Source organism: Coregonus lavaretus (assembly GCF_964263955.1).
Source record: "Coregonus lavaretus genome assembly, contig: HAP1_SCAFFOLD_79, whole genome shotgun sequence".
NCBI classification, from domain to species: Eukaryota; Metazoa; Chordata; class Actinopteri; order Salmoniformes; family Salmonidae; genus Coregonus; species Coregonus lavaretus.
Window position 1 is genome coordinate 408,844 of NW_028157882.1, and position 68,049 is coordinate 476,892.

At 42.4% G+C, this 68,049-nt stretch overlaps 2 protein-coding genes across 3 annotated transcripts; both read left to right on the top strand.

Annotated features, from left to right (window-relative positions):
• The first annotated feature begins 504 nt into the window (after window positions 1–504).
• On the top strand, window positions 505–3,562 carry LOC311124702 (uncharacterized protein). The gene is made up of 3 exons (XM_084198806.1): window positions 505–582; window positions 1,028–1,609; window positions 1,847–3,562. The coding sequence occupies exons 2-3, from the start codon at window positions 1,051–1,053 to the stop codon at window positions 2,965–2,967; spliced, it is 1,680 nt and encodes a 559-aa protein (XP_084054932.1). The 5' UTR covers window positions 505–582; window positions 1,028–1,050; the 3' UTR covers window positions 2,968–3,562.
• A 29,753-nt stretch (window positions 3,563–33,315) lies between these two features.
• On the top strand, window positions 33,316–46,423 carry LOC311124703 (uncharacterized protein). 2 transcript variants are annotated; one of them, XM_084198807.1, is made up of 3 exons: window positions 33,316–33,417; window positions 39,368–40,078; window positions 45,216–46,423. In XM_084198807.1, exons 2-3 carry the CDS (start codon window positions 39,784–39,786, stop codon window positions 45,980–45,982), a joined length of 1,062 nt encoding a protein of 353 aa, XP_084054933.1. In that variant the 5' UTR covers window positions 33,316–33,417; window positions 39,368–39,783; the 3' UTR covers window positions 45,983–46,423. The 2 variants fall into 2 exon arrangements, with proteins under 2 accessions (XP_084054933.1, XP_084054934.1); XM_084198808.1 differs by having other exon boundaries at window positions 33,339–33,417; window positions 39,761–40,078.
• Window positions 46,424–68,049: the final 21,626 nt, after the last annotated feature.

Here is a 68,049-nt window from a genome sequence, read left to right on the forward strand (position 1 = left end):
AAGGGAGGAGCAAAATGGTGTCGTGGTCAGATTTGCCAAAAGGAGGGCGGGGGAGGGCCTTGTATGCATAGCGGAAATGAGTCTAACAATGGTCCAGCATTTTGTGCTACAGTCAATATGCTGATAGAATTTAGGTAGCCTTTTTCTCAAATTTGCTTTGAAACTTCCCAGAGAGCCCGGAGTGCCCTGTAAGGGTGAAGGAGGTTGCAGTAGCACGGATCAGGACCATCCAGTAGGTCTCCTATGCGGAGTCAGTCCAAGTTGTTGAAGGAGATAGTGGAAATTAGGAGGAATTGGCAGTGGATCCCCCCCCACCCCCCATTGATTTTTGTTTATTATCATTTTCGGTAGATTATGAGTTTTATTTTTCACCCTTTTCCTAATTCCCATTTCTATGTTAAAATTCTTAGTTTTCTCCCCACCCAGCAGGTGGCGGTAATACACCATTGTTTGATGTATTCCACCATAAAGAAGAAGTAGAACGCACCGGAAGTTTACGTCCTTGGTTTTTAACCTTGCGTATCCTCCTACTTACTCAGTCAAACAACTGACGATAAAGATTCTTAGCCGCAACGTTTAAAGGTGAGTTTATGATATGTTTAACTAATTATGAGCGTGCCCAAAACATCATTTACATTGACAATCGTCAGTGATAGAGCAAATGGTGTAACTTAGCGATCTACTGTTAGCTATCTACTGTCAGTGTTAGCTAGCTTGTTTTCTTACTACAGTACCACCGTCTTTGTTAGTAGCTAGTTAGCTAAATCAAGTTGAGGCTACCTAGTAGAACCCATGAATTCACCTCAGAACAAATACCAGATATACGGAACGGAAACAATTGGCTAGATGTCTCTTTGGTTAGTTAGCAAGCCAACTCGACCTGTGATGAGAAGTGGTAATTTCGGTAACTAGTTACCTAGCAAGCTAGCTATGACCTTAGAAAATCAGTGTTTGGAATGTAGCTTGACTTAGCAGCATGAAAATCACCCTCCACTGTATCTGCCTCTTTTGACTAAACCACCTGCAGATCCACCTACCTACTAGCCTACCATGTCTGAATCCAAGTCCACAGAGTCCCCAGGGTCTGGCTGTGGTGTTCCAGCCCAGAGAAGTTCACAGTGGGGTCCAGAGATGGTCTCAGTGAAGTTGGAGGACTGCAGTCAAACACTGGAAGTCAATGTGATTGTTAAAGAGGAAGAGAGAGAACTTAAAGTAGAAGAAGGGGAGAATGTAGAAGTTAAAAAAGAGGAAGAAAAGGTAGTGGAGGAGAAGAGAGAAGTCAAAGAGGAGGGGGTTGAGGTTAAAGAGGGCCATGAGGAGGTAGAAATCAAAGAGGAGGAGGTTGAGGTTAAAGGGGACCATGAGGACATAGCAATCAAACAGGAGGTGGAGGAGAAGAGAGAAATCAAAGAGGAAGAGATGGAGATTGAAAAGGAACATAAGGAGACAGAAGTCAAAGAAGAGCTGGAGGAGAGAGCAGTCACAAAGGAGATGGAGGAGAGAGGACTAGAAGAAGAGGTGGAGGAGAGAGAAGTCAACGAAGAGGAGGAGAACAGGGATGTGTCTGCTCCAGATCTAGAGGAAGAAGTAGATAGTATCAGTGACCCAGGTAAGTTCAGGTGTGGAGTACGGAGAGAGGTTGGTGACTTGGATCTAGAGGAAGAAGTAGATAGTATCAGTGACCCAGGTAAGTTCAGGTGTGGAGTACGGACAGAGGTTGGTGCCTTGGTAGCCATAGGAGATTCAAAAACTCTTATTGTGCTTTTGCTTGCATCAACAAGTGTATTAAAGGCCCTCCAATGCTCTGTTCCTGATTCTAACCCTTTAACTGTCCGTATTCCCACAGGAGAGTGCTCCAACCCAGATTCAGACAGTGAGCCCAGTTCCACAGCATCAGGAAACCATAAACAACACAGACAGAGGAACTCAAGACAGAAACATCACCACTGCATGGACTGCTCCACTAGTTTCTATGAGCCAGAGGAGTTGAGAAGGCACACTTGTAGGCCCCACCCCTGCTCAGATTGCAGAGGCAGTTTCATTTGTCCTACTCACCTCATACCACACAAAAATACTATCAAAAGAAAGAAGGCTTACCCCTGTGGTCAATGTGGGAAGAGTTTTCAGGCACCAAGCAAACTAAAGAAACACCAGATAACTCACACAGGAGAGAAGCCTTTCCACTGCTCTGTTTGTGGGAAGAGTTTCCCTCTTTCACAGACCTTAAATAGACACCAGCTGATCCACACAGGAGAGAAGCCCATCCACTGCTCCCAATGTGGGAAGGGCTTTAGGCGGCCAGATTCCCTGAAAAATCATCTTAGAATACACACTGGAGAAAAGCCTTTCCACTGTTCTCAATGTGGGAAAAGTTTCAGTCATTCAAACTACTTAAAGACACACCAGCGAACTCACACAGGAGAGAAGCCTTACCACTGCTCCCAATGTGGGAAGAGTTTCAATCAGTCTTCAGATCTAAAGATACACCAGCGAACTCACACTGGAGAGAAGCCTCATGAATGCTTTCAGTGTGGAAAGAGTTTTAGTCATTCAAGCTACTTAAAGACACACCAGCGAACTCACACAGGAGAGAAGCCTTACCACTGCTCCCAATGTGGGAAGAGTTTCAATCAGTCTTCAGATTTAAAGACTCACCAGCGAACTCACACAGGAGAGAAGCCTTACCACTGCTCCCAATGTGGGAAGCGTTTCAGTCAGTTTTCTAGTCTGAAGACACACCAGCTAACTCACACAGAAGAGAAGTCGTACCACTGCTCCCAGTGTGGAAAGGTTTTCAGTCTGTTGCACCACCTAAATAGACACCAGCTAACTCACACAGCAGAAAAGGCTCACCAATGCTCTCAATGTGGGAAAAGTTTCAGTCAATCATCAAATCTGAAGACACACCAGTTAAAGTATCACAGCCCTGACACCGGACAGAGTTCTGTCGCTTTAGAAGAAAGTTAACTTCAAACCACAGAAGTAAAACACATTTAAACACATCTTATGATGTTAAAGGGGCAGTTTTAATGAGGTCGAAATAACACTTTGAAATTGTGGAAGTTATGCCCTTTTAGTGTAAGAGCTTTTTCTTTAAATTATTATTATTTTGCCTGGAATTTCAGCCTGTTCAGGTGGGATGGAGTTTTTAACCCAGAGCATGACATCACAATCTGATCTGACCAATCATCTTTTATTTGCATATGTATCCCCCTTATGTTGAAGAGCTAAGTGGGGTAGGCTATAGTGCAGGGTTCCCCAACTGGCTGCCCGCGGGTGGTTGTGATTGGCCCCCCAAGTTTTCTGAGCAAAAAAATAAAATAAGGTATAATGTTTTATTGTAGGACATAAGACTGTAAAAACACCAGCCAATCAGCTCCAAGTGATTTTAATTTAGGAAATCTGTTTTTAAGCATTCCCACGCATAAGATATATATATATATATATATATATATATATATATATATATATATATATATATATATTGATCATACACAAATGTAAGCAAGGTTTGAAATGATTATGTGTTAGTCAAATATTAAATTGGTTTGAGCTTCTTGTGGTCAATTTGCAGTCTACAAATGATTTGTAATTATGTTCTGGCCCCATCACCATCTGCAGAAAAAGGAGTCTAGACGATCCTATCCACCAATCAGGGCTGTGTATGTAAATACAGTACCAGTCAAAAGTTTGGACACACCTACTCATTCAAAGGTTTTTCTTTATTTTTACTATTTTCTACATTGTAGAATAATAGTGAAGACATCAAAACTATGAAATAACACATATGGAATCATGTAGTAACCAAAAAAAGTGTTAAACAAATCAAATTATGTTATATTTGAGATTCTTCAAATAGCCACCCTTTGCCTTCATGACAGCTTTGCACATTCTAAATAAGTCGCTTTTATCCAAAGTATCATGGAATAAACCCTGGATGTCTGGTAATAAATTATGTTTATCATAGATATGGTGGAGGTGAAAGTGGACAGAAAGGGAACGTAAGAAGTTCATTTCAATACAGTGTCGTATCGGGTGAATGGTGGCCATTATTGCTGTCAACAAAGAGTCCGTTCAAGCTGCATCGTGTTAGAGGCTTTTATTAAAATCACGAGGTTACAGCATAAGTACAGACCCGCGGTGTCCGGAGAACGGCTCCTCAGATTGCCATGGCCGTTCTGCCCTTTCTGTAGTCTAACCCCTTTTTATAGACAATGAAGCTCCCTCTTCTGGCCAATCACCAGTCTCCCCTGTCTACAACACACTTCCTGTCTGTTGTACATGACGTTACACTAAAACATATACTAACGTAAACAACATTCCATTTCTTCATGAAAAACATTTAACAAAGACATAATCTTCAGATACGATATTCCCCCCTTCGAGACGAACAGTCTCGAAAACAAACAGAATAGGATTATGACTAGTAACAATTTATCTTATTGAGTATCTTTAACATTAAACCAAAAACATTCTCCTCTAGAGTGTAAATACCTTTCTATGAAATATGAATAACTGTTTATGAAGTGTGACTACATTACTATCTTTATGAAGTGTGAATACATTACTATGAAATATGAACAAATCTCTATGGAGTAAGAGCGAAAAACTGTCCGGCAACCTTCCATCCATCAATCAAGACAGTAAAATTCTCTCACGGTCCCTCTGCCCCAGGCAACCACCTTCGGTACTCCAGATAAACTCATTAACCATGTAAATGCATTTGAAACTATGATGCAATTAAATACACATGTAAGCCCCTGCAAACAAAATCCTATCCAATAAATATCCACTTGTAAGGCTGGTCAACCCATTGGACCGTACAGTGGAACTCTCCCTGCCTAAATTCCCTGTCCCTAATCATTCACGAAATAAACAAAAACATCTAAGATCCTCACATGTATTCAATAACATCAAATATCATTCTACAAAAATTAATCCCTAAGAATATGACACAAATTATGTATTACACATGTCTATATTTCATTGCAGACACTGGAATGTAGTCCACTACACTTCATCTCCCCATAGTCTCCTCTTCCAATGGACTGTTGATGATGGAATCGGCCACACCCTCCTTGTTTCCTCTCCTCCAGTCATTGTCGTTTCATATTGTCCCTTCATATTGTCCTTGTTTGAGTCACATGTTCCCCCAAATGCTTCTGGAAGAAAAAGAAACGACCAAACAGTATCTTTTGCAAAACAAACACTTTCAAATTAAACATAAACATCAACTAAGAATATAAAAATGATATATAAATGATGCATGAATCACATAAACCTCTTCCCCCCTTGATTCATAAATCATACCAACATCACCCCAATATTGATTATTTTTTTATTTTTTTGAAAAATCAAATAATCAAAAATGATATTTATCCATTCAGTTCCACTTGTCCATCTTTATCCAGATCAGGAACCGTCAACACCGGCATCTGAGTGTTGTCTCCAGGCATCACTCTCCAACCTATCTCAATATCATAGCTTTCTCAAAGGTCAGTAACAAATTACAAACATCACAGTGTTATCAAAGCTGCCATTAAATGTAACCCATCACTGCCCCTACTGGGCCTAACTGATCTTGCAACCAAGTCTTCTCAGACCTCCCAAATGCATCCCTTATATTCTTCAATGCATATATAACTATCTGAACTATCTGGACTCAAAGTATACCTAATATTATCAATATGATCTTCCCAAATGTTACACCATACCATGGAAAAAGTCCCCCCTTCTCCCTTAGATTTATACTTCAATGATAGGCTTGAAGACTATGACATGTAGCAATGTTTCTTTTCATCCCTAGATTTAGCTGTGTCCGGTGCTATCCCTCTTATAATGGTAAAAACCTCATATGGAAGCTTCAACGTTGACATGTAACAACATCCTGTCCATCCATAATGTAAGAATATATATACTTTATCACCACAAACCCTCCAAATATCTCTAAAATTCCCCATAGTCACATTGTCAGGCAAAAGCTAATCTTTTAACCATCAAAGTCCTGCTGTTCCTACTAACTGGTACATAAAAAGTAACATATTTCTCATTACTACCCTTAAGGTCATCCATACCCAAAGTTATCATATAACATCACAATCTGATATTCCCATAAACATACCCCTTACCTCATATGTTTTATTAGAACAAACAACTTTTAGCCCTCACTGGTTTCACCTCCAATACTTCAGGGCTTGCTGTTACCTGATTTTACTTTCCATCTAACAAATGCACACAAGTTAATTCACTTAACCCAATACCACCTAAACCTAGGCTTAAACAAATGTTTTGACAACGACATTATTTTATCTGTTACTAATTGTTGTTGCTACCACAGTCATGACAACGCATAATACTGACACACCCTTGATAGAGGTCGAACGACCGTCTCTAACATGTTTGTTGCTGGAATTCTCACCAGACATGGACCCTCAGGATTCCTCACTGATCTTACAGAATGAGCTGCTGGAACCAAAGATTCCTACCTCTAATTTTCACAACAGAAGAATCAAACTACATGCATATAGTTTCTCTCTTTTCTAACGAGCGGTACTGATCAGATACCTCTCCTTGTCTGTCATTAAAATCAAAGACCTCATCCTGTCCTCCATGATGAATCTATATTCTCTCTACTACTCTCTCTTCTCCTATTTTAACCCTATTCGTCTTGCTACCCCCTTTAATTTCAGAAAAGTTGTTGTCGGTGTCATACTTCCTATATTTGCTATTGCCATCATTAATCCCTTCCAAAGTTACAATTAAAGTAGTTGACTTAATTGCTGTATCAACCCTAATTACTTCTAGTGCAAAAGTTCCCATTATCCTCTGTGTATTATCTACTGTTGTAGTGACTACTGTAACATATTCTTCGTGAACTCCCTTGGTGACTGTGGAACTTCAACAGATTTCAAATCTTCCATCATAAGCGTTACTTTATGAATTACATAGCCTTTTAACCAATAATTCTTAACCAGACTAAATTCTAATGCTTGCACTAGATAAGTACACATATATTCTCCCTGACCTTTCTCTGTAACATTACGCAACATAAGTGAACAGTCACTCCTAACCCTCTTCCAAACTATACCTCCTTCTACTCCTGGTCCTGATAACAATACTTATCCTCCATAATTATCTCTCCATATGGGAGGAACGTCCCCATCCTAACCCTAATAAGTATTATTTCCCCTAAAATTGGTAAGCTATTGGTTCCCTTATAATCAAATGCGATATATTTATGGCTTTAATAACTATCAATGTTGAAAGAGTTAAATTGCTTCTCACTGTTGTTATAATAGACTGAAGTGTTAATGTCCTTATTGTTGCTTCATCCATTTTCCCCAAAGAAAAATTGTCTCTGTTTGTACTTCCATCTATCACCACTAGTGTCACTTTTTCCCCAAATCTCAGTCCTATCCCTAATTCCTGACTTTCAAACTTTTGATTATAAAAATACCCCTATAATTACCTTGATCTCCCTGCTGGAACTGTAAATATAGATACTCAATCACCCTCAATCTTCTCTTATCATTCAGCAACACATACTTTCTCAATGCATCTGCTCCTAACAGATCTAAACTCCTACCATATCTTCCCACTAAACTTTAAAATGTCCTTCACTACTGTTCTCTCTCTCTCTCTTACTACTAACTTTGAAACTTAGCTTACTGTCTTAGAGTTCCTTCAACCTAGTCCTCCTAATTTATTTTAATCTAATCTTTTCCTCCTAATCTTTAAAAACCTTTCCCCTGATTTATTCACAAAATCCCTTTACCACCAAATGTTAGAATATGTGATTGGGAAAGTTCCCCACCTGCCTTTGACTTCTTTACACACAGACTTGGCAAAACGACTAAACACCCTTTTAGCCTCGCCTGAAATCTCTTGGTGTAAGAATTTAACCCAGAATAAACAATGCATCTCTTTACAATACTGCAATAACAGTATCTTCTAATATTAGTATCTTAAGAGTAATTAACTGTTTTACTACCTCAAATCCCTATCCTAATTAGTTAATTTTACATAGTGATATGTTTAACCTCTTTAGGCTGAACACAGATAAGTTTTTACACTATTCCCCATTATTTCTCATAGTCCTCTGGTTTTACTTCAATTGTTAGCTATTTTCTCTTCTTCTCTAATCGATGCTCTCAACTGGCACCCCCCTTCCGGATCTTCTAGACACTAACAGGTGATCTTCACTTGCTCCTTTATCTTCCTCTGTTGTTTTCTCCCGACTTGTTGCATTAACAGGTAAAGTACCCAATCTGTCCACAATTATAACAGTCTTCTGAAAGTTGCTGGAAGTGTAGCTGAAATCTTCCTCCTCCTATTTCTTCTCGTCCTCTTCCTCTCCAATTCTGTGTCTGTCCAGAAACTGGCTGTGGATATGGAACATCTGATACCCCCCTTGGCTGGTACAATTGCATTTGATATTGTTCAGTTGAAGCTGTAACAGTGATTGTTGATTTGGTTCATTCTGATTCCTCATAACCAAAGCTTCTCTTCTCCACCCGTTGTATGATTGAGTTTTCAGAGAGTTTCTTGGTCCTGTTCCTTCTCGTCGTTGACATATCAGTATTCTTCAACCTTAGTTCTAAGTTCTGTCCTCAAAATATCATCTTCCATCATCTTCTTACTTTTCTTCTGTAATCGTCGTTTCTGCTTGTCCTCTATCTATTATTCGTCTTCATCTCTGATGCAACAATCACCCCCCTGGATGATCACTGAAAGCTGAGGATAAACATCCCTAAGCTCTACTTTTGGCTGAATCCGTATGTGGGAAAGGTGTACTAACTTCTGCCATTAGTTTTTCTAACACTACTTTAGTTAAAGGATTACTATTTTTTCCCTATATCAATCGGTGTAATCACCTTTATTATGAATTATCTTATTTTAGACTGTATAGCCTATGGCTTCCCCCTGTAATTATTTTTTAAATAAATCAATTAAAAATCATGAATAATTAAAACCAATTTGTATTCCTATATCACCAATTTATCAATTAGTGTTGGCTATCTTACCACAACCCATCAAATGCAAGTAAATGTAAGTTAGTCAACTTCAAAGCAATCCCAAAAACAAAGCCTGTAACCCCTTGCTCTATAACCCCTAATTATCTTAAATTTACAGAATAATGTCAGTCCTTGATTCCCAAAACATCTGTAATTAACCCAAGTGATGCACATAGCCTCCAAAATGCAATTTTTAATGAATCAGTTTGCCAAGCCTATGTGAAATTGTCATACCATCACATATTTTGTGAACTAGCCTGATATCTGATCCGATCGTCTGCCTCTGCCACGTCACACCTTGTCACGTGACGCACGTCAGTCACACGTTAGCCCCTCCTCTCTCCTGTCGTATCGTATTGCTCCTCTCATGACAGAAAAACAGACACACAGAATCACATTTTTAGTAGTTAATGCAATCACTGAGTATTTCCAACCATTCAATATTCGTTCGTTCTACATTATTCACTCTAAGACTAAACTCAGAACTAAATAGATCGCTCAAAAACATTATTTTATTTTAATCCGTCATTTAATTATTTAATTCAATTTATTATAATCCGTTACCATATATCTAATTTATAAATTCACTACATCTCAACAAATAGTTTAATGTTCAAACCCCAGCCGCTTTAAACTACAAGATTCGTGTTAAAATCTCTCCTCTTTGTTCCCACGTCTGTGTCTCCCTGTCTCCCCCTGCAGTGTAACAGATGTGTTGTTTAGTAAAATCCCACGCATGCGCGATACATTCTATGATACGATTCCCCGTGGAAGGTAGATTCTCTACTCCCTCCCCAAACAGACAGAATAACAGTCCCGCTTTACCTCCGTTTTCCCCTCCTAGTCAAACAACATTTAACAGCGCTCACAAAACATATAACTTGACTTAAACACACAGAGACAAATTTAAGAGACTTTAATCCATCACAATAGCGTCTCTAAGGATATCCGTTAGCATGTAGCACGCAACACCATTAGCATTAGCATTAGCCTTAGGTACACTGTGACACAAAACACATTTAGCATTAGCCTTAGGTACACTGTGACACAAAACACATTTAGCATTTAGCATTAGCCTTAGCCACGATGTACCACGTGACCTGAAACAATCAAGAATGAGCTTTAGCCTCTAGCTAACTGCGGCCTACTACACAAGGACATACCCTGCACTGCCCTATTTATTTTGAACCTATTTCTCCTACCGTTTTTGTTGCCGTGGATTAATGACCATTACACCGAGAAATTAGACCCAATCAAACATCCCGTCGAACGCAAGTCAAACCATAATCACAATCAGATAAATCTCATCAACCCGAGTTCTCTTCAAAAACTCACCGAATGTACATTCTATCGTACACGCGGATTTGCCAGCCCATTATCTAAAATGGCCCCCCCCCGGGGTCTTAAAGCGGTACAGTGCCCTAAAGATGAATGCATAATTTCCAATTGCCAACCGTTACCAATGGAATATACACTTTCAATACTTAAATCCTACCGTTTAATGCTCTAAATTTCCCATTGCCAACCGTTACCAATGGAATAACATTTTAGCAGACTCTAGTCAACAGCAACAACGCCACCCGAGGCAAGGTTGTATGGTACATCTCTCCAGTGTACACAAATCGTATCCAATCTAACAAACTCCGAAGCAGTAAGAAAAACTCACCCTTGTTTGGCCATGCTTCAAAGCGAGCTAGCTTGGCGGCTACGAAACAAAGAAGAGACGCAAACCAGCCCCACGTTGGGCGCCATTATGTCGTATCGGGTGAATGGTGGCCATTATTGCTGTCAACAAAGAGTCCGTTCAAGCTGCATCGTGTTAGAGGCTTTTATTAAAATCACGAGGTTACAGCATAAGTACAGACCCGCGGTGTCCGGAGAACGGCTCCTCAGATTGCCATGGCCGTTCTGCCCTTTCTGTAGTCTAACCCCTTTTTATAGACAATGAAGCTCCCTCTTCTGGCCAATCACCAGTCTCCCCTGTCTACAACACACTTCCTGTCTGTTGTACATGACGTTACACTAAAACATATACTAACGTAAACAACATTCCATTTCTTCATGAAAAACATTTAACAAAGACATAATCTTCAGATACGATAACAGCACATGGATTCATCATGGATTGGGCACAGAACGTCTCTGATCGCGCTGTTGAATGGTAGCCAGTGGTGAAAGTAGATTTCTTCCCCGTACCTGACCTCCTGTGTGTGCACGCGCGTGCACCCAAAAAACGATGGACCTGTATGTTCTGCCGCCCTAGGCAAGACAAAACATTTCAACCCCCCTCCCATCCCCGCTAAACTAAAATAGTGTACAAAAGGGGTCCGCAATAGGTTTGGCCTTGTGCCAATTTGTTTTCTTTATATACATCAGAGTCATGTTTTTTTGTGGGCATTTTAAAGCTTGTTTCTAGCATAAAGGCATCACGGAGTTAAGCATTGTTATAGAACGCTTTAAATGATCTAGATACGGTTTATTTATTTCAAAATATAAATCTAACAATAGGTATCCTTTTTCTTTGGTTTTAACCAAACACACTAAGCCCTTCCCAGACACGGAGGTATTTAGTAAGGAGATTGGAGGATTTGGCTATATGGGCTCCAACAAAGCCCCCTTGTTGTTAATGAAGTCAAATTAAAATGAAGACAATTGTTGAAATGAATTACTTTCAGCACCATTTGCTGTCCACCTCGTATTATGCCGCAGCCGTTCCAAAGCCGATGTCTGCCTGCGTGCCTGTTCAGTTGACTTTCTCCTGCACTCTCTCTCCTTGTTCATTATTTAAAAGTGTCTGTCTCATGACATTGTAATAGGGTGAGTGGGTCACTTTCTGAAAATTCATTTTCCGGAACACCTTACAGAAATCATCCCATTGTCTTAACCCCCAACATGATACCATTCTAAATAACTTAAGAACTGTACTACATTATACAACAAACATTTTTTATTAAAAACACAGGATGGATGACTCTTCTTCAAACACAAATTGTCCTGAGACCAAATTTTTTAAGTCGATACTGGCAAATTGGGACACATTGATTGCCAAAGTGGGACACTTAATTATTTATTGTAAATAAGGACAAATTAGAGAGTATGAGTAATTTCAATATTTTAATGATAAAACTTCCATTATTCATACAAATGAAATGTATTAAAACATGTATGTATTTTTGTGGAAGATTAAGAATGATCAGTTATGATTATAATTATCATCATACTTCATCATAATGATATGACGTAGCCTATATGTAATTGTATAGCCTATAAATCAAATAAAAGGAACTTCATCTAGACCTATCAGCGCAACATCCTCAACACTACACTCTAACGGACATTTTGTAGAATGAAACCAGAAAGACCTTACCCCTGACAACAATTTGTCATCATATACCTGTATGGTTATGAATATAGCTAGCTAAGATTTTTTTTATATTGGTGAGGTAATATCTTTCTATGTAAAATGCAGCTACGATAGCTTTCTATAGCAAGCTAGCTGATAGCAGATTTGAGGAAAATTCAATTGAACTTTTTATCCTATTTAGAAAGTGGATTTCTGTTAAGAAAACATGTATTTCATAAACCCCCGAAATATTTGCTCTGCATTAAAGTGGCCTAGAGGAGGAGTGGCCTGGAGGAGGAGTGGCCCAGTTGGATAGTAGGCGATTGGCATTCTGGAACACCTGTTAAAATGTCAAGATTCTAAAAAGGGGAGATTAGTGAGAAACCCATTTACAGTCAGTTTGATTTACAATTATATCTCATTACAAAATATGCTGTAATGAGACACCGAATATATTTTCTTCGTTTCTTATAACCTTGACATTATTTACCTCAGAACCCTATGTCATCTTACTTACCATTATGACTCTAGAGATGTGTCAATAGACGGGAGGCCACGCCCACAATGATGACATCATACCCATTGAACCCATTTTGTATCATCACATGCTTCCTCACTAACACACAGGTATTGATTGTTGGTTATGTTATTGTAAACATTTAAAGATATCCATTACAAAGCTTAAGTGTCCAACTTTGCCAGTTGTCCCACTTAACCAATACTCACCCTACATTTGGTCCCAGTCTATAGGCTACAGAAAAAACACATAGGCTACTACTTTTTCAACCGTAGGCTACATAATATGTTAAATTAATTTGATGGAGCGTTGGTGGAGCGCTGAAGTGGTGCGTCTCTCCAACAGCACCCTGGAGAGGCATGCTGGGCATGGACAAGCTAAATATTTTGCGCCCCTGCCTTTGGCAAAGTGGGCACTGCTTATCATGGGGCGGCATCAGAGCTCACCTAAACAGCCCTCATGCCACTGGGTGAGAGAAGTTATCATCGTTTTTTGGGCAGAATAATGTGAGGTGTCAAACTGCCGCTCTAGGTGGCTGCCTAATTCCTGTCGAACCACATGGCATTTTGGAGCATAGGCTATACACCCGTTTCAAGTCCATTCACTAATTTCTCATGCCTCTGATATGCGGTAATGATAAATAATGGTCTAATAGCCTACAGTTTTCTTGACATTTTTGTTTTCTTTGTTGTGATAGGCTCATATTTTACCGTAAGGTGTACCCCCACTATTTATTTTGCCAGGATGCTGTACAAGACCTTACAGCCTTACTTTCACCCCTGACTTTCACCCCTGATGGTAGCTGACATTGTTAGCTAGAGATGTCAGCTAGAGCGTCCTGCAGGAAAAATGAATGGTGGAAAGACGATTGGAACCATTTCCGTGTTTGACCACTAGGTTTTATGGGTATTATGACGTGTCCGCTCTGGGGGACTATTCCCTTTTCTGCTAATGGACATTTCTTTTTTTCTCTAGTTTACGACCATACAGTAGGTGGCGGCATGCACATTCAACTGGTGTCAACGCCTTTATACCGTAGAAGAAGAAAAATAGCACACAGAAGTTTATGTTCCTTATGGTTTCCTCGCGTGTCCTGTCAACAACTGACGATAATGAATATTAGCTACAACTTTAAAGGTGAGTTTATGATCTGTTGAGCTATTTATGAGCGTGAATAAAGCCCGACTCCCATTGACAATCGTCAGTGAAAGTCAGTGGTGGAATGACGTCTACCAAGGGCAGATAACTAGCTACTGTTAGCTAGCTAGCTTGTTGTGTTACTAGCAGAGAGGAAAAGGCGAAGCATATACCACCACCTTTGTTAGTAGATAGCTAACCTAAAATGTACTCTTAAGGAGCCTACCCTTACGCTTAAGATTCAAGGACCTTATGGTATTTTCAGAGGTAGACTGGCTCTGGCGGCCAAAACAGGCAACATACTCCATCTAAACGTGAATCGATTCTCTATTGCGATACGGTTCTAGAAACAAAGCCATTTACTTTAATTTCACATATATAAATAATGTAATAACTGCAAAAAAATAGAATTATTCTACACAGTTTTAACCGGCTTTATCACAGTAGCAGCCGACAGTATTTTTTCATTGACAACACATTTATGGCGGCCTTCTTCGGTTACAGAACACGTGTTAGGAGCATGCTAATTAGCATAGGTGGTCCCTGTCTTCCATCTGCAAACACGTGCAGTAACATGGAGATATGGCTGTGTGGGAACCCCAACCCTATAAAGGTGTGTATCAATTTAACATATATATTTTTTTACATTATTTCTCGCTGATAGGAAAGATAAGGTGTAGCTCAGTTGGTAGAGCATGGCGTTTGCAACGCCTGGGTTGTGGGTTCGTTTCCCACGGGGGACCAGTATGAAGAAAAAAAATATGTATGCACTCACTAACTGTAAGTCGCTCTGGATAAGAGCGTCTGCTAAATGACTAAAATGTAAAATAAGGTTCTTATTCTTCCAAAACCATACCGCAAGCGATGAGTGTTAATGTTCAGACCGAGCGTTGGGGCTCTTAACAAAACCCTTTACAGAAGACGCCTTCCTCCAACACTCTTATGTGTAATGTAATGGAACTGACAGTCATGATCAAGGGCTGCCCTGAGGCTACCTAGTAAACCCATGCAGTCTGATTTCACCTCAGAGTAAATACTAGATATACGGAATGGAAACAATAGTGTAAATGTCTCATTAAAGTTAACTCGACCTGTGATAAGAAAAGTTTTAACAACTTGTTATAGGCAGCTAGTTAGCTACGACTTTAGAAAATATGTATTTAGAATGTAGCTTGAGCTAACTATGTGCAACTCACCCTCCACTGTATCTGCCTCTTTTTACTAAACCACCTACAGATCCACCTACTAGCCTTCCATGTCTGAACCCAAGTCCACTGAGTCCCCAGGTTCTGGCTGTGGTGTTCCAGCCCAGAGAAGCTCACAGCGGGGTCCAGAGATGGTCTCAGTGAAGCTGGAGGACTGCTGTCAAACACTGGAACTCAATGTGATTGTTAAAGAGGAAGAGAGAGAACTTAAAGTAGAAGTAGAGGAGAAGGTAGAAGAGGAAGAAAGGGTGGTGGAGGACAAAGAGGAGGTGGAGGAGAGAGGAGTCAAAGAGGAGGTGGAGGAGCAAGGAGTCAAAGAGGAGGTGGAGGAGAGAGGAGTCACAGAAGAGGAGAACAGGGATGTGTCTGCTCCAGATCTAGAGGAAGAAGTAGATAGTATCAGTGACCCAGGTAAGTTCAGGTGTGGAGTACGGAGAGAGGTTGGTGCCTTGGATCTAGAGGAAGAAGTAAATAGTATCAGTGACCCAGGTAAGTTCAGGTGTGGAGTACGGAGAGAGGTTGGTGCCTTGGATCTAGAGGAAGAAGTAGATAGTATCAGTGACCCAGGTAAGTTCAGGTGTGGAGTACGGAGAGAGGTTGGTGACTTGGATCTAGAGGAAGAAGTAGATAGTATCAGTGACCCAGGTAAGTTCAGGTGTGGAGTACGGAGAGAGGTTGGTGCCTTGGATCTAGAGGAAGAAGTAGATAGTATCAGTGACCCAGGTAAGTTCAGGTGTGGAGTACGGAGAGAGGTTGGTGCCTTGGATCTAGAGGAAGAAGTAGATAGTATCAGTGACCCAGGTAAGTTCAGGTGTGGAGTACGGAGAGAGGTTGGTGCCTTGGATCTAGAGGAAGAAGTAGATAGTATCAGTGACCCAGGTATGTTCAGGTGTTGAGTACGGAGAGAGGTTGGTGTCTTGGCGGCCACAGGGGCTTCCAAAACTATTATTGCGCTTCTGCTTGAATCAACAAGTATTTTAAAGCCCCCTTCAATGCGCTTACTGTTCCTGAAAGTGTTGTCACGACACCAGAATTTTGACTTCAATACCAGGTTTAGTATCACGATACTCGATACCAAAACGATATCACAGCAATTTTGTTGTTGTTGCCAAAGTCACAGAATGGCAATTAATCCAGACAGAATGCTTTGTTCAATCGTTGGGCATCTTTCGAGCGTCAACATCATTACATTCTAAATGTTTCACGTCAGAATCTTTCAGAGACAGCCATGTATGCATAAATTAATCAATCATACAATTAGTTAGACTTTGTTTATACCAACCTAATTACATAACAACATGGTCATCATTTATTTGAATGGGAAATCTTTATTGATAAAACTGCTTAAATCAAGATGTACCATAGGACTTTTCACAGTACAGGTGACGGCATATTCAATAGGAGTGTGTTGTGAATTGAGTTATTGAGCTTGTTTTGGCTGATCTCATGGGGCTACAGATGACAATCTGTTTCCCTTCCATGTGGCACTTATTTTATTGTACTGATTAGGGCTCATACCCGAAACGTTTGTGTGGCAATTTAAGTTTATTTACCGGAGTGCCGTCCTATTTCTGTTCTTTGGATTATATATACGAGGATCCAGCACCTGATTGAAGTTGATATAGTCGAGCAAGTTGTTTATCTTTTCATTGTACTGATCAACAACATTTGCATAGAAGTAGCTTATTTTATAAAAGTGTGCGATATCTCTTTAACCAGTAATGACATCATTCACGAGCCAAGAGGGGTGCGGCTGTCGGAGCCCTCAGTTCGCTGAGGCAACACATCTTTGGCAGAGATGTGAGAGAGACTGATTAAGTGAATTAATAACGTTTTTAATGGCAATCAGCTTTTAAATCAGCATATTTTGCGTTATGGTTTGCATATGATCACAAACAAAGTACCAGGGTAGTGAATTGATGTTAGTTTCAACTGTAAGCGAGCAGGAAAGTTAGCCTACGAAGCTGGGGGCTACTGGTTTGGTATCTTCTTGCATTGTAAAGTTATTCTAGCCTCTATGGACTTCAGATTGGTCTGACTCATGTTTAGTTGGTGGGGATAGAGGGAAATCAGATTGGTCTGACTCATGTTTAGTTGGTGGGGATAGAGGGAAACCAGATTGGTCTGACTCATGTTTAGTTGGTGGGGATAGAGGGAAACCAGATTGGTCTGACTCGTGTTTAGTTGGTGGGGATAGAGGGAAACCAGATTGGTCTGACTCATGTTTAGTTGGTGGGGATAGAGGGAAACCAGATTGGTCTGACTCATGTTTAGTTGGTGGGGATAGAGGGAAACCAGATTGGTCTGACTCATGTTTAGTTGGTGGGGATAGAGGGAAACCAGATTGGTCTGACTCGTGTTTAGTTGGTGGGGATAGAGGGAAACCAGATTGGTCTGACTCATGTTTAGTTGGTGGGGATAGAGGGAAATCAGATTGGTCTGACTCATGTTTAGTTGGTGGGGATAGAGGGAAACCAGATTGGTCTGACTCATGTTTAGTTGTTTTACCAACATTTCTACATGCCGTATTGCATTATTCGAGTGTGTTTAACTTCTGTGCAGCATGAGTGGGGAGCTAAACATGATGCAGCCCAGACTCCCAGTGGGGCGCTAAACATGATGCAGCCCAGACTCCCAGTGGGGCGCTAAACATGATGCAGCCCAGACTCCCAGTGGGGCGCTAAACATGATGCAGCCCAGACTCCCAGTGGGGCGCTAAACATGATGCAGCCCAGACTCCCAGTGGGGCGCTAAACATGATGCAGCCCAGACTCCCAGTGGGGCGCTAAACATGATGCAGCCCAGACTCCCAGTGGGGCGCTAAACATGATGCAGCCCAGACTCCCAGTGGGGCGCTAAACATGATGCAGCCCAGACTCCCAGTGGGGCGCTAAACATGATGCAGCCCAGACTCCCAGTGCAGGCGCTAAACATGATGCAGCCCAGACTCCCAGTGCAGGCGCTAAACATGATGCAGCCCAGACTCCCAGTGCAGGCGCTAAACATGATGCAGCCCAGACTCCCAGTGGGGCGCTAAACATGATGCAGCCCAGACTCCCAGTGCAGGCGCTAAACATGATGCAGCCCAGACTCCCAGTGGGGCGCTAAACATGATGCAGCCCAGACTCCCAGTGCAGGCGCTAAACATGATGCAGCCCAGACTCCCAGTGGGGCGCTAAACATGATGCAGCCCAGACTCCCAGTGGGGCGCTAAACATGATGCAGCCCAGACTCCCAGTGCAGGCAGGCAATGAGTATGTGGAACAGGCACAATAAGGGGTCAAATACTTATTTCCCTCATTAACATGCAAATCAATTTATAACATTTTTGACATGCGTTTTTCTGGATTTTTTTGTTGTTATTCTGTCTCTCACTGTTCAAATAAACCTACCATTAAAATTATAGACTGATCATTTCTTTGTCAGTGGGCAAACGTACAAAATCAGCAGGGGATCAAATACCTTTTTCCCTCACTGTATGTTTCAAGTTGTCGTCACGTGCACTAGAACAGTGAAATGCCTTTCTGGCTTGCTCTTTCCCAACAATACAGTAATAATCAATGTCAGTAGTACTATAAAAGATAAAGTCAAGTAGAACAAAAACACACCAGAAATAGAAATAAGAAGAACACGAGAGCGTAAGATCAGATCCAGGGTCAGTAGCTATATACAGGATCAGTTCCAGGGTCAGTAGCTATATACAGGGTCAGTAGCTATATACAGGATCAGTTCCAGGGTCAGTAGCTATATCCAGGGTCAGTTCCAGGGTCAGTAGCTATATACAGGGTCAGTTCCAGGGTTAGTAGCTATATACAGGGTCAGTTCCAGGGTCAGTAGCTATATACAGGGTCAGTTCCAGGGTCAGTAGCTATATACAGGGTCAGTTCCAGGGTCAGTAGCTATATACAGGGTCAGTTCCAGGGTCAGTAGCTATATACAGGGTCAGTTCCAGGATCAGTAGCTATATACAGGGTCAGTTCCAGGGTCAGTAGCTATATACAGGGTCAGTAGCTATATACAGGGTCAGTAGCTATATACAGGGTCAGTAGCTATATACAGGGTCAGTTCCAGGATCAGTAGCTATATACAGGGACAGTTCCAGGGTCAGTAGCTATATACAGGGTCAGTTCCAGGGTCAGTAGCTATATACAGGGTCAGTAGCTATATACAGGGTCAGTAGCTATATACAGGGTCAGTAGCTATATACAGGGTCAGTTCCAGGATCAGTAGCTATATACAGGGTCAGTTCCAGGGTCAGTAGCTATATACAGGGTCAGTTCCAGGGTCAGTAGCTATATACAGGGTCAGTTCCAGGGTCAGTAGCTATATACAGGGTCAGTTCCAGGGTCAGTAGCTATATACAGGGTCAGTTCCAGGGTCAGTAGCTATATACAGGGTCAGTTCCAGGGTCAGTTCCAGGGTCAGTAGCTATATACAGGGTCAGTTCCAGGGTTAGTAGCTATATACAGGGTCAGTTCCAGGGTCAGTAGCTATATACAGGGACAGTTCCAGGGTCAGTTCCAGGGTCAGTAGCTATATCCAGGGACAGTTCCAGGGTCAGTAGCTATATACAGGGTCAGTAGCTATATACAGGGTCAGTTCCAGGATCAGTAGCTATATACAGGGTCAGTTCCAGGGTCAGTTCCAGGGTCAGTAGCTATATACAGGGTCAGTTCCAGGGTCAGTAGCTATATACAGGGTCAGTTCCAGGGTCAGTAGCTATATACAGGGTCAGTAGCTATATACAGGGTCAGTAGCTATATACAGGGTCAGTTCCAGGATCAGTAGCTATATACAGGGTCAGTTCCAGGGTCAGTTCCAGGGTCAGTAGCTATATACAGGGACAGTTCCAGGGTCAGTAGCTATATACAGGGTCAGTTCCAGGGTCAGTAGCTATATACAGGGTCAGTTCCAGGATCAGTAGCTATATACAGGGTCAGTTCCAGGGTCAGTTCCAGGGTCAGTAGCTATATACAGGGTCAGTTCCAGGGTCAGTAGCTATATACAGGGTCAGTTCCAGGATCAGTAGCTATATACAGGGTCAGTTCCAGGGTCAGTAGCTATATACAGGGACAGTTCCAGGGTCAGTAGCTATATACAGGGTCAGTTCCAGGATCAGTAGCTATATACAGGGTCAGTTCCAGGGTCAGTAGCTATATACAGGGTCAGTTCCAGGGTCAGTAGCTATATACAGGGTCAGTTCCAGGATCAGTAGCTATATACAGGGTCAGTTCCAGGGTCAGTTCCAGGGTCAGTAGCTATATACAGGGTCAGTTCCAGGGTCAGTAGCTATATACAGGGTCAGTTCCAGGGTTAGTAGCTATATACAGGGACAGTTCCAGGGTCAGTAGCTATATATAGGGTCAGTTCCAGGGTCAGTTCCAGGGTCAGTAGCTATATACAGGGTCAGTTCCAGGGTCAGTAGCTATATACAGGGTCAGTTCCAGGATCAGTAGCTATATACAGGGTCAGTTCCAGGGTCAGTTCCAGGGTCAGTAGCTATATACAGGGTCAGTTCCAGGGTCAGTAGCTATATACAGGGTCAGTTCCAGGGTCAGTAGCTATATACAGGGTCAGTTCCAGGGTCAGTAGCTATATACAGGGTCAGTTCCAGGGTCAGTAGCTATATACAGGGTCAGTTCCAGGGTCAGTAGCTATATACAGGGTCAGTTCCAGGGTCAGTAGCTATATACAGGGTCAGTTCCAGGGTCAGTAGCTATATACAGGGTCAGTTCCAGGGTCAGTAGCTATATACAGGGTCAGTTCCAGGGTCAGTAGCTATATACAGGGACAGTTCCAGGGTCAGTAGCTATATACAGGGTCAGTTCCAGGGTCAGTAGCTATATACAGGGTCAGTAGCTATATACAGGGTCAGTTCCAGGGTCAGTAGCTATATACAGGGTCAGTTCCAGGGTCAGTAGCTATATACAGGGTCAGTAGCTATATACAGGGTCAGTTCCAGGGTCAGTAGCTATATACAGGGACAGTTCCAGGATCAGTAGCTATATACAGGGTCAGTTCCAGGGTCAGTAGCTATATACAGGGTCAGTTCCAGGGTCAGTAGCTATATCCAGGGTCAGTTCCAGGATCAGTAGCTATATACAGGGTCAGTTCCAGGGTCAGTAGCTATATACAGGGTCAGTTCCAGGGTCAGTAGCTATATACAGGATCAGTTCCAGGGTCAGTAGCTATATACAGGGTCAGTAGCTATATACATGGTCAGTTCCAGGATCAGTAGCTATATACAGGGACAGTTCCAGGGTCAGTAGCTATATACAGGGTCAGTTCCAGGGTCAGTAGCTATATACAGGGTGGCCGCCCCCCCTTCCTGTAGTCCCCGATCAGCTCCTTGGTCTTACTGATGTCGAGGGAGAGGTTGTTGTCCTGGCAACACACTGCCAGGTCACTGACCTCTTCCCTGTAGGCTTTCTCGTCGTCCCCGGTGATCAGGCCAACCATCGTCCCCGGTGATCAGGCCAACCATCGTCCCCGGTGATCAGGCCAACCATCGTCCCCGGTGATCAGGCCAACCACCGTTATGTCGTCAGAAAACTTGATGGTGTTGGAGTCGTGCGTGGCCACACAGTCGTGGGTGAACGGGGAGCATAGGAGTTGTTCTAAAATATTTTGTTGCTCTAAAATGATTTTAATAAAAGCACAACGACAGAGTGGTCTGTACTGTATAGAGTGAGTGGACTATTCATTTCACTACCCAAGATTTAAGTAGCCTACATTATTCTTTCTAACTTATAACTGTAATGAATTCCATTTTGTTTCTAGATTAAATGTGTTGTTTTTCCCCATCTCTCTTTTCAGGCAGGTCGTATGGTCTCGTACATGAGGCTGAACGCCTGCGCTCCTATCCTGAGACTATGGTGAGGCAGAGCCGTGCCTCTGGCCTGAGTTTCGCCTCACGGGGCTGTTGTGGCTCGTGAGACTGCTTCACCAGGAGAAGGATCATGGTTAGGGACAGCTCATGAGACTGCTTCACCAGGAGAAGGATCATGGTTGGGGACAGCTCATGAGACTGCTTCACCAGGAGAAGGATCATGGTTGGGAACAGCTCATGAGACTGCTTCACCAGGAGAAGGATCATGGTTGGGGACAGCTCATGAGACTGCTTCACTAGGAGAAGGATCATGGTTGGGGCCAGCTCATGAGACTGCTTCACTAGGAGAAGGATCATGGTTGGGGCCAGCTCATGAGACTGCTTCACCAGGAGAAGGATCATGGTTGGGGACAGCTCATGAGACTGCTTCACCAGGAGAAGGATCATGGTTGGGGCCAGCACCTCGAGGTCCTGATCTTTGTTTACTTGTAGCCCCACTGCCTTTCCTAGAGGCTGGTAACCAGCACCTTTTAGTGTCCCAGAACCCCAGGATGTGTGCAGGATTGTTCACAAGAAGGCCATCGACTCCAGAAGACGTAGAGGTCACCGCGCCAGATTCGGGAGGTTGGCGAGAAATCCAGTGTTAAACCAGGCAGTCAGGGTCATCGATAGTTACCACATATGGATCAAGCCACCAACACTGGACAAGCAGGACTACTTCAATTACAAGCAGTTCTACGCCATCCAGATGCAGGTGACATACCACAAAATTATTTTACAATATTGGACCTATTTGGTCAGAATTCACAGATTAAACGTATATACAGTCTCTAGTGAAAGTCTACACACCCCTTGCACAGTGTTCACATTAAGCTGCCTTTAAATGTAAAACATTAGGAATACCTGGTCTTTCCATGAGATAGCCTGACCAGGTGAATCCAAGTGAAAGCTATGATCCCTTATTGATGTCACTTGTTAAATCCACTTCAATCATGGATTGTGTATGTGTGCCTTTTCAGAGGGTGAATGGGCAAGACAAAATATTTAAGTGCCTTTGAACGGGGTATGGTAGTAGGGGCCAGGCGGGGTATGGTAGTAGGTGCCAGGCGCACCGGTTTGAGTCAAGAACTGCAACGCTGCTGTGTTTTCCCGCTCAACAGTTTTCCATGTGTATCAAAAATGGTCCACCACCCAAAGGACATCCAGCTAACTTGACATAACTGGGCTTGTATTTGTATTTATTATGGATCCCAATTAGTTCCTGCCAAGGCAGCAGCTAGTCTTCCTGGGGTCCAGCAAAATAAGGCAGTTATATAAAATAAACATTGCATTTCACAACACATTAAGCGTGTGCCCTCAACCACTACTCTACTACTACATACAATACATGTGTACATGTGTGTATAGTGTGTATATCATGTATGTGTGTGTGAAGCATTGGAGTCAACATGAGCCAGCATCCCTGTGGAACGCTTTCGACACCTTGTAGAGTCCATGACCCGACGAATTGAGGCTGTTCTGAGGGCAAAAGAGGGGGTGTAACTCAATATCAGGAAGGTGTTCCTAATGTTTTGTACACTCAGTGTATTGCTGTGGTATTTCTGACACACCCGTTTCTGAACATGGCCATATTGGACTTGTAAATGATCTGTTGCTTTGGCACGCTTCTTGTAACTTTGCCTGGACTGTATGGGAACAAATTTTAATTTCAAGAACAGCTCAGCAGATATCATGAAGCAATGCCAGGGGGTCATAAAGCATTCCCAAATAACTTTAGGGTGCATGTATTTCTGACACCCAGTTTTGGATCATGGCCATGTATGGAAAAGGTCACTGGCAGGGGGGTTATACATTTAGACTTGTTTTGTCCAAACACAACATCTCCCCATTTGATCCAAGTGTTTATCCTTGTAAATGTATTAGATTAATATTACATTTAGCCCTCCATTAACTTCACACTGCATGCTGAAAGGTGAAGACCTCATACCTATACTGTGGACATTTACATATACATTTACATTTTAGTCATTTAGCAGACGCTCTTAACCAGAGCGACTTACAGGAGCAATTAGGGTTAAGTGCCTTGCTCAAGGGCACATTAACGTCATTTAGCAGACGCTCTTAGCCAGAGCGACTCACAAATTGGTGCGTTCACCCTATAGCCAGTGGGATAACCACTTTACAATTTGGGGGGGGGGGGGGGTTAGAAGGAATACTTTAGCCTATCCCAGGTATTCCTTAAAGAGGTGGGGTTTCAAATGTCTCCGGAAGGTGGTGAGTGACTCCGCTGTCCTGGCGTCGTGAGGGAGCTTGTTCCACCATTGGGGTGCCAGAGCAGCGAACAGTTTTGACTGGGCTGAGCGGGAGCTGTGCTTCCGCAGAGGAAGGGGAGCCAGCAGGCCAGAGGTGGATGAACGCAATGTCCTCGTTTGGGTGTAGGGACTGATCAGAGCCTGAAGGTACAGGGGTGCCGTTCCCCTCACTGCTCCAAAGGCAAGCACCATGGTCTTGTAGCGGATGCGAGCTTCAATTGGAAGCCAGTGGAGTGTGCGGAGGAGGGGGGTGACGTGAGAGAACTTGGGAAGGTTGAACACCAGACGGGCTGCGGCATTCTGGATGAGTTGTAGGGGTTTAATGGCACAGGCAGGGAGCCCAGCCAACAGCGAGTTGCAGTAGTCCAGACGGGAGATGACAAGTGCCTGGACCAGGACCTGCGCCGCTTCCTGTGTAAGGCAGGGTCGCACTCTCCGAATGTTGTAGAGCATGAACCTGCAGGAGCGGGTCACCGCCTTGATGTTGGCGGAGAACGACAGGGTGTTGTCCAGGGTCACGCCTAGGCTCTTCGCACTCTGGGAGGAGGACACAGCGGAGTTGTCTACCGTGATGGCGAGATCATGGAACGGGCAGTCCTTCCCCGGGAGGAAGAGCAGCTCCGTCTTGCCAGGGTTCAGCTTGAGGTGGTGATCCGTCATCCATACTGATATGTCTGCCAGACATGCAGAGATGCGATTCGCCACCTGGTTATCAGAAGGGGGAAAGGAGAAGATTAGTTGTGTATCGTCAGCGTAGCAATGATAGGAAAGGCCATGTGAGGATATGACAGAGCCAAGTGACTTGGTGTATAGGGAGAAAAGGAGAGGGCCCAAAACCGATCCCTGGGGGACACCAGTGGTGAGAGCACGTGGTGCGGAGACAGCTTCCCGCCACGCCACTTGGTAGGAGCGACCGGTCAGGTAGGACGCAATCCAGGAGTGAGCCGCGCCGGAGATGCCCATTTCGGAGAGGGTGGAGAGGAGGATCTGATGGTTCACAGTATCAAAGGCAGCAGACAGGTCTAGAAGGACAAGAGCAGAGGAGAGAGAGTTAGCTTTAGCAGTGCGGAGAGTCTCTGTGACACAGAGAAGAGCAGTCTCAGTTGAATGACCAGTCCTGAAACCTGATTGGTTTGGATCAAGAAGGTCATTCTGAGAGAGATAGCAAGAGAGTTGGCTAAAGACGGCACGCTCAATAGTTTTGGAAAGAAAAGAAAGAAGGGATACTGGTCTGTAGTTGTTGACATCAGTGGGGTCGAGTGTTGGTTTTTTGAGAAGGGGAGTAACTCTCGCTCTCTTGAAGACGGAAGGGACATGGCCAGCGGTCAAGGATGAGTTGATCAGCGAGGTGAGGTAGGGGAGAAGGTCACCGGAGATGGTCTGGAGAAGGGAGGAGGGGATGGGGTCAAGCGGGCAGGTTGTTGGGCGGCCTGCAGTCACAAGTCGCAGGATCTTATCTGGAGAGAGAGGGGAGAAAGAAGTCAAAGCATAGGGTAGGGCAGTGTGAGCAGGACCAGCAGTGTCATTAGACTTAACAAACAAGGATCGGATGTCGTCAACCTTCTTTTCAAAGTGGTTGACGAAGTCATCCACAGAGAGAGAGGAGGGGGGGGGGGGGGAGGGAGGATTCAGGAGGGAGGAAAATGTGGCAAAGAGCTTCCTAGGGTTAGAGGCAGATGCTTGGAATTTAGAGTGGTAGAAGGTGGCCTTAGCAGCAGAAACAGATGAAGAAAATGTAGAGAGGAGGGAGTGAAAAGATGCCAGGTCGGCAGGGAATTTAGTTTTCTTCCATTTCCGCTCCGCTGCCCGGAGCTCTGTTCTGTGAGCTCGCAATGAGTCATCAAGCCACGGAGCTGGAGGGGAGGACCGAGCCGGCCGGGAGGATAGGGGACACAGAGAGTCAAAGGATGCAGAAAGGGAGGAGAGGAGGGTTGAGGAGGCAGAATCAGGAGATTGGAGGGAGAAGGATTGAGCAGAGGGAAGAGATGATAGGATGGAAGAGGAGAGAGTAGTGGGAGAGAGAGAGCGAAGGTTGCGGCGGCGCATTACCATCTGTGTAGGGGCAGAGTGAGTAGTGTGGGAAGAGAGTGAGAGAGAAAAGGAAACAAAGTAGTGGTCGGAGACTTGGAGGGGAGTTGCAGTGAGATTAGTAGAGGAGCAGCATCTAGTGAAGATGAGGTCAAGCGTATTGCCTGCCTTGTGAGTAGGGGGGGACGGTGAGAGGGTGAGGTCAAAAGAGGAGAGGAGTGGAAAGAAGGAGGCAGAGAGAAATGAGTCAAATGTGGACATAGGGAGGTTGAAATCCCCCAAAACTGTGAGGGGTGAGCCATCCTCAGGGAAGGAACTTATCAAGGCGTCAAGCTCATTGATGAACTCTCCAAGGGAACCTGGAGGGCGATAGATGACAAGGATATTAAGCTTAAATGGGCTAGTGACTGTGACAGCATGGAATTCAAATGAGGAGATAGACAGATGGGTTAGGGGAAAAATTGAGAATGTCCACTTGGGAGAGATGAGGATTCCTGTACCACCACCCCTCTGACCAGATGCTCTCGGGGTATGCGAGAACACATGGTCAGACGAGGAGAGAGCAGTAGGAGTAGCGGTGTTTTCAGTGGTGATCCATGTTTCCGTCAGCGCCAGGAAGTCGAGGGACTGGAGGTTGGCATAGGCTGGGATGAAGTCAGCTTTGTTGGCAGCAGAACGGCAGTTCCAGAGGCTGCCTGCGACCTGGAACTCCACGTGGGTGGTGCGTGCAGGGACCACCAGATTGGAGAGGCAGCAGCCACGCGGTGTGGTGCGTTTGTGTAGCCTGTGCAGAGAGGAGAGAACAGGGATAGGCAGAGGCATAGTTGACAGGCTGTAGCAAATGGCTACAAAAATGCAGAGGAGATCGGAATGAAATGGGCTAAGCATCTGGGAGTGGAGAGAGCAGGGCCTCCCTCACCAAAACTTCTACCTCGGAAACTAAAATTGTTTCACTGAACCACCCGAAGAAAAAACTCTCCCAACTTCCGCCTTTGGAGATACGATACGATACAGGCCAGCACATTATTCTGACCTTATTAGTCGACCATGAGGTCCTCACATTGCTGACACCGTAATAGATTTACAGCAAGATATGTGACCTGGAAAATAAGATCTGAATTATCTGAGCCAAGATTGGTTGTTTTAGTGGATCCATGGCACAGCATGTGACATTTCATTTCCAGATTTAGATTTTTACTGGCTGTGACATTTTAATGGATTGAAAAAATGCTGACGTGAGCCAAGGCGCTGGGGTGTTCAGCCAAACTCCTGTCTGTGGTGATAAAACTACATTGCGAGCACAGAATGATCTTTAAAGCACCCTTGAAATGTATTGGATCAAGAGTTACTATCCGATCCTCCCAAGGCCCTGCTAAAATACGTCAAATATTTACAATAACAGTTTTATAATGACAGTTTACTCAACTGCTTAATAACATTGGACAGTTAATAACAGTATATCAGGGGCCTTCAACTCCTGTTCTGGACAGCCCATCTACATGGTTTGCAGGCTCTTGTTCCACCCCAGCACTAACACAGTGGGTTCAGGCGAAATCCACTTGTTGTGAAGGGTCATTCCACTGAGGGGATTCACGCCTTGCTCAAATTGAACAGCAATCTGTGCCAGTCAGTCATATTGTCAACAATGCAGCATGATGCATCTTTCAGAAACATATAACATATATTTTCCATAAAATATGTTTGAATTTTCTAACTATATAATAGATTCAGCAGAGGGATGATTTTTGTCAGAGCGGATGATCAGGGGGCAGGAACATAATTATAATATTTTGTACGCTAACACAGGGGGTTCAGCTAAATGAACTTGTTGTGAAGGGTCATTCCATTGAGGGGATTCGATTAAACTGGCCTGGGTTACATTGAGCTATGGCCCGTCACGTGACCGAGTGAAGCCCTGCTCATATCGAAAAGTCATCTGCGCTTCTTGGTCATATTATCAACAATGCAGCATGATGCATCGTTCAGAAACATACATATTTTTTCCATAAAGTACATGTTCGATATTTTCTAACTAGTTTGTATTGTGAAGGCAGATAAAGCGTTTTTATCAAAAATAATCACATTTGCATGTGTCAACACAATCCTACTCATTACTCCACACTTAATAACCTACGTGACCTTTGATTTGAGCCGACTTCACCGTCGACCAGAGTGGGATCTTGCAAGGCAGCTTGGTTCCAAAATGAATGCAATCGCTTTTCAAAAACCGGCCCGCAAGTGATTTTTTTTTGTTTCATTTTTTTTTCCAAAGTTGTTAGTAAAACTATATTATTATTTTGGAAGGGATTACATTTTTGGTAAAAAAATAAAAAAAGACTAAAATCACCAGAAATTCAGCTAAAAACGTGTTTAATTTAGGAATTCCCAAGTATTCCACAAAAAAAAATAAGATGTGATCGTGTCCCAATGTAATCAAGGTATGAAATGATTGTAATAACAAATCTATTTTTGGGCTTAGTTGTGGTCAGTCTGCAGCTGAATCTATTAGCCCATGTAGACCCTGCCCTCCACACCAGGGGTATGCATTAGTCGTATTCTTTTGCAAAACATTTAGTCAACTGGGAGGGGACCTATCTTAAAGGAATAATTAGGTATTTTGGCACCTTTATTTACTTCCTCAGAGTCAGGTGATCTCGTGGATACCATTTTTGTATGTCTCTGCGTGCAGTTTGAAAGAAGTTGCTAACTAACATTAGCGCAATGACTTGAAGTCTATGGGTATCTGCGCTAACGCTAGTTAGCATTGGCTTACTAAACTACCTCTAACTTCCTTCATACTGGACACAGAGACATAAAAATGTAATCCACGAGTTCATCTGACTCTGGGGAAGTAGATAAAGAGCCTCATTGCCAATATCCCGAAGTATCCCTTTAATTTGTCCAATAGAAACATGTTATTGTTGCAAATCGTTTTCCGTTTGGAGTAAACGGTTTCAGTTGCAAAACGTTTTGCAAAAGACCAAACGTATTGCAACTGAATTCCCCTAATCACCTCCACACTGCCTTTTTCACAACTTTAGTCTCCCATAAGCAGCATACTCCTACCTGAGGAATAGTTCATGCTTGGTGGGGCCATGGGACGGCCCGATTCCTTCCTTCCTTTGTGCGCGACATGAGAAAGGAAGTTACATTTGACATTTTTGACATTTAGCATACGCTCTTATCCAGAGTGACTCACAGGAGCAATTAGGGTTAAGTGCCTTGCTCAAGGGCACATCAGATTTTTTCACCTAGTCTGCTTGGGGATGCTCTTAACCGCTAGGCTACCTGCCACCCCTAAGCTCCTTTACATTAATATACAGTGCATTCGGAAAGTATTCAGACCTCTTCCCTTCTAACACATTTTGTTATGTTACAGCCTTATTCTAAAATTGATTTTTTATATTTTTATGTCCTCAATCTACACACAATACCCCATAATGACAAAGCGAAAACAGGTTTTTAGAAATGATTGAAAATCTATTAAAATTCAAAAACAGAAATACCTCATTTACATACTTTAAATATTCAGACTCTTTGCTATGAGACTTGAAATTGAGCTCAGGTGCATCCTGTTTCCATTGATCATCCTTGAGATGTTTCTTCAACTTGATTGGAGTTCACCTATGGTAAATTCAATCGATTTGGACATGATTTGGAAAGGCACACAACTGTCTATATAAGATCCCACAGTTGACAGTGCATGTCAGAGCACAAACTGAGCCATGAGGTCGACGGAATTGTCCATAGAGCTCCAAGACAGGATTGTGTCGAGGCACAGATCTGGGGAAGGGTACCAAAAAATGTCTGCAGCATTGAAGGTCCCCAAGAACACAGTGGCCTCCATCATTCTTAAATTGAAGAAGTTTGGAACCACCAAGACTCTTCCTATAGCTGGCCACCCGGCCAAACTGAGCAATCGGGGGAGAAGGGCCTTGGTCATGGAGGTAACCAAGAACCTGATGGTCACTCTGACAGAGCTCCAGAGTTCCTCTGTGGAGATGGGAGAACCTTCAAGAAGGACAACCATCTCTGCAGCACTCCACCAATCAGGCCTTTATAGTAGAGTGGCCAGACGGAGGCCAGTCCTCAGTACAAGGCACATAACAGCCCACTTGGAGTTTGCCAAAAGGCACCTATAAGACTCACAGGCCATGAGAAACAAGATTCTCTGGTCTGATGAAACCATGATTGAACTCTTTGGCCTGAATGCCAAGTGTCACGTCTGGAGGAAACCTGGCACCATCCCTACGGTGAAGCATGGTGGTGGCAGCATCATGCTGTGGGGATGTTTTTCAGTGGCAGGGACTGGGAGATAAGTCAGGATCGAGGGAAAGATTAATGGAGCAAAGTACAGAGAGATCCTTGATGAAAACCTTCTCCAGGGCGCTCAGGACCTCAAACTGGGGCGAAGGTTCACCTTCCAACAGAACAATGACCCTAAGCACACAGCCAAGACAATGCAGGAATGGCTTCGGGACAAGTCTCTGAATGTCCTTGAGTGGCCCAGCCAGAGCCCGGACTTGAACCCGATCGAACATCTCTGGAGAGACCTGAAAAATAGCTGTGCAGCGAAACCTGGTTTTGTTTTGTCATTATGGGGTATTGTGTGTAGATTGATGAGGAAGAAACACTATTTAATCAATTATAGAATAAGGCTGTAACGTAATAAAATGTGGAAAAAGTCAAGGGGTCTGAATACATTCCGAATGGACTGTATAGTCTGGACAAAATATAAGATACATAACCATCAGTCTATGGTCTAGCTAACAGTATACTCACCACCACTGGGGACCAACCAACTCCAACCACCTATTCCTCATGTTAGGGTCCTTCGGCAGGGCATGCAAACCATAGGCTGTGGATCCTGCTGGAAGCATCCATTACATGGTCAATCCGTACAGGGCTTTTCAGTCTGAAATGGCCGTGATCCTTTGAACGCGGTGAAACAACAGAGCCATATTCACTGAAGGGAAGTGAAGTGGGCAGAGGGACGATTTGCACATGCAAAAGGGAGCATGATTTGTTGACATAATTGTTATCCAAACCCAACCTTCATTTACTCGTTGTGACGCACTGAAGTTCCAAAATCCATTTTAAACGAGACTGACTTTATGACCATAATTATCCTATTTACACTTTGTAGTTAATTTTGACACTAGAATAAATGTTTCTGATTAATATTCGATGCCACATACCCTGTTTTCAAAGGAATTCATTGTTTTTTAGGGGCAGTTGCCCTTTAAAGCCCCTTCCAATGCTCTGTTCCTGATTCTAACCCCATGTCTGTTAATATTCCCACAGGAGAGAGCTCCAACCCAGGTTCAGACAGTGAGCCCAGTTCCACAGCATCAGAAACCCATGAACAACACAGACAGATGAACTCAAGACAGAAACATCACCACTGCATGGACTGCTTCACTAGTTTCTATGAGCCAGAGGAGTTGAGAAGACACACTTGTAGGCCCCGCCCCTGCTCAGATTGCAGAGGCAGTTTTATTTGTCCACTTCACCTTAAATCACACCAACAGACTCTCAAAAGAAAGAAAATGTACCTCTGTGGTCAATATGGGAATAGCAAACTAAAGATGCACCAGATAACTCACAAAGGGAATAGTCCGTACCACTATCTCTTCCACTGCTCTGTGGGAAGAATTTCAGTCAGTTACACCATCTAAAGACACACCAGCTCACTCACAAAGGAGAGAAGCATTTCCACTGCTCTCAGTGTGGGGAGAGTTTCAGCAGTTTTTATTTCCTAAAAAAAACGCCAGCTAACTCACAGAAGAGTAGCCTTTCCGCTGCTCTAAGTGTGTGAACAGTTTCCGTTTGTTACACAACTTACACACCAGCCAACTCACACGTTGAAGAAGCCTTTCCACTGCTCCCAGTGTGCGAAGGGTTTCAGTTGGTCATAAAATATGAAGACACACCAGTTAAAGTATCATGGCACTGACACTGGACAGAATTCTCTTGCTATAGAAAACTTCAAACCACACAGGTAAAACACATGTAAACACATCTTATTGTTTTTACACTGCTGCTACTCGCTGTTTATTATCAATGCATAGTCACTTTACCCCTACCTACACGTACAAATTACCTCGACTAACCTGTACCCCCTGTATATAGCCTCGTTATTGTTATTTTGTGTTACTTTTTATGTTATTTTATTACTTTTAGTTTATTTAGTAAATATGTTCTTAAATCTATTTCTTGAACTGCATTGTTGGTTAAGGGCTTGTAAGTAAGCATTTCACGGTGAGGTCTACAGCTGTTGTATTCGGCGCATGTGACATAACCATCCTTTTTACGCTGCTGCTACTCTGTTAATTATTTATGCATAGTCACTTTAACTCTACCCACATGTACATATTACCTCAACTAGCCGGTGCCCCCCCGCACATTGACTCTGCAACGGTACCCCCCTGTATATATAGCCTCCCTACTGTCACTTTATTTTACTTCTGCTCTTTTTCTTCTCAACACTTTTTTGTTGTTGTTTTATTTTTACTTTTTTTGTTTAAAATAAATGCACTGTTGGTTAAGGGCTGTAAGTAAGCATTTCACTGTAATGTCTGCACCTGTAGTATTCGGCGCATGTGACCAATAAAATTTGATTTGATTTGATTAACACTAATTGTCATTAATAATACTATATAGTAATACTATATAATTTTCAGCTGCCTTTATATATTTTTATTTAAGTTGCTGGCTACATACCTACAGTATCTAACTGACCTCAGCACAAATATCTTCTTCGATTAGGTTTAACAGCGGTTGGCATCCAATAAATGTTGCATTACCGCCACCCACTAGACTGGAGTATAACTCCCTTATATTTTTGCTTAAACAAAATAAAATACAACAAATACCCTACCATCTAACGCTACACTCACAAAAAACAAATAGCAGCACAAATATATAGCCACTTCCGGTTTTAGAACGCGGGCGGAAGTTTACAGTGCGGCTGGTTCTCGGCCAGTTGTGTTACTCAGCCAAACAACTGACGACGAGGACTATTTTTAAAAGGTGAGTTTATGATCTGTTGAACTGTTTATGAGCGTTAATAAAGTCTGGCTTCCATTATAAATCGTCAGTGAAAGCCACATTGGTGGAATAACGGGTACTGAGGGCCAGAAACCTATATACTGTTAGCTAGCTAGCTAGCTAGCTAGCTTTGTTTATTAGCAGAGAGGAAGAGGAGCAGCCCTTAACTATTTTCCATCACCTTAGTAGCCAGCTAGCTAACTTGGGTGGGTCTACCTTGGGGCTATTGAAGTGATGAGAAACATTGTAATGACGGCAGCTAGCTAATCTCGGTTACCCAGAAGTAAATTCTCGCTAAATTTGGTCAGTTTTTCTGTCCAGTACAGTAGACATTAACAACTAGCTAGGTAATTACAGTAGCTACGACTTTTTAAAAAATAACTATTTTTGAAGAAAAGGACTAGGTGGACTGTATATGCTAGTTCAGGGGTGTTGCTGAATCGGTCAGAACACAATTAGGAGATGGAGGTTAATAATCCACGTTTTAGGGTATTTATTATAAACACAGTTGCACACGAACACAGAGGCACACGGGGGAAGGTTAGGAGTTGGGGCTTGTAAGGCCAGTAGGAAGGTTAGGAGTTGGGGCTTGTAAGGCCAGTAGGAAGGTTAGGAGTTGGGGCTTGTAAGGCCAGTAGGAAGGTTAGGAGTTGGGGCTTGTAAGGCCAGTAGGAAGGTTAGGAGTTGGGGCTTGTAAGGCCAGTAGGAAGGTTAGGAGTTGGGGCTTGTAAGGCCAGTAGGAAGGTTAGGAGTTGGGGCTTGTAAGGCCAGTAGGAAGGTTAGGAGTTGGGGGCTTGTAAGGCCAGTAGGAAGGTTAGGAGTTGGGGCTTGTAAGGCCAGTAGGAAGGTTAGGAGTTGGGGCTTGTAAGGCCAGTAGGAAGGTTAGGAGTTGGGGCTTGTAAGGCCAGTAGGAAGGTTAGGAGTTGGGGCTTGTAAGGCCAGTAGGAAGGTTAGGAGTTGGGGCTTGTAAGGCCAGTAGGAAGGTTAGGAGTTGGGGCTTGTAAGGCCAGTAGGAAGGTGCGGTTGTGGGAGGAAGTGGCGGTCTAGAAGAGAGACGAGGGACACGCATTAGGAACACATCAACAAAGGTGCATGAGATAATACCAGATGACTATGGGTTTAACATATAGTTACAAATGTATGAGACTGCCAGGACTAAACAATGCAAAGGAGCAAATAGCATCAGCATATCAAGCCGAGGCCATGGTTTTACAAAAGGGACATATCATAAGCTATAAAGTATTCATACCCATACGAATTTCAAGTGATGAGGGCTAAATTGAGGATTATGATTATTTGATTTAGCTGAACCCACTGCGTTAGTACTGGGATGGAACAAGAGCCTGCACACCATGCAGATGGGCTGTCCAGAACAGGAGTTGAAGGCCCCTGTTACAGTGCCTTGGGAAAGTATTCATACCCCCTGGACCTTTTCCACATTCTGTTGTGTTACAGGCTGAATTCAAAATGGATTAAATATATTTTTCTCTCACCCACAATACCCCATAATAAAAAAGTGAAAACAGGTTTTTATAAATGTTTGCAAATGTATTGAAATACATAAATATCTCATTCACATAAGTATTCACACCCCTGAATCAATACATGTTAGAATTACCTTTGGCAGCAATTACAGCTTTGATTCTTTCTGGGTAAGTCTCTAATAGCTTTACACACCTGGATTGTACAATATTTGCACATTATTCTTTAAAGAATTATTCAACCTCTGTCAAGTTGGTTGATCATTGCTAGACAGCCATTTTCAAGTCTTGCCATAGATTTTCAGGCCGAATTAAGTCAACTTTAACTAGGCTACTTAGGAACATTCAATGTCATCTTGGTAAGCAACTCCAGTGTATATTTGGCCTTGTGTTTTAGGTTATTGTCCTGCTGAAAGGTTAATTTGTCTCCCAGTGTCTGCTGACCCCATTTAGTGGACTGGTCCATTGTTTGGTCGATAGGCTGTTGGTCGACCGAGATTTCTTTAGTCGAACAGTAGGAAAAACATTTAAATAATGGTCTACAGGACACCTGTCTGATTGGCTCCTGTCTGAGTGGACTGATCCATTGTGGAGGCCGTGGGGATGGCACAGTCCATCAGTCTAAGACATGTGCTACTGAAATTGTATATGGTTATATTATGTCAGAACAATGATGCAACACAAATAAAAAATAATTAGATTTTATAACATGCGCTTTCTCCCACGTTGGATAGTGGTCGCTGTCCGCGGTTCTGAAACACATCAGTGCGCTGTTGAATTGGTGCCTTTTCCTAGACCACGTTGCTATGTGTATAAAAGAAAAGTTAACCTGCATATTGGTGTTGAGAACAATGCGGCGGAGGCAGCAGCAGAGTTAGGAGACAATAAAACAGCCCTTGCCATAATTGTCTAAGAAAAGTGAGGAGAGAGGAAACCCCAACTTAATTAGGTCTATAATCAACAGCCTAACTGTTAAACGTGCCTGGCTTTATAAATCATCCATATATATAACGTATAACATCTATATATCTACATAAATAAGACAGATCCTGCTTATGTTGCCTGTTTGAGTGTTTTGTTAATAGCCTACTGATTTCGTGAACTCTAAGACTCACGCAACCACGTCGGATAAACAATTTCACAAATGTGGCTGTTTTTAATCTTTGCTTTGCTGTAATAAAGGCTTTACACTTTTTTTTCTCTCGTTAGACCAGCCTCTGGTATTATTTATAATTGATTTTGTGTTTACACTGTTCCAAATTGTCAGAAAAATAATATTTATAATAATAATAACTCTCCTTTTTCCTTTATCTCTTTCATATTGTTATTATTATAATTATGATCATCATATTAATAATAAGTGATGTCATTATCATTAGTAGGCTTAGTATAGTAGCCTTGTATAACCACCATCGAGCTGGAGGCCTAAGAGCGCATCCTGTTTAGTCTTAATACCGTAACTTACTTAGGCCTATATTTCAATACTTATATAGGCTACTGTATCAATCATTAATCCGGTCAGGTCATCACACAGCATACGAGTCATTCATGATTTGAAATGCAATCAAGCATTTTAGTTTTAAAATAAAATAACAAAGCGATCATTGAATAATTAGCGTAAACAATAAACAGGCCTAAACCATTCCATTTTAGGAAATTGTATTCACTAATGAATGCAACTGTTTTTAGTCTTTGCTGTAATAAAGGCTTTACAAAAACGTTACAACAGATTCTCTGGTACGCTTATCATTTATTTGGTGTTGTATACATTGTTCCAAACAGTCAGAAAAATTATTGTAATCTAACAGCACCTGTTCGGCATATATAATATGCATGCAGCTCTCCTTACCTTATTTTTCTTGATCTCCAGTATTTTCCACAACTAGTCAATTTATTCAACACATTTGACTTCACCTTTACATACTGAGCAACCAGTAAACATTCCCCCAGTTTTAAGGTAATTTGTCACAGTGTTCAGAGTTTGTTATAACCAATTTATTGATGTGATTATGATATGCTATAGGTCAGGCCATATTGGTTACATGCATGAGATGCATACAGTGGGGAAAAAAAGTATTTAGTCAGCCACCAATTGTGCAAGTTCTCCCACTTAAAAAGATGAGAGAGGCCTGTAATTTTCATCATAGGTACACATCAACTATGACAGACAAATTGAGGGAAGAAAATCCAGAAAATCACATTGTAGGATTTTTTATGAATTTATTTGCAAATTATGGTGGAAAATAAGTATGCTAGTCACACAGTCACTCGCTGTCTTTGTTTTTTTAACACAGAGCAGCAAGTCTGAGCACTATCAAATAAATTGCGGTCGGACTCCCTCTAGTCATTTGTGTGTCTTAATTATTTAATCAAACAGTTCACTTAAAGCATCAGACAAGCTCAGTGCATATAGTTGAGTTGATTAAAACCCATGGATGTGTCTATATATGGAAAAATACACGTTCTAACATTTTGACCAATCGATTGGGCGAAAGAACAGATGACTCTTGGTGGACCAAGATGTTTTTTAGTTGGGGACAGCCCTACTATGTCTACCACTTTGTGTAGCCTTTAGCGATGATGCTAATGATAACCTTCTGGTAGAGATGGAAAGGATTTCGCAAAAACCTTCTCAATTAAATGTTAACTACAAAGTAGCCTATGCCTACCTGGCAGAATGATATCATGATTATTTGCATCAATCCAGTGGCCATTTGTTTTGCAAACTCGTCAATCATGTGAGCGCTACAGAAACATTGGTAACCAAACAATGGTCTGCTGCTGGTGCACACTTGCATTAAAGTAAAACTACACCCAAAAATCTACATTTATTCTATTTTTCCCAGACCTCAAAAGAGGCTTAAGCATTGTTGTGGACTTACAACATCCAATTTAGTTTTTCTAGTAGAACTTTACACTCAGAATAGCAGATTTGGGCGCTGATAAGCACCTAAATTGGAACACGGTGGGCTGCACATTTAACATGCCATAAATGACGTCAGAGCTCAGGCTTTGCACTTCACAGCGCTGTGTGGGTTTTGACTGACAGCCGTTCTGAACTTGAGCATCGGGCGCGACAAGTCGCCCCAATCCCTCCCGCTAATTGGGTAACTTTTTGTAAATGTTTTGCTGTCTTGAGAGGGAAATGCTGTAAATTAAGAGGACTCTACGTATTTTGAAAGATGAGACTTTGAGGGACTATAATAAATACTGGTCATGTTGGCAATAGAACAAGCTTGACCCAGATTGGCATTTATAATGGCCGTGTTTGGATTGCGTAAACAACAACAGTAATTGTGTGATGGTGGGGATGCAGGATTGTGTTCAAAACAACTACAAGTGTGCTTGCTCTAGTTCCTCAACGTCATAGCTAGGAGAGCAACTATACGTTTTTTTTTTTTTTTGAAAACTTCTTTGAGTCATAAAAGTCCATTGAAATGAACTAGGAACTGTGCACACTTTGGAGAGGTGTGTGGCCACTTGGAGACACCAGTTAGTCCTCTCACTCAAACCCTTGTATTGTTTTTGTCTTATGTTGCACCTACCCCAACATATTCCAGGAATATTCTTATCATGTTACTGAATGTTTCCAGAGTATTTTCAGATTTCGTTATCAACAAATGCGTCAAAGTACAATAAATGTAAAATGCACATAAAATCAACAATGCAATGTTTGGATATAGTCTTGTCAGATCAACTGTTGTGTCCTCAACTTTAGTCTAATAATTTTCCCATAATCTCCAAACTGTTCCCTTTCAAGTGCTACCGTGCATATGCATATGCATTTCATATGCTGTTTATATTTTTTATGTAAGAAATATTTCAATTTAGTCCTATCAATATAGGCCAATTCCCACAAGTGTAAAGGGTTAAAAACTGTGATTTTGAGAGCGAAAGCCTGAAAAAACCTGAAAAAACGGAAACCGGGAACCAAATTAAAACCAATTTTATAGAGCCCTACAACTGGCAGTCCTGTAGGAGTGCCATGACTGTTTACAACACTTTTGAATGAATACTGAACAAAAATATAAACGAAACATGTAAAGTGTTGGTCCCATTTTTCATGAGCTGAAATAAAAGATCCCAGAAGTTTTTCATACGCACAAAAAGCGTATTTAGCTCAAATGTTTTGCACAAAATTGTTTACATCCCTGTTAGTGAGCATTTCTCATTTACCAAGATAATCCATCCACCTGACAGATGTGGCAGGGTGTGGCATATCAAGAAGCTGATTAAACAGCATGGTCATTACACAGGTGCACCTTGTGCTGGGGACAATAAAAGGCCACTCTAAAACGTGCAGTTTTGTCACACAACACAATGCTACAGATGTCTCAAGTTTTGAGGGAGTGTGCAATTGGCATGCTGACTGCAGAAATGTCCAACAGAGCTGTTGCCAGAGAATGTAATGTTCATTTCCTTACCATAAGCCACCTCCAATGTCATTTTAGAGAATTTGGCAGTACATCCAACCGGCAGACCCCGTGTAACCACACCAGCCCAGGACCTCCACATCCGGCTTCTTCACCTGCGGGATCATCTAAAGAGGGGGATGGGGGGTGCTGAGGAGTATTTCTGTCTGTAATAAAGCCCTTTTGTGGGGGAAAACTCATTCTGATTGGCTGGGCCTGACTCCCAAGTGGGTGCCCAGTCATGTGAAATCCATTGATTAGGGCCTAATGAATTTATTTCAATAGACTGATTTCCTTCTATGAACTGTAACTCAGTAAATTCTTTGAAATTGTTGCATGTTGAGTTTTATATTTTTGTTCAGTATAGTTTTAGCTATCTATGTGCAACTCACCCTCCACTGTATCTGCCTCTTTTTACTAAACCACCTACAGATCAACCTACCTACTAGCCTACCATGTCTGAACCCAAGTCCATGGAGTCCCTGGGTTCTGGCTGTGGTGTTCCAGCCCAGAGAAGTTCACTGCAGGGTCCAGAGATGGTCTCAGTGAAGCTGGAGGACTGCAGTCAAACACTGGAACTCAATGTGATTATCAAAGAAGAAGAAGAGGAGACAGAAGTCCAGGAGGAAGTGGAGGAGAGTGGAGTAAAAGAAGAGCAGGAGAGAGCAGTGAAAGAAGAGGAGAACAGGGATGTGTCTGCTCCAGATCTAGAGGAAGAGGAGGAAGAAGTAGATAGTATCAGTGACCCAGGTAAGTTCAGGTGTGGAGTACGGAGAGAGGTTGGTGACTTGGATCTAGAGGAAGAAGTAGATAGTATCAGTGACCCAGGTAAGTTCAGGTGTGGAGTACGGAGAGAGGTTGGTGCCTTGGATCTAGAGGAAGAAGTAGATAGTATCAGTGACCCAGGTAAGTTCAGGTGTGGAGTACGGAGAGAGGTTGGTGCCTTGGATCTAGAGGAAGAAGTAGATAGTATCAGTGACCCAGGTAAGTTCAGGTGTGGAGTACGGAGAGAGGTTGGTGCCTTGGATCTAGAGGAAGAAGTAGATAGTATCAGTGACCCAGGTAAGTTCAGGTGTGGAGTACGGAGAGAGGTTGGTGCCTTGGGTCTAGAGGAAGAAGTAGATAGTATCAGTGACCCAGGTAAGTTCAGGTGTGGAGTACGGAGAGAGGTTGGTGCCTTGGATCTAGAGGAAGAAGTAGATAGTATCAGTGACCCAGGTAAGTTCAGGTGTGGAGTACGGAGAGAGGTTGGTGCCTTGGGTCTAGAGGAAGAAGTAGATAGTATCAGTGACCCAGGTAAGTTCAGGTGTGGAGTACGGAGAGAGGTTGGTGTCTTGGCGACCACAAGGGATTCTAAAACTGTATTATTGTGCTTCTACTTGCATCAACAAGTATTTTAAAGCCCCCTTCAATGCTCTGTTCCTGATTCTAAAGGCCTTTTCACACCAACTGCCATACATTTGTTTTGGGTCTGAATTCCGGAACAATATGGATTCCGATTTTGACACACAACCATCATAGTTGGGGTCAATTCAGGAATCCCACTGAAATTCCAATTCTCTTCAATGCTTTTCCATGAGGTTTACTTTCTGAATTGAAACGGAATTGACCCCAACCCTGAAAACCATTCACACCAAGTCTGATGCGTTTTCCCCACACTTTAATGAAATATTCGTTCAACGTCACAAGCTGCTGCAGAGAGGGAGGATGGTGTAATGAGAGATAAATCATATTGTAGTGGGGCAATTCCACCGTAACGGAATTGCGCTGAGAGAAAATGGATGCCAAACAAAAAGCATTGATTTCAACGGTTAACAAACCATACAACTCTATGCACAAGGACTACTTTTAACAATTTCCGCTGAACATTTTACAAAAACACATTTACTGGAAGAACTGAGCAGATGCAAAGTCTGGAAACAGTTTTTTATGTGTCCACGCATTCCCAAAACACTTCAATATCTGCTCTGAATTTAGATTCAACGATATCTGTAGAAATTAAGGGGTGTCAGCTATGACATGACACATTGACTTTGAAAAAAAAATATTTTAGTTATTGAAGTGGATTCACACCCGGTAACTGAATTACTGTAGCGGAATTTCATTATTGGTCGCTGACCTGTACTATACAGAAATGCTGAATGATGGATATGAAAGTGATGGTGATATATCCTGAACAGGAACACAAAGGTAGAAATATACAATATCATCCTTTACATATACGGGTGTTATTCTACGCACTGGCTATTATTTTAATGAGCTCTGCCTCCAAACGACCAAATTTGGTTGGACCGGACCAAATCTGAACCAATCATAAACGTCTACTGTACTGAACTCTACTGTACTGAACTCTTCTGTACAGTACTGAACTCTACTGTACTGAACTCTACTGTACTGAACTCTACTGTACTGAACGCTACTGTACTGAACGCTACTGTACTATACTGTACTTTTCTTTACTGTACTATACTGTGCTGTGGTTTGTGACTACTATGATTTTCCATTGTAGCCAATTCAATTGCAGAAATTCCGTTACCGATTTTATCAGAAATTATTTTACTGATTTGGTAATTTCGAGTTTTAATCACTTAATAATTCAAAGAAAATTGATATCAGTAAAAACACTAATTAATTGGTAGGTCTACCTTTACTTGTTACTTCTGTGAACTTTCATTATCCTCCCTCCTCATGAGGGAGAGACGTGAAAATATCTTAAAGATATGTGGGTTTTTGGTAACGGAATTTCAAGGCACAAGGCAAGGTTTCTTAAACTTACGGAAGGCAGAAAAGTTTATCCAAAACTAAATCTAAGTGTTGATATTAGTTGGCACGGGTCTTTACTTCAACATTATTGTGTTTTGATGTATTTCTAATACCTTTTTAAGACTTTTTCTAGTAAATGTTTTCTAAGACCCCTTTTCTATCTGTTTGACCTGAAATCAAAGTCTTTGCTTATTCCAAAATTTTAAGGATGGAAAATGTTTTAAATATATATATATATATGCCTTAATTTCTCAAAAAGATAGACTCTGCTTTCATTTGGCACCCAATTTGACATGCTCCTATGAACTTCACATGTTGGCGCTTATAAGTCCTTTTTACATGGAAATGACCAATTACTCCAATAAGGCTACAGTCTAAGCTAAACAACTGAAGATATTATAGCATGAATAAATCACGACAGGAGGTAGGCTGCGTCTGCTTCAGTTGCATCCCATTTAATAAGAGCGGAAACTCTATAAACTGACACCCGTCGTCATTCCTCGTACATGTTTGATCATCGCGTGACACTTGCCGACATGCTGTAATGTGTCGTGCTTGTATTAGTTGTTCCTTCTGTCCGATGTAAAGGGGTGGAGTCCAGTCAGAGCGGACCAACTCACACACCCAGCTAAAAGGACCCATCAATCCAAGCCACCAGCGCATCTCAGACACAAACGCAAACCACATTTTCTTTATTTTTTTTAAACGCAGTAAAAAAACGTACGCCTATAGGCTACCTTCAAATCCTGGCTGTAGGCTGTCAAAAGCTAGGCTACTACTAAAGTTTGAGAGAGAGAGAGAGCCTCTATGCCTCTTCTCTCTGTTCCTCATTTCTATTCCTCTTCCCTATTCTCTCTATTCCTCTTCCGTCCTCTCTCTATTCCCTTCCCTCTTCTCTTTATTCCTCTCCTCTCTATTCCTCTCTATTCCTCTTCCCTCTCCTCTCTATTCCTCTCTATTCCTCTTACCTCTCCTCTCTATTCCTCTCTATTCCTCTCTATTCCTCTTCCGTCCTCTCTCTATTCCCTTCCCTCTTCTCTTTATTCCTCTCCTCTCTATTCCTCTCTATTCCTCTTCCCTCTCCTCTCTATTCCTCTCTATACCTCTCTATTCCTCTTCTCTCTGTTCCTCTTCCCTCTTCTCTTTATTCATCTTCTCTCTGTTCCTCTTCCCTCTCCTCTCTATTCCTCTCCTCTCTATTCCTCTTCCCCCCTCTCTCTATTCCTCTTCCCTCTTCTCGCTATTCCTCTTTCCTCCTCTCTTTATTCCTCTTCCCTCTTCTCTCTATTCCTCTTCCCTCTTCTCTCTATTCCTCTTCCCTCTCCTCTCTATTCCTCTCCTTCCTATTCATCTTCCCTCTTCTCTCTGTTCATTTTACATTTACATTTGAGTCATTTAGCAGACGCTCTTATCCAGAGCGACTTACAGTTAGTGAGTGTATACATAATTTTTTTATTTTTCATACTGGCCCCCCGTGGGAATCGAACCCACAACCCTGGCGTTGCAAACGCCATGCTCTATCAAATGAGCTACATCCCTGCCAGCCATTCTCTCCCCTACCCTGGATGACGCTGGGCCAATTGTGCGCCGCTATTCTCTCTATTCCTCTTCTCTCTGTTCCTCTTCTCTCTATTCCCCTTCTCTATATTCCTCTCCTCTCTATTCCTCTTCTCTCTGTTCCTCTTCCATCCTCTCTCTATTCCCTTTCCCTCTTCTCTCTATTCCTCTTCTCTCTTTATTCCTCTTCCCTCTCCTCTCTATTCCTCTTCCCTCTTCTCTCTATCCCTCGTCCCTCTCCTCTCTATTCCTATTCTCTCTATTCCTCTTCTCTCTGTTCCTCTTCTCTCTGTTCCTTTTCTCTCTATTCCCTTTCTCTCTATTCCTCTCCTCTCTATTCCTCTTCTCTCTGTTCCTCTTCCCTCTCTCTATTCCCCTTCCTTCTTCTATCTATTCCTCTTCCCTCTTCTCCCTATTCCTCTTCTCTGTTCCTCTTCCCTCTGTTCCTCTTCCCTCTTCTCTCTTCCTTTTCTCTCTATTCCCCTTCCCTCTTCTCCCTATTCCTCTTCCCTCTTCTCTCTATTCCTCTTCTCTCTGTTCCTCTTCCCTCTTCTCTCTATTCCTCTCCGCTCTATTCCGCTTCCCTCTGATCCTCTTCCCTCTTCTCTCTGTTCCTCTTCCCTCTCCTCTCTATTCCTCCTCTCTATTCCTCTTCCCTCTATTCCTCTTTCCTCTTCTCTCTGTTCCTCTTCCCTCTTCTCTCTATTCCTCTTCCCTCTCCTCTCTCTTCCTCCTCTCTCTATTTCTCATAGCTCTTCAATGATTAGCCTGGTGACAGATTGATAAATTGCTGCACTGATGCATTGCAAACATACAAAACAGGCAGAGAAAATTTCATAAATTCATACAAACAACTAACTTTTCGTGGCCTTTTCAGTGGCAGAACACATATCCCAGAGAACGCTTTCTTTTGGTCAACAGTCTATTTTTGCATGCAAAAAAACCCAGCAAATATCGAATGTGTTCCGAATATATTATTGACGGATTGCGGCGGTTTTTCTTTTTGGTCCGAATTATTTGGACAAAAAAATGGACTTGGTGAGAAAAGGGCCTTAACCACAGTATCTAAAAACTGGATTTAATAGTTTCTTGTTCACTGCTCAGCGATGAAAACGGCGACTTCCCAATCAGAACCGATTTATGGATATAGCTTCCAACACGGAACACATGCTGCTAGCAGGTAGTCGTTGGATCGAACGCATTCCCTTTTGGATACGATTAGACCTCGTCTAATTATTAGACCTCGTCTTATTAATTAATGAAACCATTAATAAAGAGTTGTAAGTTTGGGCTAGTGCCATCGCCTGCTGTTGTGCCCTTGAGTAAGACTCTTAACCCCCCACAACAACTGCTCCACGACCACCATAGTATGACAGCCCTCTGCTCCAACATGTATGTTTATGTTGGTTTTTAGGAGGGGTTGGGTTAAAGAGGAAGTCACATTTCCATTGGGCCTTGTGTTCAATTGGACAAATGAAGTGATCTTAATCAATCTTAAACTAGTTTTAAAGCCCCTTTCAATGCTCTGTTCCTGATTCTAACCCCATATCTATCCATATTCCCACAGGAGAGAGCTCCAACCCAGGTTCAGACAGTGAGCCCAGTTCCACAGCATCAGGAAACCATAAACAACACAGACAGAGGAACTCAAGACAGAAACATCACCACTGCATGGACTGCTTCACTAGTTTCTATGAGCCAGAGGAGTTGAGAAGACACACTTGTAGGCCCCGCCCCTGCTCAGATTGCAGAGGCAGTTTTATTTGTCCAACTCACCTCAAATCAATACCCACTAAAAAAAGAAAGAAGACATACCCATGTGGTCAATGTGGAAAGAGTTTTCAGACTCCAAGCAAACTAAAAACACACCAGCGAACTCACACGGGGGAGAAACCTTTCCATTGCTCTGTTTGTGGGAAGAGTTTTTCTCTTTCACAGAACTTAAATAGACACCAGCTAACTCACACAGGAAAGAAGCCTTTCCTCTGCTCTCAGTGTGGGAAGAGTTTCAGTCATTCATCAACTTTGAAGACACACCAGCTAATTCACACAGGAGAGAAGCATCACCATTGCTCTCAGTGTGGAAAGGCTTTCAGTCGGGCAGGAGACCTAACAAGACACCAGTTAACTCACACAGGAAATAAGCTTTTCCACTGCTCTCAGTGTGGGAAGGGTTTCAGTCGGGTAGCAACCCTGAAGGTACACCAGCGAACTCACACAGGAGAGAAGCCTTACCACTGCTCTGTTTGTTGGATGAGTTTTTCCCTTTTACAGACCCTAAATAGACACCAGCTTACTCACACAAAAGAGAAGCCTAACCACTGCTCTGAGTGAAAGGTTTCGGTCACTCATCAAATCTGACGACATACCCATTAAAGTGAGTTCTGCTGCTTTGGAAGAAAGTTAACTACAAACCACTTGAGTAAAACATATAAAACACACCTTTTATTAGAATAGGACCCGCCCCCAAATAGGACTGGGGTTCTTGCATTAAAGTCCACTCAACTTGTCTCTGGTCATCTCGATCACTGCTCAGCGTTTACCTAACCTATTGTTTTACCACTTCAACCCTGAGTAACCCTGGTAACATGTTATAAACACTGGATGTCTGTTAATAAATGATGGGAATCCTGGGTATCATAGGTAAATATGGTGGAGGTGAAGGAAGAATGGGTGACAACCTTTTCAACTTGGGTGTGATGTTATTAACACTATATTAATAACGATATATTATGAAATAAAAATGTTGGTGGTGAAAGTAGAGGATTCAAAGTCATGTTTTGGAGTTGTTTGAGTATTGTATATTGAAATAATGCTGGCGGGTCATTCTTGAATTACAGTGCATTTGGAAAGTATTCAGACCCCTTGACTTTTTCCACATTTTGTTATGTTACAGCCTTATTCTAAAATTGATTAAATTGTTTTTTCCCCCTCATTAATCTACACACAATACCCCATAATGACAAAGCAAAAACAGGTTTTTAGGAATGTTTGCAAAAACTGAAGTATCACATTTACATAAGTATTCATACCCTTTACTCAGTACTTTGTTGAAACACCGTTGGCAGCGATTACAGCCTCGAGTCTTCTTCGGTATCACTCTACAAGCTTGGCACACCTGTATTTGGGGAGTTTCTCCCATTCTTCTCTGCAGATCCTGTCAAGCTCTGTCAGGTTGGATGGGGAGCGTCGCTGCACAGCTATTTTCAGGTGACTCCAGAGATGTTCGATAGGGTTCAAGTCCGGGCTCTGGCTGGGCCACTCAAGGATATTCAGAGACTTGCCCCAAAGCCACTCCTGCGTTGTCTTGCCTGTGTGCTTAGGGTCGTTGTCCTGTTGGAAGGTGATGCTTTGCCCCCAGTCTGAGGTCCTGAGCACTCTGGAGCAGGATTTCATCAAGGATCTCTCTATAATTTGCTCCGTTCATCTTTCCCTCGATCCTGACTAGTCTCCCAGTCCCTGCCGCTGAAAAACATCCCCACAGCATGATGCTGCCACCACCGTGCTTCACCGTAGAGATAGTGCCAGGTGTCCTCCAGAAGTGTCCCGTGTAGCTCAGTTGGTAGAGCATGGCGTTTGCAACGCCAGGGTTGTGGGTTCGATTCCCACGGGGGCCAGTATGAAAAAATTAATAAAAATAAAATGTATGCACTCACTAACTGTAAGTCGCTCTGGATAAGAGCGTCTGCTAAATGACTAAAATGTAAAATGTAAGTGACGCTTGGCATTCAGGCCAAAGAGTTCAATCTTTTAGGTGCCTTTTGGCAAACTCCAATCGGGCTGTCATGTGCCTTTTACTGAGGAGTGGCTTCCGTCTGGCCACTCTACCATAAAGGCCTGATTTGGTGGAGTGCTGCGGAGATGGTTGTCTTTCTGGCAGGTTCTCCCATCTCCACAGAGCAACTCTTGGTCACCTCCTTGAACAAGGCCCTTCTCCCCCGATTGCTCAGTTCTTCCATTTAAGAATGATCAAGGCCACTGTGTTCTTGGGGACCTTCAATGCGGCAGACATATTTTGGTACCCTTCCCAAGATCTTTGCCTCTACACAATCCTGTCTCAGAGCTCTACGGACAATTCCTTCGGCCTCTTGGCTTGGTTTTTTCTCTGACATGCGCTGTCAACTGTGGGACCTTTTTATATAGACTGGTGTGTGCCTTTCCAAATCATGTCCAATCAATTGAATTTACCATAGGTGGACTCCAATCAAGTTGTAGAAACATCTCAAGGATGATCAATGGAAGCAGGATGCACCTGAGCTCAATTTCGAGTCTCATAGCAAAGGGTCTGAATACTTATGTAAATAAGTTATTTTTTTTATAAATTTGCTAACATTTCCTAAAAACCTGTTTTTGCTTTGACATTATAGGGTATTGTTTGTAGATTGATGAGGATTTTTTGTTTTTAAATTCATTTTAGAATAAGGCTGTAACGTAACAAAATGTGGAAAAGTCAATGGGTTTGAATACTTTCCTAATGCGCTAGATAGCCAGTCAGTGGCGCTGACCGATTTAAACTGATATCAATAAAATGTGTTTTACTCTATCCCACAAAACATGACATTGCTAACTAGGCATCAATTAGCAAACACAATTTTAAACTTTATTAGGAAGTTAGACATTCACCGGACAACTTCAGTAGGTAGCTAGATAGAATTGTATTCTCCCCTGACTGGTTGTCAACGGTTACTGTTCTTGGAACTCATGTGTTCACCACAAGTGGCAATAAATATTGTTGCCACAGGTTCAAATAGAATCTGGAGAGAATTGTTTGCCAGAAAAAAAACCTCTGGTGAACTGTTTGCCACTAGTCGCAATAAATATTATTGATGCCAAAAGTTTGCTGCAGATTCACCACTAGCAGCAAACATTTGCAAACTTCTGGCAACATTTTGTGGCACACTATTTAGTTTGTAGCGAATTCGACACAAACTTGCAGGAAGATTGTCGCAACAAATTCATTTTTGTAAGGGTGACTGGCTAGATACCTAACAAACATACAGTGCAGATAAATTATTCAAACTCATTATTTCACACAATATCTTATCACACAGCACTGGCAAACAATGGTTGACCATGATCCCGTCATAAGAAGGCTCATGTCCATTCTAGTATCCTAATTCTATAGTTTAGGTTTGTTCTTGCCCTCTGAAAGGGTAGGTGGAATTTCATCATTTTGGACCAATCAGATCTACAGAGGTGCCTGTGTAGGCATTTTGAGGTGTATTAGTCAATACTCAATCAATAATCGCTGCTGTCCTGTTGAGTAGGAGAACTCGAGGCCTGTGATGGAGAACTTGACATCTGCTTTGATCAGGATGTACTGGAGGATCTGCATTCGTTAGTTGGATTGCATTGCAAAACGTTTGGTCTGTTGCAGAATGTTTATCAACGGAAACCGTTTACTCCAAACGGAGAACGTTTTGCAACGAAAATAAGATTTTCTATTGGACAAATGTATCTATCGAAGTGTTAATTTAACTCTGAAAAGTGTGGACTTGTATAGACTCTGTAAAAGTTCAATTGAACACTCAGAGTTGATTCAACACTGGAGGTTTTGCTGTGTAGGGTACAGTCCTGAGCTGTGTTCAGTAGGCAGCAAACAGAAGAAAACGACTGAAACAGGGAGGGACTACTTCGACCAATAAGAAATACACATTGTTGTTTTCCATTGCTAAATGTTTGAAGATGTTTTTCTTTGCATGCCCTAATGAACATGACCCACCCTAATGAACATGGGCCTTGCTATTTTGTAGCATATCTCCAACCAACATGTAGGGCTTGTAAGTAAGCAATTCACTGTAAGGTCTACACCTGTTGTATTCGGCGCATGTGACAAATAACATTTGATTTGATTTAGTAAAGATAACAATTAGTCTCTGTGGATGGTTTGTCCTCTGACAATTCAATTGTAAGTCTCAGTGTTCCTCAAGGTTCCGTTTTAGGACCACTATTGTTTTCACTATATATTCTACCTCTTGGTGATGTCAGTCGGAAACACAATGTCAACTTTCACAGCTATGCGGACGAAACACAGCTCTACATTTCGATGAAACATGGTGAAGCCTCAAAATTGCCTACCCTGGAAGCCTGTTTCAGACATAAGGAAGTGGATGGCGGCAAAAGTTTTACTTTTAAAATCGGACAAAACAGAGATGCTAGTTCTAGGTCCCAAGAAACAAAGAGATCTGCTGTTTGATCTGGCAATTAATCCTGATGGTTGTACAGTCGTCTCAAATAAAACTGTGAAGGACCTCGGCGTTACTCTGGACCCTAATCTCTCTTTTGACGAACAAATCAAGAATATTTCAAGGGCAGCTTTTTCCCTTCTTTGTAAAATTGCAGAAATCAGAACCTTTTTGTCCAAAGATGATGCAGAAAAGCTAATCCATGTTTTTGTCACTTATACATTAGACTACTGCAATGCTCTACTCTCTAGCTACCTGGATAAGCACTAAATAAACTTCAGTTAGTGCTAACCACGTCTGCTAGAATCTTGACTAGAATCAAAACATTTGATCATATTACTCCAGTGCTAGCCTGGCTTCCTGTTAAGGCTAGGGCTGATTTCAAGATTTTACTGCTAACCTACAAAGCATTACATGGACTTGCTCCTACCTATCTCTCTGATTTGGTCCTGCCGTACATACCTACATGCAAGACGCAGGCCTCCTTATTGTCCCTAGAATTTCTAAGCAAACAGCTGGAGGCAGGGCTTTCTCCTATAGAGCTCCATTTTTATGGAATGGTCTGCCGATCCATGTGAGAGACGTAGACTCGGTCTCAACCTTTTAAGTCTTTACTGAAAACACATCTCTTCAGTAGGTCCCATAATTGAGTGTAGTCTGGCCCAGGGGTGCGAAGGTGAACGGAAAGGCACTGGAATGACGAACCACCCTTGCTGTCTCTGCCTGGCCGGCTACCCGCTATCCACTGGGATTCTCTGCCTCTGACCCTATTACGGGGGCTGAGTCACTGGCTTACTAGTGCTCTTCCATCCCTAGGAGGGGTGCGTCACGTCGTGCCAGGCTCCCCCCCCCCCGTCTAAGTCTCCAGTATCTATGCTGCAATAGTCTATGTGCCGGGGGTCTGTTATATCTGGTATAATTATCCTGTCTCATCTGGTGTCCTGTGTGAAGTTAAGTATGCTCCCTCTTAATTCTATCTCTCTCCCTCCCCTCCCGGAGGACCTGAGCCCTAGACCATGCCTCCTGGCTGTCCCCAGTCCACCTGGTCGTGCTGCTGCTCCAGTTTCAACTGTTCTGCCTGCGGCTATGGAACCCTGACCTGTTCACTGGACGTGCTGCCTTGTCCCAGACCTGCTGTCTTCCTCTCTCTACCGCACCTCTGAATGCCCGGCTATGAAAAGCCAACTGACATTTACTCCTGAGGTGCTGACCTGTTGCACCCTCCTCTACAACCACTGTGATTATTATTGGACCCTGCTGGTCATCTATGAACGTTTGAACATCTTGAAGAACAATCTGGCCTTAATGTACTCTTATAATCTCCACCCTTCCTTTCTGAGGAGTTTTTCCTAGCTTTTACATCTGCATTGCTTGATGTTTGGGGTTTTAGGCTGGGTTTCTGTATCAGCACTTTGTGACATCTGCTGATGTAAAAAGGGCTTTATAAATACATTTGATTGATTTGATTGATGTAGTATAACTATTCTTCAATAGAGGGCACTAAACGCCAAGGTTAGAAGAGACAGCGCAAGGGGCCTTTTTTTGCCTGCCACTTCAAAGGTTATTGGAGGTGCCTGAAAGAGATCCTGGAGGGGAATCGGAGGAGCATGAAGCATACGGAAATCGGAGGAGCCTAAAGCATTGCCAAAACAAACTGTTAAATAACCACAGTTAACCTCTCCACCCTGACTGTCTGTATTTGAGTTGGCATGTAGGGCTTCCCCTGACAGTTGGTTGGCCTATTTATAGACAACATGTGCTTTAGGAAATGGGATCATAGGCAGTACTCAAGAAGGGCTTCCCCTGGGCTGGCTGGCAGGAAGTATTTATGGATCACCGTGGTTTGTGTGTGCGCTCTTTAGGAAACAGGCAGGGGATCACCAAAGTAGATACGTGTGTGTTGAAGGAAACAAACGGACAAATCTTAAAATATCTTTATATGAAATTTCAATTAAATGTAATTTTAAAGCTTTTTTTTTCTTTTTTTACATCAGCAGGTGTCACAAAGTGCTTTACTTTACCAGCCTAAAACCCCAAACAGCCAAGCAATGCAGATGGAGAAGCACAGTGGCTAGGAAAAACTCCAATTAATAACATAAATTGTTGCATGCGCTGAATAAAACAGGTGTAGACTTTACCATGAAATGCTACTTACAAGCCCTTAACCAACAATGCAGAGTTAAAAAGTAAGACAAGATTAGCAAATACGAATGTAAAAAAGTGAATAGTAACACAATAATATAACAATGTTATATACAAGGAGTACCGGTACCGAGTCAATGTGCAGGGGTACCAGGTAGTTGAGGTAATTGAAGGACTATGTAGGTAGGGGTAAAAGTGACTAGACAATCACGATAGATAATAAACAGAGTAGCAGTAGCGTGTGTGTTTGTGTGTTGGTACAGTCCAGTGAGTGTGCATAGAACCAGTGCAAGAATGTCATTGGAAAAAAACAACACAAAACAAACAAAAAGGGGGTCAATGCAAATAGTCCATTTGATTAACTCTTCAGCAGTCTTATGGCTTCGGGGTAGAAGCTGTTCAGGAGCCTTTTGGTCCCCGACTTGGGGCTAGAGTCTTTGACAATTTTTAGGGCCTTCCTCTGACACCGCCTGGTATAGAGGACCTGGATGGCAGGGAGCTTGGCCACAGTGATGCACTGGGCCGTACGCACTACCCTCTGTAGCGCCTTGTGGTCGGCTGCCAAGCAGTTGCCATAACAAGCGGTGATGCAGCCAGTCAAGACGCTCTCAATGGGTACAGCGCTGTGTGCAAGTGTTTATACAGTGGGGAAAAAAAGTATTTAGTCAGCCACCAATTGTGCAAGTTCTCCCACTTAAAAAGATGAGAGAGGCCTGTAATTTTCATCATAGGTACACGTCAACTATGACATACAAATTGAGAAAAAAAATCCAGAAAATCACATTGTAGGATTTTTAATGAATTTATTTGCAAATTATGGTGGAAAATAAGTATTTGGTCACCTACAAACAAGCAAGATTTCTGGCTCTCACAGACCTGTAACTTCTTCTTTAAGAGGCTCCTCTGTCCTCCACTCGTTACCTGTATTAATGGCACCTGTTTGAACTTGTTATCAGTATAAAAGACACCTGTCCACAACCTCAAACAGTCACACTCCAAACACCACTATGGCCAAGACCAAAGAGCTGTCAAAGGACACCAGAAACAAAATTGTAGACCTGCACCAGGCTGGGAAGACTGAATCTGCAATAGGTAAGCAGCTTGGTTTGAAGAAATCAACTGTGGGAGCAATTATTAGGAAATGGAAGACATACAAGACCACTGATAATCTCCCTCGATCTGTGGCTCCACGCAAGATCTCACCCCGTGGGGTCAAAATGATCACAAGAACGGTGAGCAAAAATCCCAGAACCACACAGGGGGACCTAGTGAATGACCTGCAGAGAGCTGGGACCAAAGTAACAAAGCCTACCATCAGTAACACACTACGCTGCCAGGGACTAAAATCCTGCAGTGCCAGACGTGTCCCCCTGCTTAAGCCAGTACATGTCCAGGCCCGTCTGAAGTTTGCTAGAGTGCAATTTGGATGATCCAGAAGAGGATTGGGAGAATGTCATATGGTCAGATGCAACCAAAATAGAACTTTTGGGTAAAAACGTGTTTGGAGGACAAAGAATGCTGAGTTGCACCCAAAGAACACCATACCTACTGTGAAGCATGGGGGTGGAAACATCATGCTTTGGGGCTGTTTTTCTGCAAAGGGACCAGGACGACTGTTCCGTGTAAAGGAAAGAATGAATGGGGCCATGTATCGTGAGATTTTGAGTGAAAACCTCCTTCCATCAGCAAGGGCATTGAAGATGAAATGTGGCTGGGTCTTTCAGCATGACAATGATCCCAAACACACCGCCCGGGCAACGAAGGAGTGGCTTCGTAAGAAGCATTTCAAGGTCCTGGAGTGGCCTAGCCAGTCTCCAGATCTCAACCCCATAGAAAATCTTTGGAGGGAGTTGAAAGTCAGTGTTGCCCAGCGACAGCCCCAAAACATCACTGCTCTAGAGGAGATCTGCATGGAGGAATGGGCCAAAATACCAGCAACAGTGTGTGAAAACCTTGTGAAGACTTACAGAAAACGTTTGACCTGTGTCATTGCCAACAAAGGGTATATAACAAAGTATTGAGAAACTTTTGTTATTGACCAAATACTTATTTTCCACCATAATTTGCAAATACATTCATTAAAAATCCTACAATGTGATTTTCTGGATTTTTTTTTCTAATTTTGTCTGTCATAGTTGACGTGTACCTATGATGAAAATTACAGGCCTCTCTCATCTTTTTAAGTGGGAGAACTTGCACAATTGGTGGCTGACTAAATACTTTTTTCCCCCACTGTACCTGCCTAGCCTACACCATGTTAAACCAAGACGCTCTCAATGGGTACAGCGCTGTGTGCAAGTGTTTATACCTGCCTAGCCTACACCATGTTAAACTATTCATCATCTATCATTTAGACCACAGTTTAGTTGAATGAGGTGTACTGAACAAGCTTTTGAATGTTCATCTCCTTGATATCCCTCACTTGGGGATGCTAAAATGTTTTCTATTCTACTGAGCCATTTACTTTATGTTCGTATTATCTTTTATTATTTATTATTGTTGTTGCATTGTCGAGAAGGAACCAGCAAGTAAGCATTTCGTTGGACCATGTGTATCATGTACAGTCGTGCTCAAAAGTTTTGAGAATGACACAAATACTAATTTTCACAAAGTCTGCTGCCTCAGTTTTGATGATGGCAATTTGCATATACTCCAGAATGTCATGAAGAGTGATCAGATGAATTGCAATTAATTGCAAAGTCCGTCTTTGCCATGAAAAAACATTTACACTGCATTTTAGCCCTGCCACAAAAGGACCAGCTGCCATCATGTCAGTGATTCTCTCGTTAACACAGGTGAGAGTGTTGACGAGGACAAGGCTGGAGATCACGCTGTCATGCTGATTGAGTTAGAATAACAGACTGGAAGCTTTAAAAGGAGGGTGGTACTTGAAATCATTGTTCTTCCTCTGTTAACCATGGTTACCTGCTAGGAAACACGTGCCGTCATCATTGCTTTGCAAAAAAAGGGCTTCACAGGCAAGGATATTGCTGCTAGTAAGATTGCACCTAAATCAACCATTTATCGGATCATCAAGAACTTCAAGGAGAGAGGTTCAATTGTTGTGAAGAAGGCGTCAGGGCGCCCAAGAAAGTCCAGCAAGTGCCAGGACCGTCTCCTAAAGTTGATTCAGCTGCGGGATCGGGGCACCACCAGTGCAGAGCTTGCTCAGGAATGGCAGCAGGCAGGTGTGAGTGCATCTGCACGCACAGTGAGGCGAAGACTTTTGGAGGATGGCCTGGTGTCAAGAATGGCAGCAAAGAAGCCACTTCTCTCCAGGAAAAACATCAGGGACAGACTGATATTCTGCAAAAGGTACAGGGATTGGACTGCTGAGGACTGGGGTAAAGTCATTTTCTCTGATGAATCCCCTTTCTGATTGTTTGGGGCATCCGGAAAACACCTTGTCCGGACAAGACAAGGTGAGCGCTACCATCAGTCCTGTGTCATGCCAACAGTAAAGCATCCTGAGACCATTCATGTGTGGGGTTGCTTCTCAGCCAAGGGAGTGGGCTCACTCACAATTTTGCTTAAGAACACAGCCATGAATAAAGAATGGTACCAACACATCCTCCGAGAGAAACTTCTCCCAACCATCCAAGAACAGTTTGGTGACAACCAATGCATTTTCCAGCATGATGGAGCACCTTGCCATAAGGCAAAAGTGATAACAAAGTGGCTCGGGGAACAAAACATCAACATTTTGGGTCCATGGCCAGGAAACTCCCCAGACCTTAATCCCATTGAGAACTTGTGGTCGATCCTCAAGAGGCGGGTGGACAAACAAAAACCCACACATTCTGGCAAACTCCAAACATTGATTATGCAAGAATGGGCTGCCATCAGTCAGGATGTGGCCCAGAAGTTAATTGACAGCATGCCAGAGCGGATTGCAGAGGTCTTGAAAAAGAAGGGTCAACACTGCAAATATTGATTCTTTGCATAAACGTAATGTAATTGTCAATAACAGCCTTTGACACTTATGGAATGCTTGTAATTATACTTCAGTATACCATAGTAACATCTGACAAAAATATCTCATTACACTGAAGCAGTGAACTTTGTGAAGACCAATACTTGTGTCATTCTCAAAACTTTTGACCACGACTGTACATACGACTAATAAAACTTGAAACTTTTCTGGTATGTAGGATTGGGTATCTGTGGGCTGCAGTTCATCTGTCTAATCCCATGCAAGGAGAGAAAAAGGCATTCATAATATTACAATGGTATATTCATTTAATTTAATATATACAGTGCATTCAAAAAAAAAAAAAAAAAAAACTTCTTTACATAACTAGTCAGACCCTTTGCTATGAGACTAGAAATTGAGCTCAGGTGCATCCTGTTTCCATTGATCATCCTTGAGATGTTTCTACAACTTGATTGGAGTCCACCTGTGGTAAATTCAATTGATTGGACATGATTTGTAAAGGCACACACCTGTCTATATAAGGTCTCACAGTTGACAGTACATGTCAGAGCAAAAGCCATGAGGTCGAAGGAATTGTCCGCAGAGCTCAGAGACAGGATTGTGTCGAGGCACAGATCTAGGGAAGGGTACCAAAAAATGTATTCAACATTGAAGGTCCCCAAGAACACAGTGGCCTCCATCATTCTTAAATGGAAGAAGTTTGGAACCACCTAGACTCTTCCTAGAGCTGGCCGCCCGGCCAAACTGAGCAATTGGGAGAGAAGGGCCTTGGTCAGGGAGGTGACCAAGAACCCAATGGTCACTCTGACAGAGCTCCAGAGTTCCTCTGTGGAGATAGGAGAACCTTCCAGAAGGACAACCATCTCTGCAGCACTCCACCAAACCAGGCCTTTATGGTCGATTGAGACACTCCTCAGTAAAAGGCAAATAACAACCCGCTTGGAGTTTGCCAAAAGGCACCTAAAGGACTCTCAGACCATGAGAAACAAGATTCTCTGGTGTGATGAAACCAAGATTGAACTCTTTGGCCTGAATGCCAAGCGTCACATCTGGAGGAAACCAGGCACCGCTCATCACCTGGCCAATACAATCCCTACGGTGAAGCATGGTGGTGGCAGCATCATGCTGTGGGGATGTTTTTCAGTGGCAGGGACTGGGAGACTAGTCAGGTTTGAGGGAAAGATGAACGGAGCAAATTATAGAGAGATCCTTGATGAAAACCTGCTCCAGAGCGCTCAGGTCCTCAGACTGGGGAGAAGGTTCACCTTCCAACAGGACAACGACCCTAAGCACACAGCCAAGACAATGCAGGAGTGGCTTCGGGACGAGTATCTGAATGTCCTTGAGTGGCCCAGCCAGAGTCTGGACTTGAACCTGATCGAACATCTCTGGAGAGACCTGAAAATAGATGTGCAGCGACGCTCCCCATCCAACCTGACAGAGCTTGAGAGGATCTGCAGAGAAGAATGGGAGAAACTCCCCAAATACAGCTGTACCAAGCTTGTAGCATCATACCCAAGAAGACTCGAGGCTGTAATCGCTGCCAAAGGTGCTTCAACAAAGTACTGAGTAAAGGGTCTGAAAACTTATGTAAATGTGATATTTCCGTTTTTTTATTATTAATACATTTTCAAACATTTCTAAAATCCTGTTTTTTCTTTGTCATTATGGGGTTTGATGAGGGGGAAAAACGATTTAATCCATTTAGAATAAGGCTGTAAAGTAACAAAATGTGGAAAAAGTCTGAATACTTTCAGAATGCACTGTATTTACTGTTTGATATGCATGCATATAAAGTCATTTGGACATTCTCCTTCATAATATGCCAGCGTTTGTTTTGTATCCAATGCATTTAGCTTACATTAGGATCAAGTAGTCTAGGACTTCTAATCTAGTTGTATTGCATCATATCGCCTATCATTTAGTTATCAATACATAAGGTGAATATAAAACCAAGCTATCTTAAACATCAGTGTCATTTAATAATATGCATGGGTGTTATAGTTGTATGAATTTATCACGATGCAAACCTGCTCATTGGAAATAAAACACCAGTAGTCCTAATGCAATGCAATGCAATATTAGCTTCACAGTGAAACACCACTATTCTGGCTATTTATCATTCTCAAACAGTAAGCAAAATAGTTTATTTAGCTATTTATTACTTTTTTGGCTTAAGCATGAAAGCTTACCTGTCATACGTCCACAACTATGTAGCAGCAGACCAAGCAGTTTGCGAGAGGAGGACCCCACGTAAAATTATTCTGGTTGGTGTCAGCTTAATTCACTAAAAGGTACTGAGAAAATCAATTATGTTACTTGTTTACTTGTTATTTGTGTTAAATATTTCAATTCTGGGATAGTTATTCACTGAATTACTAGCGCTAGTTGCTCATGCCGCTACAATGTAAACAGACGTAGCTAGCTAGCATAAAAGCTAGCTTTGTTGACGCCGGCTGCCTGATTATGCAGTTTCTTGTTTAGGTTAGAGGTCACTTCGAAGTATGTTTCAAATTTAGAGGATTTTAAGCGCTCTGCGTTCTCCCATACTAGACGATATGCTCTCTCAGGTGTTCTTGGAAGAACGGGAGAATGCATTTTGGAACACAGCCCAGGATCCAGTTGCAGAGCGAGGTGTTTAATCCCAGGGTCCCTAGCTTAGTAATAAGCTTGGAGGGCGCTATGGTGTTGAACGCTGAGATGTAGTCAATGAACAGCATTCTCACGTAGGAGTTCCTTTTGTCCAGGTGAGAAAGGGCAGTGTGGAGTGCAATAAAGGTTGCGTAATCTGTGGATCTGTTGGGGCGGTATGCGAATTGCAGTGGGTCTAGGGTGTCTGGGATGATGGTGTTGATGTGAGCCATGACCAGCCTTTCAAAGCATTTCATGGCTACAGATGTGAGTGCTACGGGTCGGTAGTCATTTAGGCAGGTTACCTTGGCGTTCTTGGGCACAGGTACTGTGGTGGTCTGCTTGAAACATGTAGGTATTACAGACTCGGTCAGGGAGAGGTTGACAATGTCAGTGAAGACACTTGGCAGCAGATCAGTGCATTCTCTGTAGGTATTCCATCTGGCCATGTGGCGTACATATGTTTAAAGGTCTTACATTGGCTACGGAGAGCATGATCACACAGTCGTCCGGAACAACTAGTGGTCTCATGAATGGTTCAGTGTTGCTTGCCTCGAATTGAGCATAGAAGGTATTTAGCTCATCTGATAGGCTCGCGTCACTGGACAGCTCGCGGCTGGGTTTTCCTTTTGTAATCCGTGATAGTTTGCAAGCCCTGCCAAATCCGACTACCGTCAGAGCTGGTGTTGGAGGATTTCTTGGTCCTGTATTGACGCTTTGCCTGTTTGATGGTTCGTCTGAAGACGTAGCGGGATTTCTTATAAGCGTCCGGATTAGTGTCCCGCTCCTTGAAGCGGCAGCTATAGCCTTTAGCTCAGTGCGGATGTTGCTTGTAATCCATGACTTCTGGTTGGGATATGTACGTACAGTCACTGTGGGGACGACGTCGTCGATGCACTTATTAATGAAGCCGGTGACTGATGTGATAAATTCGGATGAATCCCAGAACTCCCTCGAAAGGAAGAAACCTAGAGAGGAACCAGGCTTCGATGGGAGGCCAGTCCTCTTCTGGCTGTGCTGGGTGGATTTTATAAGAGTACATGGCCATTAAGTCCAGATCTTTCTTCAAGATGTTCAAATGTTCATAGATAATAATGATGATAATAATCATCACAATGGTTATACAGGGAGCAACACGCCAGCACCTCAGGAGTAAATGTCAGTTGGCTTTTCATAGCTGAGCATTCAGAGGTCAAAACAGTGCGGTAGAGAGCGAGAGGGATAGAGGGTGAGAGAGAGAGGGTGGAAACAGCAGGTCCCGAACAAAGTAGCACATCCTGTGAACAGGGTAGTGTTTCCATAACCGCAGGCAGAACAGCAGAGACTGGATCAGCAGCATGACCAGGTGGACTGGGGACAGGGACAGCCAGGAGTCGTCAGGCCAGGTAGTCCTGAGGCATGGTCCTAGGGCTTAGGTCCTCCAGGAGGGGAGAGAGAGAGGAGAATTAGAGGAAGCATACCTAAGATCACACAGGACACAGTTTATATCTTAATTAGCATTGAGCAGTGCATCCTTGTAATAATAATAATAATGATTTATTAAACTTTTATATAGTGCTTTTGATAACAGAAAGGAATCTCAAGGCACTTCAAAAGCAAGAAACAAAGCAATAAATCATAATGAGTAGCCTAGCTATAGACAGCTAGGTCAACCAATACATCATCATGAGTAGCTTAGCTATAGCTGGCTAGGTCAACCAATACATCATCATGAGTAGCTTAGCTGTAGCTAGCTAGGTCAACCAATAGAGGCCAAGTCTTTGAGTGCATGCATCCTTCAAAGATGGAGAGGGACAGTTCATGGCTTGATCAGAGGAAGGTGGTCAGAGATGTTTTCAAAAGATCAAGAACCATCAGCCAGGTGAAACAAAAAAGCTGGTACTGTGTCCAGATCAGGGGAGAACAACTGCCCCCTCTCATTGAAGCCATGAAGTTCAAGGCTGACCACGGACGGCAGGCATTGTTTTCCGAAAACAGGATCCCCCATCATAGTGAATGGGAAGATGGCAATCTTCATGGTCAATCTTTATGTAAAAAAACCACTTTTTGAAGATAGTCATGGTACCAATAATTGTTTCAATTACACCAGCCATACAGTGCATTTGGAAAGTATTCAGACCCCTTGACTTTTTTTGTTACGTAACAGCCTTATTCTAAAATTGATACAATTATTTTTCCCCTCATCAATCTACACACAATACCCCATAATGACAAAGCAGAAACAGGTTTGATAAATTTAGAACCGATTATTATTCTTATTCTGCTAATGTTTTGGTAACATGTAGTCTCTGAAACCCAGACCTAAGAGCGACAGCACTAGGTCTGGGATTAACGACGGGTTGTCTCTGTAACTTAAAAAAAAATGGGGAGGGTACTCTTCCGACAAATAACAAGGCAGACATGCCAGAACGTCACCATTCAAAACCAAAGTTTGCAGGCAAAACCTTTGCAGTGGTTTTAGTGAATGTGGTTGATGCAAACTAGCCACTTTCTAAATGCACTCATTAAAAATTAACATCTGTGATCTCCATCTTGCTAGCTACTATTTTGTGTCTGGAGGATGTTTACGCTAGGGCAACAAGTGGAGAAGGCAGTGACTTAAAGCCGGATGTCCTAACTCCACCCTTTATTCTACGCTAAACTGTGGGAAGAGACGCCATCTTAACTGACTTCCTTGGCTTCAAATGCGGTATTGAGTCTTCACATAGGCATGAATGGTGTCAAGTGATCGATGGCTTTGTCCATTCACATAGATACAGTCATTGGTCCAGATACATAATTCAAACAAAAACAATTAGCCAGCTAGCTAGCTAGCTACGCCATAAAAAGTTAACCTAACAGACGATCTTCAAATCTGTGAGTCAAAACCACCAGATATATGCAATAAAAACTAAATGCTATCAAAAACTAAACAGATGATTTAAAAAAACTATTAAAAACACTTAAAAATAACTAAATATGTAGTTAATATTTACAGGAACTCATACAAGCATGCAATTCAAAGAGAAAATATAAACTACCGGTCAAAAGTTTTTGAACACCTACTCATTCAAGGGTTTTTCCTTGTTTTTACTATTTTCTACATTGTAGAATAATAGTGAAGACATCAAAACTATGAAAGAACACATATGATGTAGTAGCCAAAAAAGTGTTCAAGATATCAAAATATATTTTATAGTTCAGATTCTTCAAACAGCCACCCTTTGCCTTGATGACAGCTTTGCACACTCTTAGCATTCTCCAAACCAGCTTCATGAGGTAGTCACCTGGAATGCATTTCAATTAACAGGTGTGTCTTCTTAAAAGTTAATTTGTGGAATTTCTTTCCTTCTTAATGCATTTGAGCCAATCAGTTGTGGTGTGACAAGGTATGGGGGTATACAGAAGATAGCCCTATTTGGTAAAAGACCAAGTCCATATTATGGCAAGAACAGCTCAAATAAGCAAATAGAAACGACAGTCCATCATTACTTTAAGACATTAAGTCAATACGGAAAATGTCAAAAACTTTGAAAGTTTCTTCAAGTGCAGTCGCAAAAACCATCAAGCGCTATGATGAAACTGGCTCTCATGAGGACCGCCACAGGAATGGAAGACCTAGAGTTACCTCTGCCACAGAGGATAAGTTCATTAGAGTTACCAGCCTCAGAAATTGCAGCCCAAATAAATGCTTAACAGAGTTCAACAAATCTCAACATCAACTATTCAGAGGAGACTGTCTGAATAAGGCCTTCATGGTTGAATTGCTGCAAAGATACCATTACTAAAGGACACCAATAAGAAGAAGAGCATGGATGGGCCAAGAAACACGAGCAATGGACATTAGACCGGTGGACATTTGTCCTTTGGTCTGGAGTCCAAATTGGAGATTTTTGGTTCCAACCACCTTTGTGAGACGCGGTGTGGGTGAACGGATGATCTCCGCATGTGTATTTCCCACCGTAAAGCATGGAGGAGGAGGTGTTACGGTGTGGGGGTGCTTTGCTGGTGACACTGTCAGTGATTTATTTAGAATTCAAGGCACACTTAACCAGCATGGCTATCACAGCATTCTGCAGCGATATGCCATCCCATCTGGTTTGGGCTTAGTGGGACTATAATTTGTTTTTCAACAGGACAATGACCTAACACACCTCCAGGCTGTGTAAGGGCTATTTTACCAAGAAGGAGAGTGATGGAGTGCTGCATCAGATAACCTGGCCTCCACAATCCCCCGACCTGAGATTGAGAATTGAGATGGTTTGGGATGAGTCGGACCGCAGAGTGAAGCAAAAGCAGCCAACAAGTGCTCAGCATATGTGGGAACTCCTTCAAGACTGTTGGAAAGGCATTCCAGGTGAAGCTGGTTGAGAGAATGCCAAGAGTGTTTAAAGATGCCATGAAGGCAAAGGGTGGCTATTTGAAGAATCTCAAATATAAAATATATTTCCATTTTTTTAACACTTTTTTGGTTACTACATGTGTTTTTTCATAGTTTTGATGTCTTCACTATTATTCTACAATGTAAAAATAAAGAAAAACCCTTGAATGAGTAGGTGTTCTAAAGCTTTTGACCGGTAGTGTATATTTCATCCAAATTCATTAAATTACTCAGTGTTTAAATGAATGAATCCGTGTCGACTACACACCATTCACCCCAGATGAATAGGGGGAAACCTTATCAGTATCTTGCAGTCACAAGTAGACTAGCTACCTATCTAAACAACGCCTACTAAGAACATGTGATGATGGTTACAAGGCAGTGCATATTTACATTTGGTATGATAATATTTTTAATACGTTACCATTGATGTATCAAAAGGAGCAGAGAGCGTATGACGCATTGGCGACACCAGGAATGTTTCACTGAGGGTGGCTTGGTCGTTGCGTAGGGGTGCTTGCAATAATTCAATAATATATTATTAGACAAGCAGAAATAAGTCTTTACCCGTTTAGGAAAAAAGCATTTCATGTATTCGGTAATGTTACACTTATCCACATTTACCAGAGGGTTCAAATTGCAATGAGTTAGATGCTAGATAGCTTTGTCAGCATAGCGGAGGCTTCACAGTTTTATGAGAAGGCTATAAATATAATATACAGTGGTGGGAGAGGTTGGAATGAAGGTCAAACAGTCAGTCAAAACAGACTAGATACATGGTGTCAGAAGGCAGTTTTTGGAGCAGTGAGCAGTTACATACTCTGTAAGCTTACATTAGTTGCAGGCTAGATGGGATACAGTTTATGTCAAACTGACGTCAAAAGTTTAAACATTTTGCATTTTAGCTAACCCTAACCCTTTTCCTAACCTTAACCTAATTCTCCTAACCTGCTACGAAAAGTCCATTCTGACATACAGCAGCATACCATCTAGACAAAACCAAAGAGAAAGGTCCTGCCCCAGGGACATGGAGTGCCAGGGGAAGTTGATCAGACACATTGGTCCCACACTGATGTCACTTCAATGTTGTGATTTTGAACAGATTTAGTGTTCAGCATCTAAATGACGGAAGTGGATTATGAACAGGTTCTGAAAGAGGAAGCATTAACTACTTGAGAAAGGAAGGTTAGCTAGAAAGTCACAGTCTGAATGCCACATGAATGTAGCTATTAGAAAGCTATTGGGGTGATTCCTCATCAAACTAGAACAATAAAATACTGGTTTTGGGATTTTCACAACATTTAATCCGTAGAAGGGTCCTTTGGAGGAAGGATTGTTGACATATGATTGACATTTATATCTTAAAGCATAATTGAGAAATAAATCATTTAAGTTGGAACATTTGTGATATTCAACGACCCCGTTAAAAATCAAGTATGTGGTTCTCGTTAACGGCTGAACAGAACATGACGAGAGGCAGGGAGGGTGTTGTTTTCCTACATACAAGTTAATTTGCAAAATTTCATTGAAATTGTTGTCATATTGGCTTAGATGTGATGGTAGAAAGATTTTAATGGAACGTTGAGCATTGAGCAATGCCTATTTAAGAAGCCAGTGGGCGCCAGCTTCTTAATGTTTTGCTACACTGTGCCTAATGAACACAACCCTGACTCCAATACAACAGGTTGAGTACAACATTATTTAGATGATTGCGATACTAAAGTTGAATGTTATTATGACTATTTGACATATTATGACTTTTTGGTATATGACCCTGTTTGTGGGATAAATTGCAGAACTATAAAGCTTCAGTCATCCCAGATATAACAGCTGCCACAGACGTCATGGCTATTATCAAAAAAGCAGTTAAACTGGACAACCTTCTATTCAACTCATTCACAGGCAGACAGGAACACTTCCCATTTTTCCCATGATTTAAATCAGTCTTCCAATTGTGCGACTGGATGTGAAGGGTTACACTTCTAAACATTGATCATTGGCGGGGTCATCTAGTGGATTGGGCGGTCACTTGTCCTTTCTCTTCCAAAAGGCTTGGCTAGGACGAGTCTCCTGCTCCCCCAGAGACGCTTGTGTTCCAACAGCTGCAGCTGAAGGGAGGGTGTGGGATTCCCAGTTTTATTGATGTTCTCTGTAATGGACTTTACTTGTATTGTCCTTGACTGTGTCTTTCTGCAACCTCTGTGGTATTACATTTGAAAGTCTAAAAATAAAGCTGTCCAAAAAAAAGCAGGTATTTGACTGGTCCGTTGAATATTGGCCATGTCAGGAATAAGTCTGTTTCGTATATGGTCATATCCTCTGGTGCACAGCTAAAATGGCATCATATCTGCCAATAAAGCAATGCCAAATTACCTTAGATATATTGCTGTGGAAGCTGGATGTATTTCTGACACACGCATTTCTGAACATGGCCATATTGGACTTGTAAATGATCTGTTGCTTTGGTTCGCTTCTTGTAACTTTGCCATGGACTGTATGGGATCAAATTTTAGTTTCAAGAACAGCTCAGCAGATATCATGAGGCAATCCCAGAGGGTCATAAAGCATTCCCAAATAACTTTAGGCTGCATGTATTTCTGACACCCAGTTTTGGATCATGGCCATGGTTGGAGGTCACTGAAAGGGGGTAATAATATGAATAATTTGGACTACTTGTTTGTCCAAGATCTGTAAACCTTGCTGAAAAACACAACAGCTGCCCATTTGATACAAGTGTTTAGCCCTCAATTGACTTCACACTGCATGCTGAAAAGTGAAGACCTCATATACTGTAGAACACAGAGAGATCCGATACAGTCCAGCACATTATTCTGACCTTATTAGTCGACCATAAGGTCCTCACATTGCTGACACTGTAATAGATTTACAGCGAGATATGTGACCTGGAAAATAAGATCTGAATTAACCGAGCCAAGATTGGTTGTTTTGTGGATCCATGCCACAGCATCTGACATTTCATTTCCAGATTTAGACTTTTACTGGCTGTGACATTTTAATGGATTGAATCATGGGGGGGGGGGGGAATGCTGACTAGAGCCAAGGCCTGTGGTTTCGCATCCAAACTCCTGTCTGTGGTGATAAAACTACATTGCGAGCACAGACAGTCGTTTTTAAGCACCCTTAAAATGTATTGGATCAAGAGTTACTATTCGATTCCCCCATGGGCCCAAAACAGTTTTATAATGACAGTTTACTCAACTGCTTAATGACATCTGGCAGTTAATAACAGTATATCAGGGGCCTGCAACTCCTGTTCTGGACAGCCCATCTACATGGTGTGCAGGCTTTTATTCCACCCCAGCACTAACACAGCGGCTTCAGGTAAATCAACTTGTTGTAAAGGGTCATCCCACTGGGCACACCACATCATTTCAACGTGGATAATTAGGTAATATTTGGTTGAGATGTTGATTAATGATATTAATACCTATATTCACCCACTCAAAAAGACAGCCAAAATATAGCTGAATTTCCAATGCATTATCATTTTGCTTTCAAATATCTAAAAGCAGAACCAAATTCCAATGAAAAAACAATGTCAGATTTTTGGTTTAATGTCACCCAAATGTCCATGACTGCACTTTCAAGTAAAGTTTAAATGTTTGTTTATTTCCCGGAGGGTAACTTCTGCCCAGAGAAAGTTTGGAACTTATGCCAGGTGTACACGACAGGTCATATATCGTGCAAGATCTTGGCACATTAAAATAACTTAATGTCATAAACATTTAGTCTGCATGGTGTTAATGTTCTCTCCACCCACAAACACGGCAAGTAAATATCTGGTCTAATAACAGTGGCATCGGTGCCAGAATTAGGCTGTTTTGGCAGATATATCAAACAATAAACCTTGGCTGCAGTGAAGATGAGAGCACAGTCCAAGAAATGAAAAGGCCTTGATGGGGTCCTTCCAGATGGTCAGCCCCCTGCTCAACTAGTGTATCCAGTAGCTCCCCCCTTTGGGGCTTCTTGTAGGGGAGACCAGGGTTGGTTGTCTCACGGGTTGGTTGTCACAGTGCTTATTATTCCCAATGTAAATGGTGCTGTGTAATATTTTTAAGGTTAAAATGTTTGAATTCTCTGAGCTTTCGTAGCATTAAAATCATCTTGAGAACCTCTTTAGTAGCTGAGGTGTTTTCTAGGGCCTTCGTTAGTAACGTGTCTCTTAAAAACCTTTGCACATCTAGGAGTGATCCAGACCACTCGTAGAGCAGCCAAAGTGCATCGTTATTCACAGATCTCTGCTAAACATAGAATCAAGAAGTTTGGGCTATCTGTGTGAGTGTGACTGCCGATTACTTCATAACAAAGTTGATTACAAATACAAAGTTGCCAAGAAATGTTCAATTGTTACAAACAAGTGAATGATAAAATGATAGGCTATTTCAATCATATTTAAATAAATGTCATGTTCAATCAATTGAGGTCTATTTTGCGACCAGGCTACTATCTGTAATATTTGCCTCGGTGTTTCATGATGTGCAGCAGCATGTGTGCAAATAATGTTCCCAATCTGTGATTTAGTGCATTATTATAGGGTAAGCATAGTAAGTCGCCTCAATTGCCTCTTTGCAGTCAGAGGCGAAAATATCTCTCTAGGAGCTGATCAGTCGTCAGTATTGTGGAATAATTATAATGTTAAGGTAAGATTTGAATGGAGAAAGCAGATCCGAGAGCAGCGCTGCTTTTCTTTAGATCCTATCAGTATTGACACATGGTCGAACGATGCACTTAGCGAACGCTTTCTCTACGTGCTTGTTTGGGAAAAGTTGGCTCGTAAATAATGATGCATCTGGTGCGGTCATCGTAATGCTTAAGTTACATCGCAACTGGGAAACGAGGCCCTGATAAATTCATGTCAGCATGACAAAACATTGATGTGAGGGGAATTTATGTTTCTTTGTAAATGTTTGAACTATGGGAGTATCCATGAATTACAGTGGGGAAAAAAAGTATTTAGTCAGCCACCAATTGTGCAAGTTCTCCCACTTAAAAAGATGAGAGAGGCCTGTAATTTTCATCATAGGTACACGTCAACTATGACAGACAAAATGAGATTTTTTTTCTCCAGAAAATCACATTGTAGGATTTTTAATGAATTTATTTGCAAATTATAGTGGAAAATAAGTAT

Coding starts and splice junctions, on each gene's coding strand:
- LOC311124702 (XM_084198806.1), top strand. CDS start 1,051: ATGTCTGAATCCAAGTCCACAGAGTCCCCAGGGTCTGGCTGTGGTGTT. Junction 1,610..1,846: donor AGATAGTATCAGTGACCCAG/GTAAGTTCAGGT, acceptor GTATTCCCACAG/GAGAGTGCTCCAACCCAGAT.
- LOC311124703 (XM_084198807.1), top strand. CDS start 39,784: ATGTCTGAACCCAAGTCCATGGAGTCCCTGGGTTCTGGCTGTGGTGTT. Junction 40,079..45,215: donor AGATAGTATCAGTGACCCAG/GTAAGTTCAGGT, acceptor ATATTCCCACAG/GAGAGAGCTCCAACCCAGGT.